We start from the raw sequence: 72,089 nt of genomic DNA on the forward strand, positions 1-72,089 counted from the left end.
GGTACCTTGTGGAATATCACCTGTCATTTTAACATCCACAACAGCTGTTTCATCTTTACCTGTTAAACCTTTTGAGATACAGGGATACGTCTCATGTTAAAGACGAATAGCGGATTATGGATGCATACATTATCTCATATATAGTAAAAATATATATTTTTATTTTTAGCATACAGTACTATATTCTGAAAGGGAGGAACCACAATGTTACTGTGGTGTTTCATGGGCCATGCAACCTTATTTCACCAGACTACACCGATGAGTGTGAATATAGTTTACGATACAATGCAGATGTTTTTTGTCAGTTTTAAAACTGTGCAGTAAAAATATATATAACTTTCAATACAAATTGTGTTTGTTTAAAAAAATAATGGTAATTTATGAATTGTTGAGTATGAAATGGTAAGTTGGAAAGGCTGGGAACGCATCCTCATAGTACAGTACTGTTATCTTTATACTGGTAGGAACCCACTGGTTCCACCAGCCCACAGGGGATTATTGTGTCCGTCCGTCCGTCGTGCAGGGAGGGGCTGGGTGGGGGGTGGGGCTGGGTGGGTAGGGTGGGAGGGGTGGGGCTGGGTGGGGAGGGGCTGGTCACCCCGTGGTGCCCTTATAAAACTCAACGTTTAACCTACTCACGCCGGCTTGTGCCCGCCCTCACAGTCGGGCATATTTGCGGAATACACCACGCCGCCGTTGACCCTGGCCGTTGACCCTGGCCATTGACCGAGCAATCCAACGTTCCTACCAGCTCCCTCCGCAGGAATGTGTTTCAACATACTAAGTTTAGATATACGTTCCAGGAACGCAACTACTACGTAAATCGCGGAGCTACTGTACAACTTTGGGGTTGCTGCACCAGCCCTCTGTTGTCCATTAGCCAAGCATGTTCTTGCTGTGCACAGCGGTGGCTCAGCTTACATGTGCCGGTTGCACTCTGGGATAGTTATCATTGAAGTGCCCATCGTGTCAATGTGTAGTTACGCCTCCGGCACGCTCACCACAATGTATGTAATTGTATACGGCTGGCGGGAAGCCCCTTATACCCCTTCTACGTGTACGATGCGTCGTGCAACTCTGACGACAGGGGCATCGGGACATCACACCCACCAAACCACCCCTTAAATAGCAAACCGTGTCCCTTTCACATCGCCTAATGTACATATATGGGGCTACTGCATCGACATACGTGTACACACACTGCTACTACTAACAGCACACCCCCTGACCGCGTGATGTTCGGACAGCTGTGTGTGAGAGTGAGAGGTTGGTGAAGAGTTCGCGGCGCCCCAGTGACGGCCTCCATGCCTCGCCGCATGGAACCCCACAGCCCTCGTGGTCGCCGCTTCCGCCTTCACTTGGCCGGCGCGTCATTCGATGACGATAGGGGAGGGGGGGTTTGGGGGCACTCCGAGGGGCCACTCGACTGCGAACTGCCATTGCCTGGAAGATGTTTTTAATACAAATTCAAACAATTTTGATTTAAAGCTTTCGTGACTGCAGGGATTCATATTCTTGGTTCTTTCGGTAAAGTCACGTAGAAGGGAAATAAAAAAAAATGCATATTATTTTATTATATAAATTCAAATATAATTCAAACAAGTGAACAATCCCGTTTGGAATTTTTTTTAATTGCATTACTGTGCATAAAGGAATTTTCTGATACTGCGTTGGCAGTGGTGCATAAGCACAAATGACAAAAACAACACATTCGGAATATTGGCCTAAAATAAAAAAATGTTCATAATTGGCACCGTTTCAGCCAATTATCCTTTGTTTTCAGCAGACCGTTTGCTCGTAGAGCAGTGTTATTGACGAATAGGTTGTATTTGTGCTGGTTTTATGATTGTAATAACATGTGAAACGTTTACAACGCATTTCCTGCCTCCTAAACATGGGTTTCTTTTTTAAATTAAATGATCGACAAGGATTAAATGGGTGCCGTGTTTTTCGTCCCTGTTTTAACAAATGTTTGCGATTGTCGTCTATTTTTGCGTCCCTGAGCTCGTAGTGGAAATTCCACATTCCTACGACAGAGACCAGCTTATCCACTAATCGACCAGTCGTCTTCCCACAGAGTGATTCTATAAACCCTGGAGGGCTGATGATGGTGTAAATCAATAGCATAATGGTATTTTATCTCAATTTTCTGGACGTTAGCTGAGCCCTCTTAACCACATCAGCAATTGACCAAGGACAACGTAAATAAAAGATTACAAACTTGAATATATATATGTAATACCATGGTCTTTAGAATTTAAAAAGGCGTATAAACCGTGCATGTATCCCAGCGCTTCGGAGGCAGGTTCGTGAATTACAGAAGCCATCATGTCGTGTGAAACTTAGTGGGTTGTGACCCAGTTGTGCACATGTTTTAGTGGTATTCCCTTATATAAGCAAATTGGCTCCAGACACATCAGTTATCTCTCAGGTGAAAGAATAAGAATTGACCAGAAATTCAAATTCTGTCGAGAATCACGTTGTGTCCAATGTAGTTTTTTTTCTGTTACATGAATCTGTGGTTACTATTAAATTTGAATTTTCTCAGTGAATTCCATGAGTTAACCACACGTCACTTCAATAATCGTCAGTCAGCCACGATCGATCCACGACTGGATGAAAGCCACCCCGAGTCGTTTGCCATTTCTCACGCTGCTGCAATGTAAATCTATCCAGCACTGGGCTCACACAAGCTCATCTCATGGCTCCATCTCAGCGGTTGGAGATCTCTCACGGACGTGTTTCCTCCATCGGTAAAAATAAAAAATAAAAAAATAATAATATAAATATTTTTTTTTTATTTCTAGAAATAAAAATTATTTAAAAAAAATGCCGAAAAAACCTAAGAGTATGAATCCTTGCAGTCACGAAAGCTTCAAATCTCGAATTTCCTCCATCGGCTGTCAATACGTCCTTCCACTAGCACGAGCCATCAATCATCCCTCCTTGGGCTGTCGTGCCTTCCAATCAGACTTGGGGGAGGAGGGGGAAACCTATGTTTATCCACATTATGTTTATAAATACCTTAAATCAATTATGATTGGGAACATTCAAGATATATTGTTGGTTGTTTTTAAATTAAGTTTCTTTTATTTCTTAGATGATACCGATTAGCCATTTTTTTCGGCTATTTAACAAGGCAGATCCGTGGTGAGCACAGAAACGTAACCAAACCATCAGTATCGCAGAGAATGAGTTCAGGGTAGTAAAGGAATCTTGCACACATTACCACGAGTTATTTAATGGTCGAAATACACGCGAATAAAAAAACAACTGAGCGAATATCACGAGCAATAGGCGCAAGAAAAAAAGTTAGGTGCAAGTAATGTGTGTATTTTGGTTTACGGAAGATGGGGTGTGAAGGGAGTACACAAAAAATGTAAATGAGCGCCAATGGTTTTCCAGAAACGTGGAGCAGCAACGCTAAAATATGTTTTACCAAAGATTTACGACACGATCTTGATTTGAAGCTTTCGTGACTGCAGGAATCCATACTCTTTGCTTCTTTCGGTAAAGTCACTTAAAGCAAGCGACCGTCTTCAGGTGGGACACACGGCCTGTAGTTTGGATTACATGACCACAATGGACCTGTGGCTCGGCTGACATTGTCCACTTATATGCGGGAGACGGTAACCTTCCACGCGGCCCACTTGTTAGGCATTTATTACATTACATTACCTTCAACACACAACAACCACCGTCGTCTGGGCGAAACGCAAGCAAATTCATTTATTACACTGGTCAACAACATTTTTTTTTTCTGGCCTGGACTTTTGCAGCTCTTTTAGACTAATTTCAGGGTGCTGATTCCAAATCTGATCTCAGATTTGCTCTATCACATCTCATTTAATGCTATCGGCATACCCCATTTTCATTGATTTTACCCGAAATTAACTGTGTCACTTATGATTGCAAGTTGTTGCGAGTCAGTGACTGCTTTAGTGTTCAAATATGGTGCTGTATTTTTAGGATAGTGTGTTTATAATATCATTTTATGTAGATATCCACATTTATTTAATATTTTTCTTCTGCAGTTTTTATTGAAAATGCAATATTTGATATCTCAAAAACCTGATGTGATAGACAAAAACTGATGCCAGATTTGGAATCAGTACCCCAAAATTACCTTAAAACCGTTGGAATACCTTATGCCAGAAAAGGTGTGTTGACCAGTGTTATTTGAACCCGGGCCATACAGTTTGCTGCGTCCGTCACGCGTGACCCTGACGTGGGGGACCCGGTGTGCTGGGCAAGGGCGGGTTCGGCCTCTCGAGAGAGGAGGCAGAGACGGGCGGAGAAGAAGAAGACGACTACGAACAAGGCGACGGTGGCGGCGGCGTTCACACTCACATACAGAGCTACAGCAACAGCAGGGAAGAAGAACCACAGCGCAACTACGGCAGCAGCGGAACCACGGCAACTCTACCGGGCAGCTCAGGGCCCCGCACGCGAGAAAAAACAGAGAGACGGCACCAGCAGTGAGAGGAGAGAGGGGTGGGGAGAGACGCAGTTTTGGCTCAGGGCGCGGCGGCATCGGTGGTGGTGGTGGTTGTTGGTGTCACGGGCCCCTTGGGGTGGCAGCGCGAAGAGTTTTGAGAGGGGGCGGAGGAGGACAACAGTCTTGTGCGAGGCGAAACGCGAGCAGCTCCCAACTTCACTCGCCACCGCTGCTGCTGCTGGTAGTAAAGAGTCGTAGGTGATAGTCATCGCCAGAGTTGGTGTTGGTGGGTGACTTTAGTCGTAGTAGCAGCAGCAGTGGGAGCAGCATGGGGACGCCGGGCAGGAAGCGGAACCCGGTGCGGGAGACGTTCGCGGCCGAAGACGACGCGCTCAGCCACATCGCCAAGGAGGTGAGAGAGCCCACTTGGCCTACCGTGGACTTACCATGGGTTTACTGTGAACTTACCATGGGTTTACTGTGGACTTACCATGGGTTTACTGTGGACTTTCCATGGGTTTACTGTGGACTTACCATGGGTTTACTGTGGACTTACCAACTGTGGACTTGCCATGGGTTTACTGTGAACTTGCCATGGGTTTACTGTGGACTTGCCATGGGTTTACTGTGGGCTTACCATGGGTTTACTGTGGGCTTGCCGATACATCTGGCAGATGATAGTGTTAGTACCATGGACTTACCGTACATCTACCGTGGACTTACCATGGGTTTACTGTGTACTTGCCTATACATCTGGCAGATGGTTGTGTTAGTACCATGGACTTACCGTACATAACCCATATACTTACCATGGGTTTACTGTGGACTTGCCTGTACATCTGGCAGGTGATTGTGTTAGTACCATGGACTTACCGTGCGTCTACCGTGCATCTACCGTGGACTTACCATGGGTTTACTGTGGACTTGCCTATACATCTGGCAGATGGTTGTGTTTGTACCATGGACTTACCGTGCATCTACTGTGGAGTTACCATGGGTTTACTGTGGACTTGCCTGTACATCTGGCAGATGGTTGTGTTAGTACCATGGACTTCCCATACATTTACTGTGAACTAACCACACATTTACTTCGGAAATACCATGCATTGGCAACGTATTTGCACGACAACGACACTACCAGATTCATAGAGGATGTGTTCAGCTGGATTGCTGTCGAATTACCATACATTTACCATGGCCTTAACACCACTTCACGCTCATATTCATAGACGACCCATTTAGCCGGATGGTCAAGGAGGTGAGCTTACCATGAGAATACCATACATTTACTATGGGTCTTGTACGATATGTACAACGAAACTTAACAATTAAAATAGAGAAGTCCGGCAAGATGTACTCTCGTCAAGGCTTTTGACAGATACACTACCACGTCAAATGTTCTTTATAACAACACAAAGTGAACGTCAGGATATGATCACAGAACTTGGAGACGGATGCCAAGAGTGGTTAAGGTAAATGAGCAAAGCAAAAGTCATGCACTTGTTAATTAATAATACAACTTTAAAAAATATATAAATGTTGGATTGTTTTCTGGACAAAGTTGTCAAACAGTAAATGGAGAGCAACTGTTGGAGGTGTACTGAGATAAAAGTTACGAAATAAAATGTATTTTCTCAAATGAAAATAGCATTATGCCGAAGGTAAGACAGTTTTCAATCAAAGCATATTTCCTGCTATTGCATACTTACCAGAACCATGGGCACTGGCAAAGAAAAGGGAACACAAACTAAAAGTAAGCAAATAAACATGGAGAAGTGCGTGCTGAAATTACACTGTCAGACAAAAAATGGAAGACAATCTATCAAAGAACAAGGGCAGGCTAGAGACCTATTGACTGTTTAAGAAAGTTAAAGTGTGCTTGGGCAGGATACGTTCCTAGACGGGATGAAAACGGATGGACAAGACGACATAACATAGATGGCAGCCAAATGAGGGCGTGGACAACCACCAGGAGACGAGACGATAAGGTCAGCTCATCCCTAGGAGCGAGATGGATTTTGACATCAGAGGGTCATAAAGGATGTCAACGACGTGGGCGGACCTGTTTTCAGCACTGGATAAAACACAGCTGATGATTTACACTGCATATAATGTACACTCGTTGATTCAAAGAGTATGTGTTTTGCCAGGTTAATAAAGAGGTGAAAATGTCATGGGAATTCACCATCAAACTAACATACACTTTATACCTATACACTGCCACAGTGTATACGTCTTTCATACACGTTATACATTTACTAGTGTTTACTTACATATGCACTCATTAATCGAACACCGTGAGTCATAGTGGGTGCACCACACTTTTACAGGATGCCATTGAGTTCATGATGTCGAAGATTTACCATCGTATTGCAGTATACACATTTTTATTTAATATATTCCGAGGTGATTCCCTCAGCCACAAATAAAAGTAGGCCACTATACAATATAAACACTGACATAAAGCTTTCGTGACTGCAGGAATTCATATTCTTTGGGTCTTTCGGTAAAGTCACGTAGAACACATTTTTTTTAACGTGACTTTACTGAAAGACCCAAAGACTATAATATACACACTATTCAGTACATACGCAGTATTCACACCTGCTTATTATAGGCCTTGAACTACCATATGACATGTGGCAACAAAAATGCTTGCAGCAATTTCTGCACAACAACAACAATGCGTTGTTGTTGTGGTCATATGACCGGCCTGTCCCGTCTGGTGGGAAGGCTTACGACAATGATGACGGTCACTTACATTTTTCTGCAGATCGGGGTCACCTATAAGTGGCAGATAAGAATAACTCACAAGTTTCGCAGCAAATGTATCCCATTATCTGCATTTATCCGTGGATTTTGTCCCGGACCACAATTGGCACTGAAATAGCCTTCCGAAAATATGCATTTCATCCAATTATCTGCACAAAAGTGTGGATAAGATGAATGACCAAGAAGCGGCATCAAATTCATCCTGGTCATGCTTCTTCACATAAGAACTGCCAAAAGCACCCCCACCCCCACGTGCCCCCTTACCGAAGCGGAAATGAGGAGTTCTGATATACTTTGTAAGTATTTTGTCTATTCGAAATAATCAGAAGTTTATTTCCCAAATAAAGCCCATTAAGCTAAGACGCTATTTTTCAAGCACGCCTCAGACAAAATCAAAGCATTTTACAATTACAAAACAAATATTTTACAATACATTAGTGTAACATGCACTGATTAAAGAAAAACATAATCGGTATATATTAACCAGCGAAAACACATGTTTAATAAACATGGTAATTGACGAAACAATTTAATAAGAGCTGATAAATGCGTATAGAAGCAACGGGAAAGGTGCAAGCTTCGAATTACATTTAAGAAACAGGAAGAGGAACACATGCATTGCAGAACATATTCAAGTTAAAGACAACATGGTGACTGTTAAGAAAAGTAAGTGGGCTTTGTCAGCATATGTCTCGAGACGGGATGTTGTTAACCAATGATCGAGACTAATGATTGAGTGATAGCCAAAGGAATCGTGCCGAAAAAGCCCGTCTTCTGGGGAGTTGGAAGTGATGGGATCACCTCCTATGCGGGTGCCAAATGGATCGTTGCATTTCAGGATTGAGGGATGGCAACGGTTTAGGGGGGTGGGTGCCTTCATCCAGCAGTGGCTTGATCAAGCCTGATAAAGATAACGAGTTCTGTAAATTAGCATATGTAAGTTTAACTTGTTTTGCACCCTGCATAGCCAATCATGCCAATCCGAGATATATAGAAAATGTGCGTAACATTTTACTCTGTTCCCATCCTGCAAGCTGATCTCACATGTCAGCACTGCTTACATTTGTGCCAGTGGTGCATCACATAAGTAAATGTATATCTGTCATGTTGACATTTTCTAGCGTAATGGTATTGAGTCTACTCTCAGATACCACATAACCTTTTGGTGGGCAATGCCTTACTTGCCAGTGATGGATAGGTAAACTTTAGAATAATGGCAAGAGTAAAAAGTCAACATTGTTTACGCTCTTTGCTTGAAGCACAATACATGCCAAAGAACATTTTGTTATTCCAAATGTTGGGAGCATAATCACTGCTTTAGTAAAGATTATATCCACAATATACAGGATGCCTCCAGATTAATTGCTTTGGTAGAGCTCATTTGAATTTACCAATTTTTTTAACCATATCTGCATTAGGCAAACTGTATAGCAGCTGTGAGGAAAAGTATCATTTTTCAGCTATGGTTCATTACCTTTTGTTTTGTGTGCACTTCTTCCAGAGTAGGGGTATCAAACACAAACCATGGGCTATGAAGCCCCAGGGTATGTATTCGCTGGCACGTTACATCCTTATGATGCCACCAACCAACTTATCGAGTTGGCGAGCATTTTTTGTTGTTGTACTAGATCATTATTTTTTTGCGCATCCGTTGTTGTTTTTTACGGGCCAAGTACAATTGAATAACCCTCAATTTCAACCATGTCATGATTAAGGCTCTAAGTGCAGATTTGTAAAATTGTGAAATCCACTCCCATTTTGTCAATATTGTCAAACCTGTCGCACTTGTTCCAAACATTGTCAAATCCGGACTGCTATTCCAAGGTCTGGTATTCCAAACGTCATACATGACACTTTTCACTTTCAACATTAATACGTTCTTCACCCTCTTTTCAAACATTTTGTCAGATACAATGACACGCTTTGCTTTTCAGTTTAAAATTACTAAACTATGTTTTAATGAAATAATACACGTTGCTGTGTTATGTCTGGTTCATGTAGAGTGCTGCTGCTGTTTAATCGTACACGTACATTTGTTATATCGTACATGGGCAATGCAAAATATGTATTATGCTGTTGGCACGGCTGTGGGATGAGCCTCTGATGCGGTCACCAAAATAACCAACGCGAGCAAGAAGATCATCCTGGGGGAGACCGAGGCCCGCATGTGGGTGGAACATTCCAGAGGGGTTCGTGCAGGCAAAGTAATGATATGCTAACAAAGGTGTGTGCTGATATTTCTTTTACAAATCATTATCTTTTTTTTAAGACCTAATATAAATAAAGAAGATAAGACGACCTTATCTTTTGGCTGCAGGGAAGCAGCAAGATGGGAGGGTAGTCTGGGTGTTGAGGAGACTCGTTAGGAATGGGAGCTATATTTAGTGCATGTTTATCCTCTGCAAGCTTGGTTCTTTTTTTGCTGTAGTACTGAACCCTTGCAGCTGTGCACTGCCTTTTGACCAGCCAGTAAGCATGACCTGAGGGAGAGCACATGGTCTGTTGTTAAGTAAATCGCTTCAGCTGCCACACTATTAATTTCAAATGAATACAGTGCATTGACTGGATGTGGAGGTGTAGCTTTGATAGCTCTTTGTAGGTGATGACCTTGCCCAGACAATAGCTCATATTTGGCTTCACTAAACACAATTTGGCTCTTTCTGTCCAAAATAAAGCACGTGACAAAAACATACAGGATGCCTGTGGTATTTGACATGTGAACGTCATAACAAGTAACATTTTTCATTAATTTATCATTTACTATTTAAAAAAACAAATGTCATTTTAGTTACATTTGACTTAATACTTTTACAGTGGTTTATTTTTTATCTTAAAACGTAAATGTGTTTGATTTGAAGCTTTCGTGACTGCAGGAATCCATACTCTTTGGTATAAATCACGACGTTTCGGGAGCAACACAAGCGTCCGTCATCAGGTGGGAAAGCCCACGTGACTTTACCAAAAGAACCAAAGACTATGTAAATGTGCTTGTCTGACAAAAGGAGATTTTCTACCGGTGCTTATTACCTGTCATGAAATTCGAGACGTAAACTTCGACAACAAACGTGGAACAAAAGCTTAAGAATGCGCAAAGGAGCATGGAGAGACAGAGAGAGGAACATATCGATCAGAGAGCAAATGAGAGACATCACGTTGGCCGTGAAGAAAATTAAGTGGGCTTGGGCAGGACACGTCGCGAGAAGGGATATCAGCAGATGGACGAGACTTGTAACAAAATGCCAGCGAAAGGAGTAAATATGCCCAAGAGAGAGAGACAACTGCCACAGACATTAAGCAACGATATTGGATCAAGCACACGAGTAAGACAATGTTTTGTGGCATCGCAGGATAGTGATGACATGGAGAGAGTTCTTCCAGTCGTGACCAGAACATGGCTAGCGATGAGACAGCACTGTTCATACTGTGAGAGGTTAACCCTTCCTTGGTAATGTGGCATTTATATCACGAGCCCAGAGCTGTCAGTGAGCATGAGTGTTGTTCCATTGATCCTTTGAATGGGAAAACAATGACTTGAGACATAATTTACATTCTGTACTTAATTAACATCACTGCGCCCGCATTCTTTTACATTGCTTTTGTTTATATTGCTATTGCAAGGCCCCGTCTAGAGTGACACATCGATATGTCTGGTATTAGCAGAGCTTAAGCGTTGTAGGAATGATTAAACGTCCTCATTCGTTGTAACATGGAGTTAATTCTAGGTGGCCGTACAACAGCGTAAGGATTTTAGTGTGCTTCGAAAATCCTGAGATTAGCAAGATGTCTCGTGTAAGGGATTGCAAGCTGCTAAGCTGCATTTATTCAGTGTTGGTGCTGCACATACTTGCAAAGACGTTACTACTCGTGTCCTGTTTGCATGGTCGATTGTGAGTACATACAGAATATATCACTGAAAACCTGTCGGCTTTGTACGATCATATTCTTCACTAGATATTTGTGTAACTTTTGAATCTTAATAGTTAAGCTCAAACATTTTACATTCCGGATACTCATTTATGGAGGTAAGGATTCATACTCTTATGGAGGTAAGGATATTTAGTCTGTGGATAATGTAAGTCATGATTTAAAATGTATTTTAACAATTAAAATAGTGAAATTATCAAAAAGTTGAACGTATTGCATGTTATAAAGTATGTAGCGATCAAATTGTTTACATGCTTAACTGAAAAATATATATGCTATTCAAGAAATTGTCTAATATGAAGACGTCAAGTAAATTGGCGTATGCACCATAGGGCATGCTGTTATTCACAGTGAGTTGCTTCCAAGCCTCTGACTCAGTTGCTGACATAATGGGGCCAAACCCTTCTGGTCTTACAAACAAGCCAAGTACAGTGTGCAGTGGCAGTGTTTTGTGCAACTATATAGAACCCCACAGCGTGTCCGTCCGGCACCTTATAGCTCCATCTGTACGCCTTAGGTATTGCGTGTGTAGCTCTTTAAAGTGAATTTGGTTTACACAATTGAAAAAAAACTCGGCACTTTTGTCAAGTCAACACGTTCGTCACATCAAGAAAGTGTCATTGTTCGAAATGTAATCGATATTTTTTTCCGTTTATGGCCACATTGTTATTGACAAATATGTCGGGTTATTAATTGTCCTTGTTCATTGACTGCCAAGGCGTTATCACCATATTATTTGCTGTAAATTACTTCATTAAACAATGTAATGATGTATAGTATAAGAGGAGCAAACTAAGCAATGTGGCTTTGTACTTACACTGGCTATATGTTTATGTAGGTCAACACCATCTATATCCCAGTGTATGTTCCCCTAAACGGCATTCATTTAAAAGCTCAAATGGTACTTCCCTAAGCACTTTTCAAAAGTGTCCAGAGAACCGAGAAGTCTACACCTACTCTCAACCTCACTCTGTCTCACTCTAAGTTGACGGTGCAGAGTGTTGGTAGTGTTTCTGGCATAGGCGGGAACTCGCCCAATCATTTGAAATGAACATTGCCTCCAGTGGCGAGAGATTTGTGGACTCTTAACTCATGCATTGCAAGCCTGTTTTTGTTTTCGTGAATTTTCACAAAACATATCTTCGTGTAACTATTTCTTGTAGCTCATCAATAGCCCATTTTATGAATGTAAGATAGATGTATAAATAATAAGTATCATGTAAACACACTTCTTTAGTCATATAATATTGTTTAACAGTATTTGAGACTTTTAGCCACGTACATTTGACTATAAAAGCGTTGTGTTAGATAACCATATTAAACTATAGGCCAAATGTTTTATCATACGTAAGTGTTCTGTATATTTTGACTTTGCATATCCTTGAAAATTATGGTACTTTCTATCCATCCTCTGGCATAATCAGGTTGTGGGGAGTGCCAAGGGCAGACACGATCCATTATAATTAATATCAGTAGGTTTGTTTGAAATGGACTTTGAATATGCGCTCGTATATCGAACCAGGGCACAATACAAGATTTGGCAAGGCCAGGGGATGGGTGGAGGCTCTTTGTCCTATTATTTTTTTACAAAGTGCCTTTATATTCTGTTCTTCATGGTCATTTGTGCGTGTATGTTTTAGTGAAGGCAAATCATTTCAAATACATGACTGGAAATTAGTGAAATGTTTAACTTCACATGTCTTATTTTCATCTCAGCAATACATTTCATTTTTTAAAGAGCATAAAATGTAACAGGATTTTCAAAGCATGACCAATGAATGGCTTCGAAGTTGTCTTCCTGTGTTTTGAACGAGAACATATTCTGCAGGGATTAAATAATTGCAGGTTAAGTCAGGATGGTGAAAAGAATATCACAACCACACCCAGTTTTTGTTCATTAGGCTCCTGCTGAATGCATGGAAATAGTGCCAAACATAACATCCTTTGTGTGTGTGTGGAATATACGTTCAGCTGAATATAGTGTCCTAATATCTTGAAGTCCTGCTGATAAACTTTACTCTAAGGATGTTTAAACATATGTTTTTCATTGGAAGAGGTATTTAAATACATGATTTGCCAATACAGTCGTTAATTTAAAATAAACCCAATGCATTTTGAAAAGCTGACTTATTGCCAGATATTTGTCTCTACTTCCTGTCTTCGTGTTTGTTTGGCTAATTGAAATTACATTGAGCTGTTATAATTTTATTATTGTTAATGTAATTTTCCATCACAAAGTTAAAATGTCCACGTGCTCACTGATCAATTACCCTTTAATGATTGAAGCAGATGATATAAAATACTACGTGCAAAGTCCTCACAAATGTTTCAAATATTACAATTACTAGTCTGCCTTCAACTCAGTGCACTTTTATTAACATTAATCATTACTTTGTTCTGTAATATAATAAGCTTAACATGCAAAGGCCCACTATGTATAAGTGGGAAAATTCCTATGTCATCTGATTGGAGCTATTTAGGATTTTGTTGAAAACAAAATGAAAAAGTGGCTGCCATAGATTTGTTGTCTTCTGTAGTCATATCCTCGCATATATCTGGCGATTGTCAGGCTCTTATTGGATACTTTATATAATACACGTACAAAGTAATAAAAACCAAATATTGGAAAACAGCTCGTCGAATATGAAACTTTGTAGCTTGGAACAAGAGCTTACATTTACAAATGATGTTGTGCTTGAAGTTGATATGAGTAATCCACGTGACATGCATATAAATATAAAATGTGCAAAATTTATTTCATATTGGCCTATTGTCTGGTCTGCATACATTTTAGCCGAGCATGCAAAATCAAGTTGAGCAGCAGAGTAGGCAGAATATAAAAAAGCTACTTAATAGACGTTACAAATCTTTGCTGCTATAAACTGCAATATAAGTTTGTTTTATAGGATGGCCTTGAGAAGGTAATTGCATTCGGGACAGCATGGGTATATAACTCACCTGCGATGGTTTCAATTTAAATTTGACATTGTGAACAAAAGCAAGTCAATCCAAGTATTCCAAAGGTCTAACCTACAGCTAAATGTAGCGTTGATAGTTTTCAATGAAACAATCCACACTAAATCTCTGGGTCACACCCGAGTAGGTCACCGTCACAAAAACTGCACAAATTCATTTTGTGTTAAAATGTGTCGGTGCAGCAGCATCTTCAACTCATTACGTGGCTTTGGGAAAGCAGTCGACGTTGCAACATTTGTGCTTACAGACGTGTATGTCATGTGATTTTCACTTGTCAGGCGGAGGCCAAGCTCGCGTCGAAGAGGGCTGCACGAGCAGAGGCAAGAGAGATTCGCCTGCGAGAATTGGAGAGGCAGCAGAAGGATGTAAGTGGGTGCACAAAAGTGTTGAATTTTTGTTATTTTTTTGTTCAAAGAATTTTGATTGAATATGAATCGAAGCAATGCTTTTTCTGAAAACAATAATGTCCATGCCAGTTGAAAAACTATTTAATGGCTACACTTCATGTGTGCACATTCACTCAGACAATGTCAAAGTTACATAGTGAAGGCATTACAGAAAGTGTCACGCTCTTAATGTATGATATCTTTTAAAAATATGTAGCTGTTGGCGTAGCTGTTGAGTGTGAAATCAGTGTAACTGCATGGCGGGGGAGGGGGGGAGTCAAGTTCACAGGGCTACGAATTTTGACAATTTGTCAAAATATTAATTTGGCAAAATTCAAGCGCTGATTATTACATTTTGGTTTCATACTCGTGCAATGTACACAAACTCACATTTAATGGGATCGTTTTTGGTGTAACCATTGCGGACCAAACTGGCCATTGACACTATTTGAGAATTTGTTTTAAGAATGGGTGGCTAATCAGATTCACCTGGCCACCTTTTATGCATATATTTATATATATAATGTATTAGTTTTCGATTTCTTTATGTTTTTAAAATGCAGGCAAGACATTCATGTGCTTCAAACTTCAAGGATTCACATTCTGTCTTATTTGCTTATGTTATTATTTTTATTTTAAGTAATTTTTTTTATCGATTTCCATTATTCGGCGTTGCGATTTGATTTAAGAATCAATTTGTTTTTTGTTTTGTATCTGGTTTGTGTTTGGCTTGTGGGCTCCACTGCTTTACATATATTATTTGCGTCCACTGTAATTTTTGATACGTGATAAATAATGATGTCATACATGAATAAATCTATGCATGTATTCAGAGTGTAAAGATCACGGATTGAATTGATGAACTGAAGAACTGTTACATGACTATTACTTTTTTCAGATATTGTTTGTCAATATCCTGTGGTGAGCAGACTCGCGGAAATTTTTCGGTCAAAATGCAGAAGCTGTGTTTGGTTGTGCAACGGCGTTGGTTAAATTTCCACTGCAATTTTTTTTCAGAATTCCAAAATGTATCATTACTTTCAAGAAGGGGATGAGGCCTTCGTTTATTTTTTTATGGGATGTGTTAACCTGATTTTAACCTCTTTATTGCTGCAAGTTGTCACTGCTCTCATTGGTTCTTTCGGTAAAGTCACATATGTAGAAATAAATAAACTTTTAATAAATCACAAATTAAATTAAAATAAATCACGACGTTTCCAACGCAACACAAGCGCTTATCATCAGGTGGAAATGGGGCAAAACACATAGCGAGGGAACACACAGAGGGACATCACTCACAGAGCACACAGAGAACGGCAAACTGCACGGAGGCAAATACAGCAAGAAGATGAGAGACGCAAACTCAACAAACCTTAGAAACATAATGCGATGCAAACCAGTCGGCCAACAACACAGTTAGACATTAACCTGGTTGACCACATATTTCAAAAGACTGCTAAATTTTGTGTTCACGAACACAAACTTTGTTAATGAACACATGAACACAAAATTGCGTGTTCATGAACACAAAATTTAGCAGTCTTTTGAAATACGTGGTCAACCAGGTTAGTGTCTAACCATGTTATTAGCCGACTGGTTTGCATCGCATTATGTTTATAAGGTTTGTTGAGTTCACGTCTTCCATCTTCTTCCTGTATTTTCCTCCGTGCAGTTTACCGTTCTCTGTGTGCTCTGTGTGTGATGTCCCTCTGTGTGTTCCCTCGCGATGTGTTTTGCCCCATTTTCACCTGACAATGAGCGCTTGTGTTGCGGTCGAAACGTCATGATTTATTTTATTTCATGATTTATTTATTATATTTTATTTCTACATACGTGACTTTACCGAAAGAACCAATGAGTATAGTAATTCCTGCAGTCACGAAAGCTTCAATTCTAGAGTGTAATCCTGCTCATTTGTCCAGTACATTTCTATACTGTACTTTTATTTAGGCCATATTTTAAACTAGGTCAGTCTTTATGCTCATTCTTTTTTTAGGTGAGCTAAAATTCATAGGCGGTCAAACGAAATGGTGAACCTGCCAGACATGATTGCCTTCATTGAGTTCTTAAAAAGTGAGTGGACCAACCCTACCTGGCACATAGTAAACAAGGAACGTGGGTTTTTCATTCGCTTTTATGTGACGACGAGGTGTGGTTTGTTAAGCCCTCAGCCCTTGGGGATGCTGTCAATGTAGGATCCAGGCCCATGGCCTTTTAGGTGGATGCTGCCAGTTGGAAAATCAGCTGGCACATTTAGAGCTGCAGTCTGCTTCATAAGTCTCGTTCACTTTTATCACCAATTACAACCACACGTGCAGATGGTAGGAGGGAACACGCCTGCGAGTATGACAAACTGCGGAGATGGAGCGATGTAATAAGCTGATTGCAGGTGGTGTGGACCAATCAGTTTCAAGGACAATGCATATATTATCATAGTGTGTTTTTGTTTGCATTTTGACTGCAAGTATTGTGGTTAATGCTGACATGAATCCTCGTAAAAAGGTTTCAGTTTTGTTGCCAGAAAAAAGGAGGAAAAACCCTATTATTAATATGATTGCAGGTGGTATATGAATTGTTGCATCCTAAGACCGTAAGAGCTGGCAATAGCTTGGGAAGGCCCTTATCTTGCAATTTATTAGGTCATGACTTATAATGATGACATTGTTTAAATGCAAATCTGAATGCCTTCATTGGTGGTATATTTGCATGCTAATACTCTAATCTTAGATAACTTGCATACATTGTAAATACAGTATAATAAATTCGTATTATATCGTCATACTGTAGTGTTTTCCCCACCCCTATAATAATATGATAAACTATTTGTCAAGCTGTCATTGTATTAAAACTTCTCCCGTACAAACTGACATTTTTGTTGCTTTCGATATCCGTTTTAGATGCAACAAAAAAACGAATTGTAAAAATCCACATTGGTCAAGAGTTATGAAAAAGCTCGACATTAATATTGTCGGGATGGCAAGTGTGCCAAGCTATATACTGCCACACTGTTCCCCAGTTGGATGGAGTGGCTTGCTATTGGAGTGATGGCAGCAGCCCTGTTAGGTCTTCTAGCAACACCTAGGGTGCTATCTGGTTACATGAAGGCATAGTGAGTCGGGCCAAACTTTGCCGCATGGATACTTTGACCAGGGCAACTGTAATTGCCTAGAAGCATGCACCCATCCTCTTTTTTTAAACCAGTAGATCTAGCATTCGGTCTGCGATGTGCGATATAAAAATAGTAAATCCCCTGTAAGCTCTACTACTGTGTATCTAGAAAGTTTGCATTGCTGTCATAAGGTGCGTCTTTATGTGTACTGTAAAGTGCGTGTGTGAGTGCTTGTCCACACGGTAGTATAGCAGTTAGCGCGCCGTGCTACAAACCCAGCGACCCAAGTTCGATTCCCGCTCACGGCCAACACTGGTGACAATTATCTGAACCGTTCCTGTGCCTTCCATAGGTCGACTCAGCCTTGAATGAGTACTTGGTGTGGTGTGTAAAATCATTGCTACTAGGGAGACAAAAGCGGTCGGGTGTGGTGCTGGCCACCCACCCCCTCGTGTACCGTGCCGGCTTTCATAGGTGCTCGCTAACAGCACTTGCCCCAAAAGTCTTGTTTTTGGATATTTATGCAAAGGTCTGAAAACACTTATTCAATGTCAAATATGTAGTGATTTGATGGAAATATCCTTTTTTTTACTTTAGCAAATGGGACTTGCACTGTGTCCAATACAATTGTTGCATGGATCGTAATCTCGTGTTGCATACTGTTTTATTTTAACAACATCGTTATTAAACGATAACGTTATCTCCATATTCCATTCAGAAATACAGTATGAATAGAACACCGTAAACAAGCCTTGTCAATGTTTTCCATTACTGTGGTGTCCAGGTAAAATCATTGCTTTGTTAAGTCATGCTCAAGGTCCTCACTTCTCTCTTTGTCTTTTAGCAAGGGGAGTGATTTTCACAATCAAGGTTTATGGAGACAAGAAACCACTCAAGGGCTGCAGACATACATTTTCTATGTTTCATTACATCAGTACTTTGGGCTCAGGCTGTGTGTTGAACACTGGATAAAGTCTTAATTTAGGAGCTTTCGTGACTGCAGGAATTATTCTTTGGTTCTTTTCGGTTAAGTCACGTCTAAAAATAAAATAATAAATTAAAATAACATATTACGACGTTTCGATTGCAACACAAGCAATCATCATCAGGTATAAAAGAAATAGCAACAAAAATCTAACTAGAAAACTATAGACAGACATATAAGCAGACAGACATCACAACGGCACACAGAGAGAGGACACAAATCGGCACAAAGAGAGGGGTCGTTTCTGTGACGGTCCCTTAAATATAGAGAGGGGGGGGGCGGGGACGGAGAGAGGGAGGGGGCAGAGAGAATTAGCATATCAATGAGTGTACGGCAACGTACTGCTGTTGCAAGTAAGATGACAATGTGGAACGGGCACGCAAAATTGAAAACGGGCACGCAAAATTGAAAATTAGGAGACAGGCACACGAAAATTAAATAACCTAGCAAAATATCTGGAATTTTCACACTTAAAATTCTAACTTAGCAAATTTTGAAACACGTAATCAACCAGGCTATGCGTTAATTGTGTGTTAACCAACTCTCTGTGTTGTATTACATCACATTTCGATATTTTGCTAGGTTATTTAATTTTCGTGTGCCTGTCTCCTAATTTTCAATTTTGCGTGCCCGTTTTCAATTTTGCGTGCCCGTTCCACATTGTCATCTTACTTGCAACAGCAGTACGTTGCCGTACACTCATTGATATGCTAATTCTCTCTGCCCCCTCCCTCTCTCCGTCCCCGCCCCCCCTCTCTATATTTAAGGGACCGTCACAGAAACGACCCCTCTCTTTGTGCCGATTTGTGTCCTCTCTCTGTGTGCCGTTGTGATGTCTGTCTGCTTATATGTCTGTCTATAGTTTTCTAGTTAGATTTTTGTTGCTATTTCTTTTATACCTGATGATGATTGCTTGTGTTGCAATCGAAACGTCGTAATATGTTATTTTAATTTATTATTTTATTTTTAGACGTGACTTAACCGAAAAGAACCAAAGAAGAACTGGATAAAGTGTTGCTCATGTGGAACGGATTTGATGGTGTCAGCGAAGCCGCAAATGTTACATTCATCCTGACCATGTTGAACTCGAAAGCGCATTGTTATTGGTGGCATGTGTTGAGCAAACCATGCATTTATCTAAGTGGCATCTAGTGAAGAGAAGAAATGAGCAAATTGGCAAAAGCACTTCAAGGAGACATTAAATTGTTCCCCATCATGATAAAGTACAGGGGGGAGTACCGTCATTGGATAGAAGCACATATACTGTATACAGTACAATGTATTGATGGCTGTGTTTACCATGGTGAATTCTGATTGAGCGAGAGTTGTGGCTATCTTTTATCTGCTGTCACCCCTACCAGCATGGTACTGAGAATGTGCAGCTTTTCTTCGTCATGTTAAATAAATCTAGTAGCCACACCTTAACCTGCTCGGCAGAGAGATAATTCCACAGTGCACTTCGTCTAATGTAAGAACTCGTTGTTAAGAGTGGGAATATGCTGGCGTTGTCACTTTGGTAAGTGTAAAAAGCACAAACAAGTGAAACGATTTTCTCACCAAAACTGCACAGCGTTTGGCGAACTGTTGATTTTTGTCACAGTATGTCAAACTGCTGGTGAGGTATAAGCAAAGTGTGAAACTTCGAGTGTCTGAACAGAAATTAGAATCTAAATGTAATATTGTACCCCCCCATCCCCCTCCTGTCCCATTTATAGCACTTTATTATGATTAGTCCAGTTGGGTTATTGTTATCTACAGTTACAGCAGCAGCAAGCCGTTTGCGGTGTTTGGTGAAGTAATGTAAAAAATATACCATGTTAAATGTTCATTTGATTGACTTCGTATTACGTTAGTTATTATAGTGAAGTACTTTACTCATTTTTTGATTGGGCTAAGGTAATTACTACTGGAACATCACACCAATTTAATACAGAATTTTTAAACACCCCAAACAAAGTCCAAACTTTAGAGATGTGGAAAACATTCACCATGTATATATTTTTAATGACATGGAAATTTTGAGAGCCTTTACCATTTGAAATACGTGGAAAGGACATCCTGAACTAGTGTAGTCAGCCGGATATGGCTTGAGCCTACAACCATACACTTTACTTCCTTGTCTTGGTCGACTTGGACAAAGAAAATCAACAGATTGCCCTGAACGTAAAATAATTCTGTTCAGTTTAAATGCCAACACTTTTTTATTTATAACAGCATTGAAAATAATATTACAGAAATTGTTTCGGCCAGACGAGACAGTCCAGTCTTGCTTATTGCGGCCTTCATTAAGGTCAACCTCTGCCCTGAGCCAAAGTAAAGTGCTGTACAGTTGTAGGCCCCTTCTCATGCAATTTCCCCCTTGCCTTTATTGTTAACAGCCTCGCCTTAAACTGGTGAGTCAATGTTCAATGACGGTTTGTTGTGGGGGCTGCTTAATCAGGTCTTGACAGCCACCCTGGCTCCCTGGGTTGTGTGGGGTCCAGCCCAGGCTTATCAGCATGACAAGCCTTGAGAAGCTATACAGTACTGCCTGGGCCACCCTCAAGTATTGGACACTTACCATATCATTCCTGGCACTGTGGATTCATTTAGGAATGCACGTTTGTTGTACGGTGTGAAAGAAGTTCAACATGCGTACATACATTTGTGGATGTATTGCAGCTGTTAATGTGTTTAACAGGAACACAGTGACACACAAAGCATACCTGCAAAATTGTTGTGACACTTTGGGGAGTGCCCGTGGCTTATGATGGGTAGTTGACAGTGTATTAGCGTGTGTGTGTGCGCGCACGTGTAATACTGGCCAGTGTCCGTCCATACCTGTGAGTCTTGTCTCTGCAAAGTCTCTGTCACAGTTATAGACCAGAAGTGTGATAGAGGAAATGAAGCTGTTGGCACCTTGTCTTGTTTCAAAGTTATTGTGGCACTGGCATACCGGTTATGTTATACATTTTATTTGCATCGTATGTCATTATCACGTGCACTCACTTTGGTGACTTTTCTTTTCATTCCGAATTTTTTTCATACTTTTAACTGTCTTGTAAAATAATTACAAGTTGATTTCTGCGATGTTTTCACAAGACTGTCTCCTCTGTATATGCCATAGCTCTCATTCTTTGACCTTATATTTTCTCTTTCTAAGATCTACAATATTCAGAAGGTAAGGAAAAAGGCATGTTTTTGGAATTCGTGCTTGAAATTCTACTAACAACTGTGCACTTGAAATCCCAACACTCATTTTGATTTGCTGTGTCTTAACATAACCAGTCCGAGTTTAGTTTGTTACACAAATTATTATAATAAGTTGAGTAGTCCTTTAAAATAGATTTCTATGTAGCAAGCATTAGCCTTTTAAATCGGTCGTATATGTCAGTGAATGACCTATATACCATTAGAAACGTACATCCATAAATCCTAAAGTGGTATTTCAATACATGTTGTTTCGTTACTTTAAGACTCCATTTGGGTGGCTCAGTGTTGGTGAATACAATACAACCGATACATTAGTTGAATGTTTCTCCCAGCCTATACCCAGCGCAAGACCACACGAGTCAGGAGGTGAACCTGCACTATGCTGCACCACCACTGGCCTCTTGCCCATTTGTGAAGAGTATTTGGGTAGAAAGTGAACTAGATGTTGAGTATTTTGTACTAGACGTCAAAATAATGTTAAAGCAAATGTTGTGAATGTTCTGGAGCTGCTTGCTGGGTGGGACCTAATGAATATTTCAACGCACTAATAGCCTGGTTTAACTTCAATTCTTTGGGTCTTTTGCAGTCAAGTATATTTACCCAGTGAGCCACTCGTGCACCCAGCCGAAAGAGGCGGGCGATCTGGCTCTTGTGGTAAGATAACTTCATGAGGACATAAAAAGTACTTGTATAGCGTCCCTTCCGGAGTTCCTTCTTGTGACACAGTGTGCGTCACTGTATGCACTCAATGCACTGGGTAGTGGGATGAGAACATACTATTACAATTTTCCGTTACTTGACGCCAAATGCAGTTTATTGTGAAAAGTTGTCGATTAGATCCCGCACACACACAAAAAAAAATCACCATTGGTAGCATTAAGCAAGCGGAATAAATGTTTATCCGTCTGGAAGTCAGGGTTACGAAGGGGGGGCGTGTCCACCGACACAATAGGTAAGTTATTGGCAGTAAAACATTCAAGTTTGTTAAAATCACCATATCGTTGTTTCCCTTGGGTATATTGTACTGTCGTTATGGGCCACATACTTTACTTGTTCATGCTGTGTAAGGGCATATGATTTTTTTCAAGACTCGATTGTAGTTCTTGTTTTATAATATTTGGTGACAAACATTGCTAAATGAAAACTGCAAGTACTTTACCAAGTATACTTTGAACAATCTGGTGTGTTTATCGATTTAAAGCTTTCGTGACTGCAGGGATTCATATTCTTGGTTCTTTCGGTAAAGTAAGAGCGTCTTAAAGGCGCTGTCTTTCCAACAGCTCTGTTTCTTCACCTGAGGACGGCTGCTTGCGTTGTGGCTGAAACGTCGTGAGAATTTCATTTTATTATGTTTAATTTTTATTATTATATTATTTCCCTTCTACGTTACTTTACCGAAAGAACCAAGACTATGAATCTGATGTGTCTTTGCAGTATTTGTAGGACTGACACTCAGCAAGGATATGGATACAGTGTTTTGCATTGCTGTGTTGATGTAAGAACATCAGCATTATCAGAATGAAGATTTCATTACAAAAACGATTATACCAGTGCATGGTGTTTTATTTTTACTAACATACTGTGCATTAATTTAAGCCTTCAAAGGCTGTGCCTTAGAAGGACAGTTGTATTTATTCTACATAAAAGGTTGCGTGACTTTCATCGTGATTATAATAAGCTCACCCCTGGGGATTGTAAATTATGTATTAAAGTTTGCCGTGATTCACTGTCGTACGGTAGTTAGAACCTTACCAAAAATGGGGGTAATGTTGTCAAGTTTTGTGGGCCTCGTGAGTTTCGGCCTGATTGCAGATGCAGTGCTGACTCTCACGTGATGACTCAAGCCATCTTTTAGACGAAATTGTTTCACGGGAACTAATTTTGCACATGGCTTGACTTAAACAGTCGCCAAGAGGGCCCTTGATTTTCTTGTGCCTGTTGACTCTGGTAGGGATAGTTATTGTGCAATTTAATTGCAGACAGATGGTTTTAAAATACCAATTTGGTCTCTCGACAAATGCAAACACCCCTCGTATGATGTCGAGTGGTCTTTAACGTACACTTTTCAACAAAGCATACATTGGTAATTTTCTGAATAAGCTGCCTGTGGTAATTTAGATGTTGACTCCAGTGCATGCTGGTTCACTGGCAAATTCTTTGTTATAATCAGGACCTCATCTTAATTTCCACAGCTCTTTGGGTTATTGCATCATTGCTAAGATTGAAAGAACTAAATAGTAGACTTTATTTTTTTATTCAAGATTGTTATTCATTGTGTTACAAACAACTACGTGTGCATATTACAGTTTAGGAAATCAAGAAATACATTTTTAAAATTAATGTTTACTGTATGGAATAAGTGTGCCACCCAAATTGGTGATTTATCGTTATGCATAGGGGGCACAAAGGGGATTTGTTTTCTGTATCATTCGCCATGCACCAAGTCAATCTAACTGCAGAACTTTACCTGCCCCTGCTGGACATCTGTGAAAAAGAGTTTTACAGCTCATCGGATTCCTCCAATATAAAGACATTCTGATTCTGTTACGACACTTTAACATGAAGGCTAACGGTTCCCATTGCCTGCTATAGAAATTATTATGCATTTACAATAATTTATTAAATATCCCTGAAAATTCTGAATCGGATTATTGTCTCTTTCAAGTACATTTATTAAACATGCATAGCTGTTGACATGTAAAACGTCTCTCACCTTTTACATTTCTGTTGTAGAATATCTAAGAGCTGTGTTTGTGATTGAATCTTTCTTTTAAGAAAAACATTTGTAAAAAAATCATGAATACAGTGATACCTCGGTTCACGAACTTAATTCGTGAACTGACTCTGGTCGTGAACCGAATTGGTCGTGAACCGAGGCACATTTTCCCATAGGGTTCAATGTAAATCCGGTTAATCCGTTCCGACCTTTTTTTTTGGTTTTTGAAGCACAAAAATATGAAACAAATGACAATACACATTACTGTAGTACTGTACAGTATAGTAATGTATAAAGAGAGAACACTAACCTTGCTTGAGATGACTTCTGGCATGGAGGAAGGCAGGTGGGAGGCGGGTGGGAGACAGTAAGCACTCAAAACGGGTGAACTGTACAATACAGTAAGTACAGTATTGTACAGTACAGTAGTACAGTACTGTATGTGCTAAAAAGCACACCAAAAATCAAAAAGTCACTGAAAGTGTCTTCACAGTACTCACAGTACTTCTTTCTGTGTCTGCTTCTCTCCACGATCTTCCTACAGGAAGTCACGACCATGTGACAGCCTGGAATTAGCATAAAAATGGCCGCGGCTCCTGTTCGTGAACCGAAGCGGAGTTCGTGAACCGGAGCATATTTTTATGAAATTTTCTGTTCGTGAACCGAGTTGTTCGTGAACCGAAGCGTTCGTGAACCGAGGTATCACTGTATTCATATGACATATGTAATAAAGTTTATAACAATTGTGAACACATGTTTGCAATGATCAATTCCTATGAAATTATGAATTATAATGTGCAAACATCACCTGCATGATAGTATAATATATTAACCTATCATTGCATTGTTTTATTGTAATTTTTTTTATGATATGTCTTGCTATGTGTAGAAGTATCAGTTGCCGCGGCATAATGAGGAATACGACAATATACACCAGTGGATGGTAGGACATGTTGCGTGTTTGCATGCGTCTTCTGTTAAAGGAGAATGAAGCACATCCATGTACACTTTGAATATTGGGGCACTGTTAATTCTGCGTGTACAGTTGGTTCAAGCATAACCTCAGCTTTCCGGGTTAATGTACATGGCTTTCTTTACGTGTGTTTTATCACGTGATAATTATACATTGCTGATATGCAGATCATTTTCAGATTAAGACAACTCATAATCATGGCATGTGTGATGGGTCACAGCAATACATTGCAATAAATCAGCTTTAGAATATCAACTCTCACGACAGCGGCAGTATTATTTGAAGCCGTCATTTCACCTCTGTTGTTTTTCCATCACCTGGCGATCACTGCCTATGCACCGGTGATCCTACATTCAAAGCTGATGTCATGGGTTCACAGGATGGCGTGGAGGTTCCATCAACAAGGCTCTCCAGACCACAGTCGGTCTGTACTGCTTCCTTCTTCCATCCTTTCTCGTTCTGCGCACTGCTGTCACCTGCGCCCGTTCGCACGACGGCTTCCTTGCCGTGTTTGTTTTACCTCCCTTTCCTTACTTTGCATTTCCCTTTTCAGCGGCAGCGGGCGTCTCCTTTCTCTGACGCCGATGGGCTCTCAGAGAGAAGCGGCCGTTCTGGCAGCAGGGTCAGTAGCTTGCAGCTGCGTGTGGTGTGGGAGTCACTGAGCCCGAGCTGACTGATGAGCCTTGCTGGTGCTGGAGTTGAGTTTCATTGTGCTGGCACATGCACAGGAAGCATTTGGTTACAGTGAAATATATAAATAAAGTGCTCACCTAATTAGTGCATCATTATCCTTTATATGTTCACATTAGAGCAAGTCGAGATTTTTGCAGCACTCTTGGTACTCACTATTCTTTGTAATAATATATTTTGGTTTGTCGCTAGAGTCACTACAGTCGCATGAACAACTATGAGTTTTCCTGCTCAAGTGTGCTTCTTGACTAAACTTTGTTTTGTTATAGCGTGAGGACTATGAATGCGAACGAGATGGTTCCAGTGGAAGGAGTAGGGTGAAGAATGGTGCTACAAAGAAATATCCATTGGTCTGTATTATTTTGAATGCAATTTAACCAGTACGGTACTTTATGAAAATTACATTTAGGTTTTGTACTTTTTTTCAAGAGAAACTCTGTTTATATTTCATCATGCACGCATTTGTATTTATTAATTTAAATGCTACATGCCACACTTTATGTAGAAAATACAGCATCAGTAAACGAGTGTGGTTGGATTACAGGATCATGAAGAGAGATACTCCAGCCGATATCACAGAGTTAAGCCGGTACCTACCTCCATTCATCTCCTTAACATTTACATTTTGCCTTGAGCTATTGAACATAGGCCTCAATATATGTTCATGGGCTTTAATGCTTATGCGAAGAAAATGTCACTTTTTTCATTTATGGCTGACGGCATTCGTGTAAATATGTCTCCACACATTATTGTTGGGAGAATTGTAAAAAAACGTAGAATGCATGCTTAAATGACCTAAGGCCAATTCTGATTTGTGTGTTGACGGCACCTGATGACATTTCACGCGGAAATGTTATTTTAAAATATCATGGTTGAATTCCAGGATGATGAAGAGTTGTACTCCAGCCAGCTGGGAAAATATAAACCGGTATATGCAATCTTTCGTCTCCTTATCTGCACTCTTGTGTGATTTTGTTTCCTTTTTCATTGCTACATTTTCGCTACATTTTCACGTATCTTTTTTTTAAGCTGTCATTAACACTACTGTATTCTTTATTCTTCTCTTCCTGTTGTTTTAGCGGTTGTCCAGTGCCGAAAGAGAATCGGAGAGTAGTGACCATAGAAGGGTTTGTATTTTTTGTGTTGAAACCAGTGAACTTTAACAATTACTGACCGTTGTGGCAGCACGACTTTATTTTAGAAATCTCTGCACTGCTGCCTGAGTGCCGACTGGAAGCGCCATTGTCAATGTGCATGTAATATTCAAACAAAAGGAAAAATATAAAATAACATTTCTATTTAACTGCAAATAATCAACTTTCAACTGTTCTATTCATAGACTGCAAGGTGCATATACATTTTTAATTCATATATGACTTCATTCTGAGCAATCTTTATTTAAACTGCCAAGGGTATTAGTATCTTCTAACCTTAAATATTAAATGTTCACCTTTTTCAGCGTGCGCCGCCTGCCGACGATGAGACTGACGAGGTGATAAGTACACAGCTAACTAGATAATGACCCTCAAACGTCAGTGCGTGACAATGCAGTGTTGCATGTGGAACGATTAGTGCACAGAACTGTTCGCTAACACATTCCTGCGGAGGGAGCTGGTAGTAACGTTGGGTTGCTCGTTCAATGGCCAGGGTCAACGGCGGCGTGGTGTATTCCGCAAATATGCCCGACCGTGAGGGTGGGCACAAGCCGGCGTGAGTAGGTTAAACGTTGAGTTTTATAAGGGCACCACGGGGTGACCAGCCCATCCCCACCCAGCCCCACCTCCCCCACCCCCCACCCAGCCCCTCCACACCCAGCCCCTCCCCACCCTCCCCTCCCCACCCAGCCCCTCCCCACCCTCCCCTCCCCACCCAGCCCCTCCCTCCCCACCCAGCCCCTCCCTGCACGACGGACGGACACAATAATCCCCTGTGGGCTGGTGGAACCAGTGGGTTCCTATCAGTAAAAATGGAAAGTCCTGCACGTTGCAGCTGTGGTCTCTGATCAAAAACGAAAGCAGGAACCGGGCATTATAAAGCCATCAACTTTTGAGTGCACTTGCTTGCGTTTTAATAATTAAAATGGCCGTCAATTTGCAGACTGTTTTACCACATTGCTGTTTTAAATTAAAATATAACCTCAAACTATTGCATGCACACTTTAGCGGCCCCTTGTTTTGTCAGGTAAACTAGCCTTGTGGTTTTACATATTTTGCGCTGTGATTAACAAAAATGTTGTTGTGTACTTGAAGTATTTACAAATGGCATTCTGCTTTGGTGTGTGATTTGGATTTGGATTTACTTTCATTGGATTTCTTCGTTGAAGAGTGATTCAGCATGCACATGTTGTATCTAAGCAATGTTCACATTATTTATTCATCTAATCTCAATGTTCCATTGTAGATTTGGCAAAGCGACAAATACAGACGGAAGCTCGGTTCTAGAGTAGGTATTATTCACTGCATGGCTGTGAGTTTTGTCTTTCATTAATGTCTGTCGGTATCTTTAACACATTTATTGTTTGATTTTTTTCAGAGTATTATGTGCTATTTATTTTCAAGAGTAATTTTTTTCATATTCGAAATCATAGATTTCCTATTGCTAGCCCAGTATTCCAGCATAGGTTTCCAAGAATGAGCTCCGGGCAGTAACAAGCAGATGTGTGATATTTAAGGGAACTGGATGACGTGACATATCCATTCATTGGAAAGTAATCGCTTTATTTATTCTGGTTTCTTATATCTTTCAGGCTAATCCCATGCAATCAAGCGCATGCATGATGAATGCCTCCTTCCTAACATAACAGTAATTGTTTATGAAATATCCTTTACAGGGCTAGACAATAAATTTGTAAAATACATTTTGGTGTGTCATTGACCCGTACAGATATGGTTTATAACGGCAATTGCAAATCTAGATTATTAGCCTTGTTTTTCTCTTGAGAAGAATGTGTACTGTATATTGAAACCAGCAAGCATCTCATGGTGTCAGCATCATATCTTAAGACGTATGCATCAATGCAATAGAGAGTTCCACTTATTGCATCTTACAATAGATGTATGTATGCATGTATGTTGAACTTCTTTCGCACTCTACGTATATAGCCAACCATTCTAATCGGAGGTTCGGGGGTATTTGCTGTACATTTTTTAAGGTTGTGGCCATACAATATACAATTATATTAAGCATTTAAATATTATTTGCATGCAACTGCATGTGAAGATGCTGAACATAAATAGTGGCCATGTTTATTAGGCAGAGGAAAAAGGTCTAGACTTGAAAAAAGGTAGCGACAGGGAGTTGACAGCACGGATTGCTGAGCTAAATGTGTTGGTGTTCTCTTGCTTGTTGGTCATAATTGCAAAGCAGGCGGTATATTAATAGTTTATGTTGAATCAGTTTTTGGTTTCTATTTTGCATGTGAAAACTTTAAAGGCACATCGGAAATTGCCAAAATATTGGCTTTGCCTCTGACATTCATGTTTATTTTTTACATTAAGCCTGGTTTATGAATAATTATGAGCTAATGCTGAATGTGTGATACTTGAGATCTGTGCTCTTTTTTCTTTATCAGAAAAATAGTTATGACAACTGGGATGCTGGCTCCAGCAGAGCCAAGGCCCCTGCTGTGGTGTGTACTTTGCTATTTTTATGCTCTCGGAATGAACGAGGCTATATAGATGCAAATACAAGTAGATCGATGCCCATGTATTGCACAATAAAATGTATGAGACCAATTACACAAACGTCCTTTCCACTAAGACCGAGATAGTTTGGCAAGATGTGTTTAATTTGTTTTGCCTTGTTTGGATAAACACATGTTATTACCTGTGAATGAGGCTGTAAAGCCTGACATTGGTAGTGACATCAGATGGCTCGAACTATCTGTAAAACAAAGTTCACACGTACAATCGTGGTTGATTTTAAACTTGTTACGTTTGTAGTAATTGACAATCATAATCACTTCACTTTAGTTTGTAATTTTTACTCTACTTTTTTCTTGTGCACTGCTTTTCTAGTGCAGTGGTCTCTGCCATTTTTCTACCTGTCAAACAACATAATCGTTTGGTTATAAACTGGAATAACGTAATCTGCAGACACTTGAATAAAGTGATCTGCATTATTAGTAGAATTTGAAATCAGGGGCATGGGTTGGGTGCAAGGACTCAAACTCATGAGACTGTTGATTGTTTCCACGACCACTGAGAACTATTGGCAGCACTGGCCAGACTGGAGAACCCCTGTCCCCACAGAAGCCCAAATAGGAACCAAGTAGCATGGTTTCTATTTGATCCCATAACAAGGCTACAGAGTCCCCTTTTCAAATTGTGAGCCATTATCGTTTTCTGGGCTGACACTGGAATCAGTCGTGATGTCATGGGGACAATAGGGCGCCGTGGTGGCAAGATGTTAACTACCTCCCCTGGTTTACAGGAGGTTGTGGGTTCGATCCCGACCCTGACGCCTGTATATTTTGAGTTTGTATGGTCTCCACGTGGTCTCATGGATTTTTCTCCGGATCCTCCAGTTGTTCCCTCCACATTCAGAAACATGCGTTCAAAGTATTTGGCTGCGATACTTTCCACATGATAAGTAACTTCGTTAAGCTATCATTTGTGGCCAGGTCGCTTCTGCAAAAGAGCTATATAGCTCAGTGGGTCTTACCTGATAAAATAAAAATAAATACTTCCAATACAGTAAAATATTGAGTGTCTAGTGATGCTGGTTACTTTATCGCACTTCACGGTCAAATTACATGGCCATAAAATTACTTATCTATTCATTTATTTGCTTTAAAACCCTTGCCTTTGTTAAATTACGTAAAATAAATGTCACTTCCCAAACACCACTCTCCAGCCACGGAGGGTTAGGTGACAAAGGGGGGAGGGGACAGAGTGGGAGCCCAGCTCACAGATCCTGGTGGCGCATGGGGTAATGGGCCATGGTGCTGGTCCTGGGCCATTGCTGGACCAGCAGAGCCCAGTTAGCAGTGGTCATGGAAACGAGGCTTGAATGAATGTTAGAAGTGGCCTTTCCTTATTGGGGGATTAAGCGATATAAGTCTCACCACGAATGTTCCTCTTGCCTTATTCTGCTTTAAGATCGTTTTTGGGCCTGCGACTCAGGTGCCTTATATTAAATAGATTTCTCCTCGATTTAATATAAGAAAACAGTTAACCTCATATTTTTGTCATGAGTGAGTCGAAATTTTATAACACTTTGTCTTTACATGTTAAAAAGCTACTATTTACGTGATATTATTAGCTGATGACAGTTTGACTTAATAATTCGACATTTAGCAAAGTGGCATGGGTAAAGCTTACGCACAACGGAATGTCCTTTGGATGCTGAGTTTATTTTTTTCACATGTTAATCATTGGCAGCAGGATGACGGTGTCCGGGGCGGCTATGATGACATGCCCTTTTCAAGGCGCACTGGCAAAAGGGTCTGTTTTCTTTCCTCTGCTGAAACATGCTGCTTGCAGCTTTCTTTCACTTACCTCTCTCTACCCCCTAACATTTTCACATCTCCCATTCTACAATCGCTTTTTCAGTTACACGGACCAGCAGTTTATCAGTTTTATAGACTGAACTGTGCTTCATCAAAGACAATGATCCCCCCCCCCCGTTATAGCCTTAACAGACTATTGGGGAAAGTTCCGTTCTCGAGCATCTATGAAGGGCGACACGGTACACGAGGGGGTGGGTGGCCAGCACCACGCCCTACCGACTTTATCTCCCAATGTAGCAATGTTTACACATCACACCAGGTACTCATTTGACGCCGAGTCCACCTAGGGGAGGCGCAAGACTGGTTCAGATAATTATCACCGATGATGTTGTCCGGGCATCGAACTCGTGTAGACGGGTTCATAGCGCAGCGCTAAACGCTACACGACCGCCCTGCAGCTTTCATGCCCCATAATATGTTCATGCATCCCAGTCGAGTCATTTTTTTTGTCTGTTGTTGTTGTTGTCGTATGCTCAAATCTTGTAACTAAATTTTAACCCACTTCCCAATTTAGTATCGACTGCAAACTTGGTATACTTATGTCATACTGATGACAATACTATATTCTATCATAAATAATGAAAAGTATATATTTTTAAACTATCTTTTTTTTACATGCCTTTTATTAACTCACTCTGTTGTTGTTGTCGTATCCTCAAATCTTGTAACTCAATTTTAACCCACTTCCCAATGTAGTATCGACTGCAAACTTGGTATACTTATGTCATACTGATGACAATACTATATTCTATAAAAAAAAAAATTAAACAATCTTTTTTATGTTATGTTTCACCTTGGGTCTAATTGTCCACGCTAAACTCACGTTGGATATAAATCACCACGGCCCCCTTACGTTATGGCAAGCCTCGGGGCCACTTCCTCGAGTCGTGGAGTTCTGCCATTACTCGTACGGTACATTTCATTAAAGCGTGTTTAAAAAAGTATTTTTAAATACTACTTATTCAGTTACACTGAGCATCAGCTTATCAGTTTTACAGAATCAACTGTGCTTTGTCGCACACTTCTACCGCATCCATCTCGGGCACATTGAATAGACTGTATATACCATTACACTTTTAGATGTGGTGTGCTCATTTTTGAGTGAATGCTGAATACATTTTACTGGTGTCTCACGCATATGAATTGTGATCGTTATGCGGACATGTAACTGTTTTAATTATTTTCAACAGACTTCCTCTCTTTACAGTGAGCCTTTGGCCCCTGCTCGAAGCTGCAGGGTCAGTGTCCAATCTTTGTTGATAATCTTTAACCCATGCAGTGAAAAGTGTCTTTGTTTTGTTTTATGGTGGTGACAAAGTAATTTATTTATCCTTAAATGAGGGTAGAGTTACTGTCCAAGCGAGCCTTTATCATATTCTTGGGTCTTTCGGTAAAGTCACGTGGATAGGTTCAAAGAAAATAATCAAAAACGTCCCTTTTCCTGAAGACGATCGCGTGCGTTGCGATCGAAACGTCGTAGTTTTCTGTTATTTTTGATTATTTTCTTTGAACCTATCTACGTGACTTTACCGAAAGACCAAATAAGATGAATTCCTGCAGTCACGAAAGCTTTAAGTCAAGATTTGAGCCTTTATCAGTTCCTAAATCACAACGTGTTAGTTTTTAATGATAATGTATCTTCCTTGTGATACGTATACTCATTCAAAGTCCTGGTGAGTTTAAAATATACGGTACTTTCTTTTATTTTGGTGGCACAGTTTGACCATGAAACTATTGCATTAAACGTTTTGGCTTGTTTGTATACGTAAATGGAAACTTATCTATTATCTTTGAAATTAGATTTTTTATGTTGATGAGTGTAATGTTTTGTCTTGTCCTGGTCAGAATCGGAACTATAAACAGGGCACAGTATAGATGCAATCATATATGTTGCCAGACTTCCTGCAGTGGTCCCATATGCAGCTACACTCAGAATTAAATATCTTGACTGGAGTACTGTATATATTTCCAAAGTAGGGGCAAGATTGCAGTACTGCAGAACATAATTTTCCTTTGCCACTATCTAGAAAATGCAGTAAGAATGCATTTCAAATGTTAAACTACAATACCGAATAGGTATTAAGGGGCCGTCCATAAATGACGTCACGCACCTAAGGGGGGGGGGGGTCAGACATTTGTGACGATGTGTGACGAGGGGGGGGGGGGGTGAGAAATGTGACGTCACATCAAAATGCGCAACTTTAAATAAATATATACAACACGTTCTACTTAATTAAATAGACTTTTTGATAAATGTTTTCTCCTACAACATCAGAGTGCAGCCGCACATTGAATACGCACCACAATGACACTAGTTTAAAGCGATTTGCAGCATGTTTTATTTTGGGGGGGGGGGGGCAGAGCTTTGTGACGTCACATTTGAGGGGGGGGTCTGGCTTTTTGTGACGCCGTGTGACGAAGGGGGGGGGGGTCCAAAATCGTCCAAAATCGCGTGACGTTATTTATGGACGGCCCCTAATGTGGCTCCATTTAAATTAGGGCCTCAGGACTGGATCAAAGATCACTGAGCATATGACCTCAGTGACATAGAAGTTACATGGACTGGTGATAATAGTTGGGAAACTGGTGGAGTGCCATAATGTCATGAGAACAGGACATTCAGGGGCTCATGGAATGAGCACAACTGTGTGTGTGTGTATATTGGCACCGGTGACCACTCTGTGTTGGACACATCTTCCCTGTAGACTTTGGGCTCAGAAGATATTCTGGGCAGTGCCCGTGGGTGGCGGGGCTCTTCCTCACGGGTCGTAAGTGCAGGCTGTTTGCTGTTTGTATTGCTTTAACAGTGTTTGCAGTGACTTTGACTAACCATGGCCACGTCTGAATCGACTAGCACTTCGCCAAGTCAGTGAAAATGCAACGACAAGTGAATCGCAATGCTTGAATATACTTTTCAGTCTTTGTTATTGTATCGGACCTTCATTCTTTTAATATGTTTTGCGTTGGTTATAAAGCGTGACTATGCATTTGCATCTTCTTGGTTCTTTCGGTAAAGTCACGTAGAAGGGAAATAATAAAATAATAAAAATAAAACACGATAAAATAATTTTAGTATGTTTTATTTTTATTATTTTAATAAAATAATTGTATTATGTTTTATTTGTATTATTTTATTATTTCCCTTCTACGTGACTTTACCGAAAGAACCAAGAAGATGAATCCCTGCAGTCACGAAAGCTTTAAATCGAAATTTATGCATTTGCAGTTTACATTTAGGATAATTCACTGTTAACGTTTCTACCACATTGATTCTGCCACATACTATTGTCTCTGAACAACGCACAGCATGGTCTACGATTGAGACCCTGCTTGGCAGTCGAATCATCGCATCATGCCTCTGGAATGTATTAAACGTGCATTGCTTCATGAGAAGTCAACAGTGTTATCCCGTGGAGAGAGCCATCCCCAACCATGGTCATGTCGAGTTTTCTTCACTGGTTCACGGCAACCAAAAGCATCGAAAGAGTTACCTCCCCATGTCCTGCTCGAGCGGCAGTAAGACAATGTGAATTGAACAGAATCAAGCAATGGCACTGTATGCGAGTGTAAAAAGGCCACACATATAAGCTTACATGTCGGTTCATTCAAAGACTATTTGTTTGGCATTTCAAGGATGTCCATGTGTTTGGTTTAGACAGCTGCCTAAGCTCCACTTGGCCAGCTATGTTCATTGGCCTTGAACTCGCTGAACCTGGCCTATGCTCCCCTCATGTATTGGGAATGGGTTCCATTGTTGCTGCTGTCGGAATGGTTAAGGGAAATGTGTCAATGCTCGTGAAAATTACAAGAGTTGCATTGGCAGCACAGGCCACAAAACGTCACAAGTTTTGTCTTGCGGATGACCTAATGAGAGAAAAAATTCAAAGCAGACGGGATAACTTTTTGGGCAGTACCCCTTTCATTAAAGAAGGGCCATTGTCGGAAATACTCTTTGGTTCTTTCGGTAAAGTCACGTAGATAGAAAATGAATAGATCACGACGTTAATAGATCACGATGTTTTGATCAAAACGTCGTAATCTATTAATTTTCTATCTACGATCGAAACGTCGTGATCTATTAATTTTCTACCTACGTGACTTTACCGAAAGAACCAAAGAGTATGGATTCCTGAAGTCACGAAAGCTTCAAATCAAGATTGTCTGAAATGTTAGCCTACCATTGTATTCAGTATATTTTTCAGTTAACAGGATATTAAAATGCCATTTTTTATTAAAATAGCTTAATGTTATTGGAAGATAAATAGGGTAAGTGCTATTTGAGCATTTAGCCACTTTTAAATACTATTTTAATTGATTGAAAGGCTGCAACAGTTACACTTTTTTTTATTCGTTTACCTCCTTCATGTGATATTAAGAGCTGTTAATTGTAATTTGGGCATGGCAAAGGGGTTATGTTCTATGTATCTTGGGTTGATGTTGTCTTAGGTGATTGGTGTTCTAAAATCTAAGTACTTCGTGGAGGTTGCTGTGTTTGTGAGTAAATGTGGACAAGCAGAGCAAGCCTTATACATAGCATACAGTGTGTGAATTCAAGGTATGCTTTATGCTCACCACGTACTATGAAAGTGAGCTATTGTTAATTTTTGTATTCGTTTTCACAGTGCTACAATTAATATCAGTTCACAGGCATTGAACACAGCTCTCGACAGCTTGCTTCAATTTCCCCTGTATAAATATCTTCTTCCACTAGCCTCATTAGTGTTGGACTGAACAAACTCTACCCCTATCCACTACTTAGCATATGTCAGGCTCACTTCTACTTAACACTATCTTACGCCTGACAGAGACTTATTTATCCAAAGTACGTGAATTTGTAATATTTACATTTTCAGATAACTATGCTGTTCATGATTACGGAAGCATCAACAATTCAACTTGCGATAATAAAGTACTTTGGCCTATCTGTGCCAAATAATATATGGCAACCCTGCACAGTGCATGTACATTGTTGAAGTGACTATTGGCTTAAAAGAATGGAATCCCCTGCATCGTTTACCTCCTTCACGTGCCCTTTAGGAGTGTCTTGTAAGTCGTTGCTTTGTTTGTAAAACTTCAGGCAGCAGAGGGTGTGTCCGGCTCTCGGCTCAGCTCTTTGGTCAATTCTCGTAGGGCCAGCCCAGCGGTGAGATGCCAACGTGTTCTCACAATCATACAGCAGCCAACGCTCCATTGTCCGTGGTCATGGGAGGAGTAGCTCGGATAAAATAAAATCATGGAAATAAGGCCAAACTTCATGGTGGCCAAGAAAACGTGTGTTGCTTACATGTCTTGTTTAGCGGGTGAAACAAAGAATGTTTCTTCCACCGACTAGTTTTGGCTGTAATTGCAAGAGTGAGTCACATCGGTTGAGTCACACGTTCGGAGGCAGATCATTAAACCAATGCAAGCAAAAACAACATTTTTTACAAGAACTGGCAATCTGCAAGGCGAATAATCCGCCCACGGATAATGGAGAGGAAGCTACCTGTAACGTGTTTTGTCTCGGTGTGTGGCGTAAATTTGGAGAGCATGCATGTGGAACCACTGATGGGGATATCAAAACAGTAGAGCTAACGGGACATTTATAAGCAGACCTTCACATTAATCGTACCACTCCTGCCGTAGCGAGATTGTTTACATGAGTGTAATGTGTGTTTAAAACATAATTGTGATTAATTGTTTTTGCTTTCTGGCTTGTAAGTATCAAACTATAACAATATGCTGCTGTTTACTGAAAAGAAAAAAAAACACCTTCATGTATCATACACGGTACTGTAGTCTAGGGTTATATATAGGACAATGTTTGGCATATGGTATTAATTTACAAGCTCATGTCCAAACACGATTATACTTGCGATATAGAATTTAGCCAAATGCAAGAAAATGATATGTGAGTTATGCTAAACAAGCTTCATTGTGTGAAATGTAATTAATGCATCGTTAAGATTCTTGGTTTAATAGGAAACAATTACATTGAATTGTTAATTTATTTTACTGCACTTGTTCCTTGTTAACATCATCTTGTAAATTACAATATTATAAATTATTTTTTGTAATCGCTTGAATGGCTGCTAGAACTGCCAATGGGCTTACATCGGGTCTAATTCCATGCAAACATTTGCGTGCTTATCTATAACCTAACTCAAATGTGTGTGAACGTATTCATTTCTGAGTGGGGATTTTTTTTCCGAGCCACTGCATCGTTCATGTGGGGATTCTGCTTACTCCACCGCTGCTGCAGTCTGCTGCTTTACACTCTCCTCCTGTGTTGCCCCTTTGCCGTATCCTCCTCCTCCGTCTCTTCCGCCTGCCGTGGTGGTTATCAGTCCTCTGATGATGAGGTGACGAGTGTACACTCACGGAAATCCACTCGCTCAGCCCGGGGCGTCACGGTGAGAGCCGGCCACCAATGCCACCTTTGACAATCCGACGAACACCGGGCAAACCGCGTTCATCAGCAGCTCTTTCATAAAGTCCCCGCAGCGTGTTGACACTTTATTAAACAAAGCACAGTAGCAGCACAAGCTAGTATCAGATAATCATTCTATTTTACAAGAGCTACTGTTTGTACATTATACTCATGATACATGCACTCGAAGAGTGTTGCGTGTAGGAATGCGTTATTTATTATTTATGAAAATTAATGTAACATCGTGTCACATTAGGACACCACTTTCCAACAATGGAGCAAACAAAACTGTACACATTACTGCGAAAAATGTGGAGAGACTTTCATCCAAACTGGATGCTTTAACATTTCCTTGTGGGAATGGTTGGTGTGATTCATTTGCTGTAACTCAGCTGCACATCGAATGTGTTAATGTCTGACTAAAATGAGAAAAATGATAAAAGTAAAAAAAAATACACGACACACAATCCACACAGCTATGAAATAATAGGATCTTGTGTTTAAAATAATACACACTAATATTTCCTAATTAACATGTGCAAACATTTGAATTATATAGGTGATATTTCAGACATCTGTGCATTGGTCAGTACAGTTTAAAACATGCTTTAATTGTGCAAACCTATGTCAATCCACCGCTATATGAGGGCTTTCCCATCCCATGCTATTTGTGGGGGTTGTTTGACCATACTGCACCACGCTGGTCAGTACGGGTTGGTTAATGCAGCGAGAGGGCAGGGGCCAGGATCAGTTTAGATATTGTCCCTGATGTTAGCCGTAGCCGGGAGTGGAATGCAAGCCACCAAGTTCAATGTTAGCTACATTTAATTTAGCATTAACCGAAAGATGTGCCGTTAGTAGGGTTAGGACATACGTATGCACATTTATCTCAGTGGTATTTTCATTCAGTTAAATATGCACATGTGCCCTTCTACACATATGCTAAACACGTGCACAAATGGCATGCCACCATGGAGTTTGTATATTAAGAACATATATTCCTGCAACATCTTTTGGTTTTCCTTTCATTTACATATTTAATGTCTCATTATTTTGGTGATAATAGATCTTTTAAAGAGTATTCTACTGTGTAAATGTTTATTTTTTTAATTCTACTGACACGGCTACCTTGTTCTTGTACCTGTAACTGCTTCTTTTCTTTTCTGTTTCCCTTTCCATCTTTCTTCATAAGTCGTCAAACCCACCATCACGGAAAGGCTCAATAGTGGACATCTACGGTTGCTCTTCTCGCAGAGGAAGTGCACTCTCTGATTTTGATGATGTTTCAATCCCTGAGCTGGCTAAAGTGAGTTTACTTGCACAGTTGGGAGTGTGAATTAAAATAGACGGACAGCTGGGATGCAAAGCTTTGGTTTTCTAACGCTAAAAACAGACTTGAATGTTGCCGTGGCTTTGCAGAAGCGTTTGCCAGAGATTGACCAACTGTTTTGAGTCACATCGTCTTGCTAACTTTGCTGGGGGAAAAAAAAACTGAAGGCATCGATATTGATATCATATGGCTCCTTGTTTGCCTCTGTTTTCAATTTAGTCGTAGTGCTGAAGTTGTGCACTGAAGATAAAGCTGCAGCTTCAGCATTTTATTCATTGCGCTGACCTCGATGACATAAACAAGCTGCCTAAATGCATTCCACAGGCAAGCTGGATCCCCAGTACACGGATCCCCTAAGGTTCTGCAACCACACGCATGTTGACTGACAACTTTTTTTTTTCCCCTTTTTTTTCCCCAGTACACTGATGATCACAGTGACAATGACCTCGCAGAAAACACAGGACGCGTAAGTATATTGACTTTGTTTATGGGAGCGCAACAAGTCATTAACTCATGTTTGACGTCCATATTTCAGCAAAACCCTGTTCATGGCTGTGATTCTACAGTGTAAGGAATATAATTTCACATAGCATCAAGTATACTGTCATGTCTCCATGGGCCTTACCTGGTAGAATAAAACTAGTTCATAGTTTTAGGTCATAGTTTAGGTGTGTGTTCCCTTGCAGTTTTTGCTTGCACCGGAGGCAAGTCAAGACTTGTTTCCACACTGCTGCCACCCTCAAAGGGTGTTAATTTATAACTCACTATTCAAGTTCACACACATCAATCAAATCGGCCACTTTGTGGTGCTATATTTACGGCAAAAGAGTGCATTTTAATTAAATATTGTGTAATGTAACCACAGCTGTAGCACAGCAGTCGGCTAGGGTGGCTGACACCTATAATATAGCAGTGGAGATAAAGGTTGGGCATTGAGGTGTCGTACCCTGGCTTGCCTTGTGATGCTGCCATGTAACCTGTGTGTTGTCTGTATGCTGCTTGCAGCCCTTGGCATCCCGGAGTGCTGTATCAGCCTTGTCCTCATCCAACTTGTCCTCCAAGCAGGGCAATGGAGACATTGGCTCTCTTGGAGATGTGGATGTCTCGACCAAGGTGAGGCGTCTCTTGCCCTTTGTCGCAGATATATCCAGCAGTCGCTGATAAAATACACTTGATATTAAGATGAATATCACTTGGGTTATCTTGTTCGACACTACTCTTTATAAATAAAATGTTCCAATTAATGCTCCTCAGTAATTATTCAACCTCTCACCTATTTGGAAAATAATATTTGTGTGTAGTGGCAGAGCCAAATTACCCATAACTCTAATAATTGCCAAAATTCTAGAATTGTCTCTATATTACTTTGGTGGGCCATATATCCTGTGTGTCCTTAAAAAAAAGCGATCACGAGTTTCAGTGGGATATCACCTGATAAAAAAAATGGCAATAGTTGATCATTTTAATGCAAGTAAAGCCTCTGCATGAGATTTTGGGTTATGCCGTGCGTTCGGCACAACGTCCAACATTCCGCACCGTGTCCTGGGAATGAAATGTACAACACGTCAAACATCGTGCTTAGCAACACGCAGTACAACCCGAAAACGCAACGGAGAGCCACACAGCGGATTTATAAAAAACCTTCTCAAGAGTATATTAATAAAATATGTAAAAATATCATAAACAGTGTGTACATATCTTCAGTGAAATACATCAAGTCTAGTCTTATGGTAGATTAATCAAACATTACAGAAAAGGCCAATGTCCCTAGTCATGTTTCTATATACATCTCTCTTGTGTCTTCGAGACCATCAGCACAAAGTCCCTTCATACCATTGTCGAGGTATTCATTGTGCGTAGACACCTTTTTACATCTGTATAATATTCCCCCGTCAGCGTTGTATTTTCTTCTCTTCCTTGTGTGGATGAACATTTGCTATACTGCAGTTGGTGTCACCGCTGTAGATACTTTGCTCTTCTGACAGGTGGCAGATTCTACGAACCCCCCCACCCCCACCTTCCCTACCCCTTGAGTGCTTCCCACACACGTGAATTCAACTAGTATACCGCAGAGACGATGTGTTGAAGCAGCGATGGGTTTCTTGTGCATTGGAAAGCCCGTCCCTAGGTCTGTCACTTCTTTCACGATTCATGTTTTCTTGAGACCTGGCTTCCATTTCTGCTCACTAGGATATCTATGAGCTAAAGGATCAATTACGCGATGTAGATTCCAGATACACGAAGGGCCTAAAAGAAATAAAGGTACTGGAAGCATGACGTGGAGATATACAATAAACTGAGGGTTTCCATGTGTTGTTTGATGCACTCACACAAGCGTCTGCCTTTTGAAAGCAACAAGACTTTAACTTAACTCGTAATCGCTGCATGTTGTGAAATAGTGTGTGGCTGTAAATGATTAATAAAACTAAAAGTTTGCATGTTATTTTTTAAAATAAATGTACTTTTGGTTTAAAAATGAGTAAGATTTTCACTCAACGTGTTTCAAGCTTGCATCCCTAATGATGTTGATTAACTTTCATTGTTCACATTCAATTGACTTAATTAAAAGCACCAGTCTGTTGTAAACACAGTGGACTGTATTATATTTCCCTCTGTGGGAACACGGTGAATGTTAAATTATTTGACAAGTGTAGCACCGAGAGAGCATGCTCAGAAAGTTGAACGTGATATTTCCATTCGTGTGAAAATGAGGCTCAAGAAAAATAACTTGCTGCATTTTGTCTTATTTTACTCATGTTATTGCGTGCATTCTCTTTGGCAGGAATCACTGTCAGAGGTCCAGGAAAAATTTAAAAAGGCTATGGTGACGAATGCACAGCTTGACAACGAGAAGTTTAATTTGATCTATCAGGTAAGAAAATACATTCTGTAGAATATGGGAACAAAGTAACATTCCTGCAAAAGAAACAGTTTGTACACAAATGTAAACCCTGAAGCAAGTTTTATGACATGTGCAAAATACAGTGCATATTCGTGAAGACTGGTCATACTTATAGATGCTGTTGTTAAAATTGAAAAAATGTTTCACTGTTTATAGTTATTTTACAGAGATGCAGTAATTAATGAAACTCATAATTGGCATACCTTTGTTAATCCACTGCTGGATGACGGCTTCCCCGCATCTGTTAATATTGTAGGTTGTTTAACTATACCTCACCATGCTGGACAATGCAACTTGGTGAATCGGGGGAGGGGCAGGTCTGATTCAGATAGATATCACTCGCTGTTGGTGTTATCCATGGCTGGGAATCAAACTCACCGCACTAAGTTGAAAGTGCAGTGTGTTAACCTCTGTGCTACCACTCCACCTGTTGTTCAGTAATACCAGTGAAATTGTCTCCAAGTTTTGGGTGCTGCCCATCATCTTTTGAGGGTCTTGAACCTCTGGTATAAATTCCCCACTCCTATCGTGGTGACCAGACCAGTCACCGTGGACGATACTTATTTGTATATATGTGCATTGAACTTCTTTAGCACTCTACGTAGCCAACCGTGATATCGGAGGTGCACATCATCCCGGCCATTTGATCAATGCCGGGATGATGTGCTGTGTAATATCACAATACAGTGAATACATGTGAGATACAATTCCATTCTACAGGTTCTCATAATTCGTAATCAAAATGTTGTTTTATTTGTCGATGAGAGGCACGACTGAGTGGGATGCATCAATCACCGTGTTACAGGTGGACACCCTGCGCGACAGCATGGAGGAGATGGAGGAGCAGATGGCGGAGCTCAGGCGCCAACACGAGGACAAATGCAAGGTACTTAGCGTTGCACTGTTGCGCAAATGTGTCCTCTCGGCTGTCAACCGAGCCAGCTCATCAGCAACCCTCAAACTGGTTCAAGCAGTGTGCATTTTGCTCTGGTGGTTGTAACATCATTGATTCACATGCATGTGTCTCTGTGTCATATGTGTACGCTTTTACTGCTACAGAAATGACCAGGTATTGAAAAATGTGGGATACAAATGTTTTGTTTCATAATTGATTACCAGATTCAGAGAGCATTGTTTGACCCCAAGATTCATACTTGTAAATAAATCACCAATGTAACATTTCTCATTCTGTAATTACTTGGTTTCCCATAGACTGTGCCGATGTGAATGACTTGTAGGTTTAACATTCTTGACTCGGTCTTATGTGCGTATTTGTATTGCAGCAGTTGTTAAACTAGACTGCACGGCAGATGCTTTGCACCCATGAAGTTAAACCCAAACCATCTATACAGCTTCTAGTATCATCACCCGCAGTTATGTTGAAGCAATGAGCTTTTAAGTGACAACCTACTGAATATATCACACAGCTTGCAAGTTACATTGACAGCACACCATATTCAGCTATGAATATATGTGTGGGGATTTTTGAGCCACAGTAATTTTGTGCACTCCCCAAAGGTTCAGCCGAGTACTTTTAAAATGATGTTTATTATTCAACTTATTGATTTAAGCCCTCCTGTAAACAGTCACATAGCAAGACATGCTAATTGAATGTTTATGGGGAGCTTATATCGGTATCGAACCCCACGGTCAATTACATATTCAGGCATAAATAAACCATGAAGAGCTTTGGGTTGTGTATTTTGGTAATCGCCAATTTTCAAATGTGTGTTGCATTGCCAAGTAAAATATTGCTAGATTTGTTTGTATATTTCTAGGTAGCAAAATAACGAGGATAATGTAATGTGAAACAGATTTTCCTCGTAACTATCATCTGAAACGCACGTCACAGCTGAGTTGATGTTAGACAGATGTTTTTAAAGAGCACGCTTTGCTATTGACTCTGAGCAGTTCTCTTTGTTGGACCATGTGTAATGGCAAAGGCAAACACATGTGCGCACTTCAGATGGTCATTGCAACTTATTTCAAATAAGAATAAAACACAAGTGCACTTCGCCACTAGGACTGTTGGCATCAAGTGGTCTGATTGATACGGCTCATATTACAACTTTGATATTTCCTGCAAAGTGCTGCATCTGCTGTCATGCAAACTTTAAAAAACACCCTTTGACCCCATTGGCAGTGGCAAGCCATGGTGTTCTGTTGTTGTGTTGCCCAAGAATATTGCCAAAAATATAATTACAAAAACGTTGCCCAAGAATATTTTCAAAATTGTAATTACAAAAATATTTATTTTTTGTAATTAATATTTTGTAATTAAGGTTCCATATGTCTATTTTGCAAAGGTTAGGGATATTTTTTGATTTTTCTCATTAAATATTTGGATTACAATAACACGAATATGAAAACCCAGACTTGTGGAGTTTGTGATTTCAGAGCAGAAGACAAATATCACCCATGTTTAGTTTGGTATATGATGTATTTAACAATACACATTGGTTTTATATAGGTGCTTGAATATATCTGAAGTGAGATGTTTTCAACTGTTGTTTATTTTTGATATTCCCAGGACCTGGAGAGACAAAAGCATGCGCAAAGTGTGCTGCAGTACAAATATGACGAACTGCAAGAGGGCCTCAAGCAGAGGGATGCACTCATAGAGGTGAGCAGTTGGTAGCAGCAATTTTCAGCACTCCCCTGGGCCCAAATTAGTGTCAAACTGCCACTTAGGAGTTTGTGCACAAACTCCACCGGGTAGTTATGGCAACTGTCAGAAAATCAAAAGCTTTTCGTTTTTTGCGAGTCATGCCATTATGCTCGTGTTCACAATTACTGGAAGCAGGCTTTACCGCAGTAATTGTATTTTTAAGTATCATTGCAATTGTTTTGTTATATGGGAATATAGTTACGTAAATAGTAACATAAACAAATTATAACTGACATTTTCAATACACGAGATACTAATTTCTGAAAATTCCAAAGCATATAACTGGGCTAACCTGCCGAAAAGCAGAATGGGTAGAGATGTTTTATTGCATTATCCTGTGCGACCTTGATATGTCCTCTACAGTCATTAGTAAACCTCACAATAGGTAACATTTAATTATTCTATCTCGATGGCATGCCTGAAAATCATCAAGGAATTAAGTCAATTAAAATGTGCAAATAATCACCTCATATGTGATTGATTTGTAAAGCGTTTGTAATTACTGTAGTCTGCCAGGTTACCCTAGTGAATGCCAAGCATAGCATCAATCCATGTGCTATTGGCGACCCAGCGCTAGTGAGCATGGAAATATCATGTTTGTATTGTGTGGCATGCATGTATTTGCACTGCATTTGGTGTACAAAACGTGTGGAAGTACATGAATGAGTGCATTGATTACCTAATTATGTCAACGTCTGTTTACGTTGAACATTCTGATACTTGTAAATATAGCTTGTGGTGATAATCGATACATTCATTTGTTGACACCATCTAATATCTGTAGACTATGACTCCACTCCATTTGAATGAGTGCGATACACAATGGCAATATGGGTTATGTGCCTTGCGGGTGCATGGACTTGTTCTCAATTAAAGTACATGTATGGAATAGAGGTCAGAGTGCTGGGCTGACAACTATGAGGACCTCCGTTTCAATCCACAAAGCCATCTGTGATTAAACTCTCGCTCGGTCCTCAAGTGTAGTTGAGTTGACAGTCGCAAAAAAAATAAAAATAAATCTGTTTGTGGTCATTCAACAATCTCATGACAGGGTACATGGGAAATTATTACCTCTACTGTGTAAAGGGTAAAAAAACGTGAAGGATTTTTTCAGAAATTCTGTGAAAGATATCTTGCGCAGCAATTTTCTGACACACTGCAAGATATCTGAATGGATTCATCAAAGGCGAATTTGTACTGTTACTAATTGCTATGGCCTCCCAGGTTGATATCGCCATTAAGTAAAACAGCTGCTGTTTGGGATTACCAGCAGTAGGAAGACAAATGATCAGTAATAGCCAAGCCACTGCTATATATGCCGGGTGCCAAGCAATAATATATTTTTTTTAGAGAAAGAGCACATCCTCCCAAGGTCTAACCAAGTTTAAAAAAGTAAAATCATTGTTTATTTGTTTTGCAATTGGATAAGTTGCATTATTTGTTGGTATCACATTCACCGCGGTCAGCACCCTCAATTGCAAACTTGGATGCCTCCATGCTGGTAAGTTTACAATATATTGAGCCTTTTAACGAATACACAGGACATACCTGTTAGAATTAGCGTATGATATTCTTTTTCATCCGGCCTCTGCCATTTCTACTTTCGTTTCTACCAAATGCTTTTTCTCCTTTGCCTTCTCCTCACGCTTTCAGGAAATTAAAACACTGCAGCGTAAAGAAGAATCATATGTGCGGGAGGTAAATGATCTCCAGGAAGCAATTGGGTGGAAAGAAAAGAAGATAGGGGTATGTGAACATGTCGGTGTGTGTACAGCACATACCTTTAAATTAAGTAGGAAGGACATACACCAGTATTGTTTGTAGGGATACCATTACATTTTAAGAAATATTTAAGCAACTACGAAAGTAAAACTGGACAAGAATGTAATGCATATTCAAATTGTGCATGCATAGTTATTACTGGACTCTTGAAAAGATAGCAGCTGCGCCATACTTTACCCCCTTTTGCCTGCTGTCCTTTGCACTGTGTTTAAACTGTACGCTCCTTTGAACTGGATTGCTCTCGTCTGTTTTTCTCACTGCTGCCTTTCTTCTATTCTTGTAACTCCTGTTCCCCGTAATGGGGGCCAGGCTCTTGAAAGGCAAAAGGTACACTTTGAGTGTATCATGAATGAAAGAGATGAACTCAGGCAACAAGTCACTCAACTTAAAGAAGAGTTGAAAAAGGTATGAGAGCACTCAACTTGCTTTGAGACTGCACTGTTAGTGGAATATAGTATATACATGAAACAAGTCAACTGCAAAGATTCCGTCAACCAGCAGAGGAAGTGATTAGACTTTCCATTCTACCAGAGCAGCGGTGCATATTATAACATACAACTCAGCTTGTGTTAATCTGCATTCAAACAGGATGCTTGCCTCAAGACTCTTTTGCCACTGTACAGTTCAAATGTTTTAAGTAAAATGTGTGACTATTCTACTCATTATTATGACCAATATACCTAAATGGCTACCATCTGTAGATGAAACGGCACAACCCAGGTGTATCTCTGTACGAGTGCCACATGTAGAAAGTGGTCACGTGGCTTATCGTGGTCAGAGCCAGACCAGCTGGGATCCTACACTCAAAATGTTGGCTCCGACCCAAGACTGTGTCTCACTCTGTCGCAAGTCACCAATGGCTGTTCAATATAGGTTGTGTATATTTGCTTTGTATTAGCGTACCGCAGTTGAGGGCTAAGTTTGTACGTGCATCTCATCATGGGACCTCCTTTGCCAGTACCAAATGAAGTATGTGTAGCAGCATATCGATATGGTATGATAGTAATGTGGCAAAATATTCCCCACACAGCTTGAAGGTGATTATAGATAATATTATTAAAGTGGCACCAGGAGAAGTTATGTATTGTCTTCTGGGATTCCCAATATGGTTTAATTCGAATGACTGCAGGAAATTACTAGACTGGAAACTTCATAAGTTAGCACCTGTACCAAGATAATACGAAAAAAGGGAAATTTAATGGATTAATATATATGAAAGACATGTCACCCTTAGAATTGCATGGATGTAAATAGATACTAGTGTGACTTACCTTCTTCTGCATTACATTTGGAAGATGCTAATGTTGTGACATTGTCTAGTAACAGGAATCATTCAAATGCGTTAAATCAATGCAGCATTATAGTTTTTCCATTGCAACCACATTGTCTTCATGATCTTGTTAAGAAAAGAAAGTCCACTTTTCATATTTGTGGCATAAGTCATTCAAAGTTTGAACATGAGTTTAAACTCAAAGGCATACTGGGTCCGCCCACAGGTTTGGCAGCATGTAAAAGTATTAAAACTGTTTTTATTTTACCAGTTAAGGCCCACTGAGCTATATTAATCTTTTTCAGAAGCGAACTGGCCACAATTAATAGCTCAACGAAGTAGCCTATCATGTGGAAATGTATAACAGCAAGATACTCGAAACGCATGTTTCTAAATGTGGTGGGAAAAACTGGAGGAGCTGAAGAAAAATCCACACGACCACGCGGAGAGAAGCACCGCAAACCCCAAATATCATACAGATACAGGGCATCAGGGTCGGGATCGAACCCACGACCTGTGTATAGCAGACGTGGTAGTTAGCATCTTGCCACCGTGGTGCGTGTGCGTACGTGGTGTGCTGGCAATGCGGGCACGGTTGCGTGACTTTGCACGCGGCGTTTCCTGTGCCATGCAGAAGCACGGGCTGGTGATGGTTCCGGAGGGGGAGGTGAACGGGGAGGTGGGGCCGGACGGGGAGCCGCTTGCCGGCGGCGGGGCGGTGACCCTGGTGTCGCGGCAGGCTGCACAGCTGCTCGAGGGTGCGGGGGATGGGCCGCTTGGTGAGACGTCATCTTGATCCACTCGCTGCCTGGTGACATTGCCTCGTCATCATTGTCACCCAGTCGTGTTCTACCCACTGCTGGATTAAGGCCTCCCTACCACGACATTGTGATCCTCATTATCACTCGTCGTGGTCTCGCGATGCCACAATCCAACGCTTCCTCCCGCACCACGCTACCGCACACGGGCACAATGCATCGCCCTCGGCTCTTCTCCACTATTACTCAGAATCAGAATCTTTATTGAGACTAGAGGAATCCGATGAGCTATGAAGCCCTTTTCACAGATGTCCACTAGACTCACATCTCCTCACATGCACATTTGAATTGTTAAATTTTTTTTCAAGATATGCTCAATTAAAAAGGATTAGGGCCACTCACTTTACAGTACTGTTGGATTAAATGCACCATATTTCTCTTCATTTAGTGCATGCTATTTACAAATGTTTATATTTCATGCTAAAAGATGATACAATTTTACAGTTTTTAATAAGATGATGTTGCCACGTATTTTAGGTTGCGTGTAACAGCAAGAGTGGTCATCCCTTGGATAGGTTGTCTTTTTAACTTCAGTAATGTGGATTTTTCACAATTGGCTCACAACTCCCCACATGCACATTTGATTTGTTTTCAGTTTTTCAAGACATTCATAATATTGTTTTTGGTGATTTTTAGTACTTGCAGTTGTGATTACTGTTGCTGTGCTGTAATTTTAAGAAATTACTTTAAACTTCGATGTAAAAAACATTCTCGACGAACAGGTAAAGGTGGTCTGGTTGCGGTGATGGGTGTGTTAGTAAGCACATCTCCACAACTCGTTTACGTCATTGTAAAGGTTATTGTGAACTTGAAGGCATACTCTCAAGTAATATTTTTTTCTTTTAAGTAAATACTGACGTTGGCAAAATGAAGTGCTTTACGTCCCATATATAACTTTAAACTTGACGAAAGGCAAGCCATGTTTATCAAATTGTCGCGTTGACAAACTCAACATTTTATATTGTGCATATAGCGTATAATGTAACATCAGAGTAGCTTGTGAGACGACAAATAATATTGCAAGATCATAGGAAATGCAAATATTCACAAGCCATAGTATATTTCTATTTGGTTGATAACAAGTTGAAGGAAGTCTATTTTTTTTACTTCTGTCAAGGACTGTACGTGGTTGACCATACCCCTCAGTTGCCAAGAAGCCCTCACCAATTGGACACACCCAATTTTAAAGTTTAATGTATACTTTACATCATTGCCTGGTTTGTTCTACACTGATGCCATCTAGTGGCCAAGTAATACAGGCTGGGTCTATCCTGAATTTTAGTGATAACTTTGTTGAACTATAGATTATATTTGCAATAGTTAAGCAGATGACAAAATATAGGGTGATCTGAGTCTTTGGAAAAATAGTACGTATTCACCAGCTTTCATCCGTTTAGTATATTTATGCTTTATATGGTTCACATTTATTCGTGTGTGTGTGTGTGTGCGTGCAATTATAGCTGTGTTAACATACGCTATTCAAAATCGTACATTCAAGTATTGTTGTGGATTTGATTTCTCCTATTCAGACATAAGGTTGAAGAGGCTGGTTGAAGACAAGGAATCACTTGTAGAGCAGGTGATTGCTATTCCCAGGCTACACACACTGAAGATGTGAAGTAACACATTCCTGCGGAGGGAGCTGGTAGGAACGTTGGGTTGCTCGGTCAATGTCCAGGGTCAACGGCGGCGTGGTGTATTCCGCAAATATGGCCGACTGTGAGGGCGGGCACAAGCCGGCGTGAGTAGGTTAAACGTTGAGTTTTATAAGGGCACCACGGGGTGACCAGCCCCTCCCCACCCAGCCCCACCCCTCCCACCCCCCCACACAGCCCCACCCTCCCCACCCAGCCCCTCCCCACCCAGCCCCTCCCCACCCTCCCCACCCAGCCCCACCCTCCCCACCCAGCCCCTCCCCACCTTCCCCACCCCACCCAGCCCCTCCCTGCACGACGGACGGATGGACACAATAATCCCCTGTGGGCTGGTGTAACCAGGAGGTTCCTACCAGTATTAATAACTTGCATCCCCTATCCATCCACTGCTGCACGACGACCTTCCCACGAGGTGTCAGTAGTGGATGTCATTTGACCATACTCACCACACTGGTCGGTACGCGTTGATGAAGTGGAGACCCAGAACAAATCTAAATACTATACACCATTGATGTTAGCTGTGATCGGGAATTTAAGTCCAATTTCCGAGTCTGAAGATGTTGCTCTACTTAATATCGCATTGCTTCAGATGTCATTTCATTTGTTTTTTTAGTGTACTTTTTGGGTAAATGTAGTGATTGTTTCAATTTTGGTTCTATGTGAATATTTCCTGTGGCACAGGTGAAGAGCCTGAAGATTCAGCTAGAAGAAACCAAACAGAAATCGGGAAAATCGGATAGCGACCCCACAGAAAACGGCATGGATGGTATCGAGACACAAAGTAAGCACACAACTCCTTCATGGCTTCACGGCCAAAAGTATGGTATTACTTAATAAACACATTTCTTGTTTAACATATTTGTATTTAATACAGCTCACTTTTTACCAAGCATATACAGCCATCTGGTAATGAGAACGTTACCACTGCATGCTGTTTACATAAGCCTTTACCATTCCGATGACGTACGTATACAGAAGAAAAAACTAAAATAACTTTATCGGTACCGAGGCTCCCACAAGGCCATGTGGGAAGGCATGTAACACAGTTTGGTGCCAGCTATCATGGGGTGTGGTTGTGTCCCTACAGTTATCTGCGGTGAGTACAATGTCTTTAAAAACAACGGCGCTATGTTTCTCCAAATAAAATTAATCCTAACCGCTTGCACATTCCAAGATTCATTGGTGAACAGGACCCACCCTATAGCTTGCAGACATCTCAACGGGAAAGGATTAATAGTAAATGTTAATGCTCCAGACATCATTTGCAAGATAAAAAAGCGTTGTGCCTATGGAATGAACCAAATGTTCACATCAATACAAAAACATTTTAAAATGAACCATGCTGATCTTGGCATTTGTTAAAACGAGCTACAATTCTTCTGACATCCAGAATTTATAAAGCATTTAATATGTAACTACATTTTATACTGCCAGTATGTTATCTATGATCAAGTCACCCTGAATGCACTTGTTCTCATCATATCCCAGAAGTTCAGTGCGATTAAGCCTGGATAGTGCTTGGATGGGTAATGGACCATGCACGAACAGGTTGTCATTGGGCTTGTGGGGTGTAGTGGGCAGTAGATGGCAGTGCAGCAGCATCGATTGTTGTGCTATAGTTCTATTGTTCCCTATCTGTGCTGACTTCACCATCCCACAATATTCAGCACGTGAGGAGGCACTCATCCAGCTCTGGATATTTTATCTACATATGTAATGGCAATCTAATCAACTTGGGCCTTTTTGGTGGCATTATAGAGGAGTGTGTATTGCATTAGGTTTCATTATGTGACTGCATAGTGCGTGTTGTCTTTGTTTTCCCTCAGGAGATGTAACCAGACAACTCAGTGAGCACAAGTTTAAGCTTTCAAAAGCGGAACAGGACATCACAGCATTGGAACAAAGTGTAAGCTTTCGCATTATTTTGGCCCATCTTTTCAAGTTGAAGTGTTTTTTCGTTTTGCTTTTTGTGTGAACTCAAGTGCCAAACACCAGATTTTAAACAGAGACGTGCACACATGCGCATGCATCTGTGTTTGCAGATAGCTCGCCTGGAAGGTCAAGTTGCACGTTACAAAACTGCTTCGGAGAATGCAGAGAAAGTTGAAGATGAGCTTAAAGCAGAAAAGCGTAAACTGCAAAGAGAGGTAAGGGAAATGTACAGATAAGACATTGCTGTTGGAGGAGGATGGCTGTGGTGGTGTTAATGGTGTTCATAGCATTTGCACATTATTGTGTGTTATCGGCACACCATTTCTGCTTATACTTGCCACTGTTTTCTTTGCAGCTGAGGTCAGCACAGGACCGTGTGGAAGAGCTGGAGATCACCAATAGTCAGCTTACAAAGCGGCTGGAGAAGATAAAGTCCACCAGAAATGTGGTCCTTCCTCAGGAATAATGATGCACGCTATCCTCTTCCAAGCAAAGCAACGTTGCATCGATTGGATTTACTATTGTTCTGACTGCCTTTTTTGCTACTGCTTTAGTTCACTTCCGCAATGCCTCATTAATTTGTTAAAGCCTCCCCGTGTCTTTTCAGGGGTCACTGTTCCCCGTTGAACACAGATTGTGGATTATCATGTTCACGCTTTCATTTATTTGTTGTTGTTTTGGATGATGTGTGGCAATCAGATTGAAACCGAATGGCTTATAGTTTGCCCAACATTACAGTTGTTGGTGACATGAAGCCAATAACGATACGTTCAAACGTATAACATCCTTTTTGCGTTCACGAAGTGTACAACTGTTCTTTAAGCTTATCAAAACTGGTGTGTTGAAACACTTATATACCATTCATTCGCAGGATTTGGTAGGCATACATTTTTCAGGGCATGTGTCAATTAACTTTGCAAGGAAATATATTACGAACGATACAGTGAAATGTTGCACAGGTCCTTTTCAGTCTTAACTTTTGCTCATTTTTTTTTTTATATGCTGTGGCCTCGCAAGCTGAATTTGTTTCGTCTTGCGCTCCGGGTCTCCCAAATGGAGGGGGGAAGACCATGCATTTTTTTCTGAAATGTCCATGCTAAAACATGTGCAGGTGTTTCAAAAACTAAATGTCCCTGACAGTAACATCTTTAATATGCATATGCACTGATCAAAGTTACTTTACTGTTGCAGGTCTATAAAGCTAAAGTTAATTGTGCCTTTTTTTAACGAGTAAAGACATTTTAATTTAATATGCATAGTATCATGCACAGTGATAGGTTCACGTGTTTTCTTTATGAACGCTGCAAAAAGTCCGCAGTACAAATTATTTGTAGCACGACTATCAACAGAAAGCATATCCTTTTGCGCTGACACGAGTAGCATATTCTCTCTTTCTCTTCACTCGTAGGAATGGTACAGCAACAGTTCAGTGCTCAAGCATCCACCGTGTATATAGTAAAAACTAAAATCCAAGAACGAGTTGTTGCATCTGTGAGGCATCTCAACATTTATCTCATGGTTTATGCCTAAAGCCAAATAAGCATTTATTGTCAATCATAATGGGCGTTCATGTTTAATGAACGCTCATTTATGATTATTGTCCTAAAATGTTAATTCTTTTGTTGGGGTTTGGTTTTAAGGGTGATATGCAAAATGTGTGGAATGATGTGCTTCATGCGATGTTAAGAACTGCTTTCAGTGTATTTTTATTTCTGGAAAGAAAATGCAATCCAATCAATTCTCTTGTCTCCTTATTTTTCACGTCTCATTTTGATGTGAAAGAGTGGTGTTTAAAGTGCTCTTAATCTGGGCGATGTAGTTTTTTTTTATAAGCTCACGATGAAATGTGTTCAGTTGCGTTTAATTCCGCATTTGGAAGTTTAAAGTGCTTTTGATTTGGATGATGTAGTTTTTTTTTTATAAGCTCACGATGAAATGTGTTCATTTGCGTTTAATTCCGCATCTGGAAGTTTTGTGAAAGAGTTTCCGGAGCAGACCGGAAGCGCAGTGACTGACACGGAGTCGATCTCACGAATTTCTCAGCTAGATTGCAGGTCGGGATGGCAAAATCTTTCACAGCGACCGCTGTGAGTTTATGGTTTTCCTAAAATAATTTTCAGCGAAACTTTCATAACAAGACATGCAAGTCACATTATTTAATATTGATTCGTATTTTTGCACCGTTTTCAATTTCTTTTCCAACGTATTTGCCTTTGCTCCAATTTATGTATTTTCTCTATTTGTAGTTTCCATTGTACTTGGGTTTTTTAGTGATTGCTTTTGTCTTTGGTGGTCATCTGGGCCAAACTTGCTAATGAGACTTCTCTGGTCTATTGAGTTCTCACCTGGTTATCCAAAATAAACTTGAAACTTAGGGAGGTTTTGTATCCACTAGTGGATTGAACAAGGATGATGATACAACTTTAGTGTAATAATGATGAAGCATGGAGGTAAAGATGCATTCATTCAGACGGCTCATTAGTTGATATAGAAACTGGATTATGCTCGGACTGAATGGATTCTCATAACTAATTGGGAGACAACAGGTGACCGAGTGCACTACAATTAGAAACACAAGTTGCCAGGTTCGATTGTATGCCCCTTTTAGTACCTAATTAGTGTCAAAGATTTTCAGTGCAGGATTCTTCTTGTTTGCATGATGACTCAAAGCAGTAGGGCTCATGGCTGGATGCTGGATACAGCACGAGAGCCATATGATTCCCACCCCTGATATGGGGTGTAGCATGAAGGGGCGTGTGGAAGTACTAGTTCACACACATACCACAATGGCAAGAGAAACAATTAGTGAATTAACCTCCACCCCCGAATTTTAACGAATATATCAAGCTGCCAAGGAAGGAAGATATCGGCATGTGTATAAACTACAAGATGTTCACAAATGTGGACAATGACCTTGGCTGCTTTGCTGGGCTGTGTGATAGTTGTATGGATTAAGCTAAAAAAAGTGTACTCGCTAAAAAAATTGACTCCTCATGGCACCTAAGTATTTGCTTCGGCATTACTCCTACGCATTGGGAATTATTGCGATTCTCACAAACATTAATTTACGTGGATTAACACAGGGCTGTGAAACGAACATTTATTGCTCGTATTACAGCTGTGGAAAGCTGACAATCTATTGGCAGTCGATCATCGCGTACGCACACACCCATCAGCAAAGTCGGGGACGCACCTTGCGGAAACCGTCGGTGCGATTCATTCCGGAGCCATGGATAAGCAAAGGGTGAAAGAACACGGTGTCGCCCTTTTCCATCGTCAGGTGAAAGCGTGGGGTCGCTGGATCAAAGTCAAGCACCGCATGATACAGCTTGTTCACACCTCCCTGCACACGCACGCACGGACATTGCCGGGTTTGTGTAACTCGGATTTATCCCTCACCTTGGAGAGATCGTCTATTTGTGACCTCTTTCACCGCAGAGATAGAGCAATGGAAGTCAAGCTCGTGTAAGGCAGCCGATGACCGTGAAAGACGGCAACGGGTCGGGGATGCCTTCATACAGCAGCTGACATCGTGGCTGATGACATTGAATTGTTATCAATGGATAATAAAATAGTGTCAACTGTTTGCTTTCTGCGGAAATAAAATTGCTCCCAACAGCGGACGGACGCGGCAACCTCTCCCACCTCCCACTGGGTACGCGTGAGGCTTGAGGTCTCCCTTGTGCGTGCCGGGGAGGACCACCAGGGTGCCGTTCTCTAGGTCGATGGGCTGCATGGCGGTCCAGGCGCACTCGATGCGGTCCGCAGGCTCGAACGGGAAGAAGTGCAGATCCTGGTGCAGCGGATGGCGCGAGGTCTTCAGGCCTGCAGAGACACGGAGAGACCGACCTCATGGTGGAGGACACGAGGCGGCGTGTATCTGGTGTAAGCTGTAAACTTGTTTAAGCACGGTTCCGATACAATACCAGATTTAACACGTAGTAGGCTTTCGCGACCGGTATTAATAATAAAGGTTTTTGGGTTAGATCGCGTTATTTATAAGTGTCGCAACCCTCCACCACCCGACACGGCCAATCAGTAAAAAAATGTGTCACGTTGACAAAATAAACATTTCACTACTTTAGCGCACCGGCGTGTTGAAGAGTGGATCCGAAACATTTACAATTTGAGTACTCAATTGTTTCAAAAGGGATCTGGTCACAAATGATAGCTCAAAGAAGTGGCTTATGTCGAAATGTATAGCAGGCAAAAACTCTTAAACGCATGTTTCTAAATGTGGAGGAAAAAACCGGAGGACCTGCAGAAAAATCCATGCGACAACGGTGAACAGTCAAACTCCAAATATACAAGCGTCAGGGTCGGGATCGAATCCACGACCTGCATACCAGGCGAGGTAGTTAACGTCTCGCCGCCGTGGCGCTGATATCGGATGCCACGGATATCTCGCCAGCACTTGCTTACAAGGGGTGTGCTTATACTCGGCTTCTGCTGCACCACATTTGTGCTCGGTTTTCTAAAGGTTCTCTGATTGTCCCACATTAAGCCAAATACTAATGAGTGCAATTGGCCAAACAACCCAATTTAGCGTCTGAAACCTACATTCATTATTAGGTGTGTAATTATTATCTGGCAATCACCCATTAATCAAATCGCCCAAACATTTCTACAACGCCAATTTACCAATAATTTATCCCGTTATTGTCATATTTCGGAAGCCAAGCAGTTATCGATCCTGGATAGTTGCTTGGATGGTTGGCCACCATGCAGTAAACATGCTGAATTGGTGCTACCTTGTCAGCAGAGAACAGGGAAACAGAATCCATTGGTGTATATCAATGCAAACATGACTCCTTGTAAAAAAAGGTGTCGGTTTCGTTGCCAGATAAAAGGGTAAAAAAAACAATTATCAAATTGTAACTTCATTTAGTGGATGTAGGCGAGCACCAACAAAACATTATTTTTTAATGTTTAGAGAGGGAATTAAAGACGAGGGGTCAAGCTACCCAGTGTCGGGCGACTTGTTGATGAGCATGCTGTGAATAGCCGTGATGTCCGGGCCCGCGAAGCACTCCACGTACTGCAGGATCTGCAGAGGCAACATGGGAAGGAGTGGGGCAATGGCACCACAGGGATTTTGTGTGCCAGGGGTTGGCAGAATGAAACCACAACGAGCTGTTCTCTCTCTCGAGTTACAATGCAATATTTTGCCTCGCATGAGGAGCATCTGCTTTTCATTAATTTAAATGTTTAACGTGCGATTAAAATGTACTACTTGGACATGATGAATGCAAATGCAATCAACGGGCAAATTGCCCTCAGCTTCAAATCTAGACATAATCAAGGCAACGTTTTTCGTCTTAAAATGTTTTAGTGTTTTCTCCGCATTTCATTTTAATTGCGCGATTGGTGTTACGTCGCCGCAGCAAATGATGCATTCATAACTCTTGCATGGCAGTGTAACCAACCAGTGTTAGATAACAGAAGCAAGACATTCACATAACGACTTCTGAGATCCCTTCAAGTTATCCTCTGATCCACACTAGGGGGCAGCACATTCCCACCAACCCCACTGCAGGGGAACACTCATCACGTGACCGAAACTCACGCAATTTTGTCAAACTGAAGTGAAGTACGAAGTTCAATGGGTTTTGTTTAGACCATCGCTACACGTGCCGACTCGTCTACATCACAGGCAGCTGCCTGAATTTTAGTGACGGCGGCTAAGTGGCTCTGACCTCAGAGCCACTTTGGCCACCCCCCAAATAAGGGACACACGATGTTTTTTACTGGTAGGAACCACCTGGTTCCACCAGCCCACAGGGGATTATTGTGTCCGTCCGTCCGTCGTGCATCCAACAATGGGAGGGGTGGGGCTGAGTGGAGAGGGGAGGGTGGGGAGGGGCTGGGTGGAGGGGCTGGGTGGGGAGGCGAGGGTGGGGAGGGGCTGGGTGGGGAGGGGCTGGGTGGGGAGGGTGGGGGGTGGGAGGGGTGGGGCTGGGTGGGGAGGGGCTGGTCACCCCGTGGTGCCCTTATAAAACTCAACGTTTAACCTACTCACGCCGGCTTGTGCCCACCCTCACGGTCGGGCATATTTGCGGAATACACCACGCCGCCGTTGACCCTGGCCATTGACCGAGCAACCCAACGTTCCTACAGGAATGTGTTGAGCGTATGAATCGATTTTAATTGATGCCTTCTATTTCGTGTTTATTTTATACAATAGAATACATTTGTGGCATTATACATGTCCAGTTAGTGGTATGTTTTAGAAGTATTATTGTACTCAATTGTAACAACCTGTATCGCTCCAGATCTTCATCTGCCACCAGACCCTTGATGACAATAAAACCATTGTCTTCATAGAAGGCTCTCTGCTCTGGTGTCAGAATCCCATTGTCCAGCGTGTACCTAGAAATAAGAATCACCTCTTTAAAATCAAGAATGAAATTAATGGTGGTGGCCCCCATTTTAGCCAGGTGGATCATTCATCCATGTGTTTTTCCATTAGTCCTTCCAAGATGGGAAGCCCATCCAACCTCAAATGGCCCAGCACAAACCCCGCGAATCGCACCCCACGTTTCACTTACGACAGGGAGGTTTTTCACGTATCTTAAGTGTTTGATCACACAAGTCAATCCAAATATATACAGCAACAGATTTGGATGAACACCAATATCCCAAACAAGCGCCCGATTGCGGATTTTGTAATGTACCTCTGGGATTTAATATACTGTACCTCTAAAACAATGGTTCACGTTAAATCAAATCTGCACATCTCACGACAGATCCGCTCGCGACTTTTACAAACGGAAATACAAAGACAGCTCAGTGTGCAGTTGTGGAAAGAATATCCCCAGAGCACCGACCACATAGTCGTAAGCTGTTTTGAACTCTAAAGCATTGAGGAAAACTGCCCATTAACCGATGCTATTACCTGGATAACTAATGCAGACATATACATTGATATTCATCCATCCATGTATGTGTGAGATAATAACCTGCACTTAGATGAGAGGCTATGCTGGGATGTGCCTTAAGCAACATGATTTCGGCTCTGATGCCGACGTTAAGTGAAACGAATGCAATGAATGTTAAACATAAACAATTGTGAACAATACATGGGCACGAATGTTTGTCCAACAACAAATTACATTTTGGGGAATTTGTGTTTTGTAATTACTGCATTAAAACCTTAACTGAGAGATGGTATAAAGGGTGGTATGAGGGTCTTAACGAGCCCAAATTCATGGTATGGTTTACCAAGGGCTGGGAATTGGGGTTTAGGTTTTGGGAGCAGTAGTTCCCAAGACACCTTTTTTTCCACAGTATAGATAACATCAACTGTTTGCACACAATACCAGCATACGGAGCAATTTCCAGTTCTCTTGTCAATTCACTGATGAACGTCTTCCTATCCTGCATCGGCCATGGGAGTTGTTTGACCATACTTCATAATGCTGGTCAGGGCAGCTCAGTGAAGGGGACATGTCCAGGATGGGTTCATATAGCACACGCCACTGATGTAACGGCTGCCAATAATTGAATTGAGGTAGCTGGGCATACAATACAGTGCCTCAACCACTTCATTGCTCCCAGCCTCATTACCGTTGTACGATTTTCTTTTAACCGCTCACTTGTGCGAGAGTGCAATAGAGATACGTTTCGAATGCACAAAAAGTGCACGAGAAAACCACTTATCATTTGTGCATTACGTAAAAACCATCAGCATTTTCTGTAGAAATGCATCGTGGTCATCCTATTCTTAGGTCACCATCAAAATGAATTTGCGCAAATGTGACTGACTGACAGGCAACACAACTAGCCAACTCAAGTTTTAAATCGAGTAATGTACTCCGAATAATAGATGCTGGCATGTTAATATAATGCTTCATACACTGGGCATGAAACCTACGCGTAGCCGGTTTTATTCGCTATCCCTTATCACAATGGACACGTTTTTCAAAATCCACTCCACCTCCGTCTATCCAAACAGAAGTCAACCAGCAGGTCGCATGTGGTGGCATAAAGTGTGGGTACTCCACACTCAGTGCCGGATTAAGGTAGTGCGGGGCCTGTAGCATATGTTATAAAGCGGCCCTAAATTTCAAAAATAATATTAAAACACACATTTGAACTTGCATATTAAATTGTATTTTTTCATTTGCTATACAACCAGATAATACGACAAATCGCTAACCTTAAACACCCAGTCGTTCATAAAAGTTGAAGACAGTATAGTATACTAATAGGGTTTTTCCCCTTTTTTCTGGTGTTCGACCAGATGACGCCAAAACGCCTTACGGCGTCATCTGGTCGAACACCATATGAGACGAGGCTCCAAAGAAAGCTGTCTCTGGTGTGGGCCAATCAATTTCAAAGACAATGCATAAATTACCAGAGTATTGTTTTTTCTTTGCATTTGACTGCAAGTATTGCGGTTAATGTAGACATGATTCCTTGCAAAAGGTGTCAGTTTTGTTGCCAGAAAAAAGGGGAAACCCCCTATTAGTATATTTTGGTACTGGCAAAAGAGGTCCCATGATGATGAGACAGTATAGTACTACAGTAATAGACTAAGTGCAGAATCACTGAAACCGGAATTGATAGTTTGAAAGCATTTAGCGCGGGGCCCTTGAAAGTGCGGGGTCCATAGCATACGTAGCTACTTTTGCTGCGAGGATAATCCTGCACTGTCCACACCTCTTCCAAGACCTCTGGCCATCATGGAAGCGTAGGCCAAATACGCTCTCGGGGACGTCTCTAGAACTTCCTCTGGCGGGAGGCCTTTCGTTGGCAGTGGCACGAATAAGCAATTGCAAGGGTGCGCCTTTACCCGGCCAATCCACTGCTCAAGGTGTGAGAGCGCGAAGTAACAATCCACCAGAGCTCCTGCACACTATCATCTCATGCCACCATCGCTCCATCTTCCCGCTCGCTGTCCTTCCAGGACGCACCCCCATTGCCTTCTTGGCTGTAGTCGTTGTCGCTCGCGGGGTTAACCTGTGGAACGAGTTTTGGGCGACAGCCAGGAGGGAAAAACCACACACGACTGGTCGGCATGTTGTCCCTGTGCCTTTACACGAGGAACCGAGAGATGCGTGCTTGCCTGCTGCTGTCGCGAATGACTCCACGAACGCTGCCAAATGTGTCGGATCAGCAAACTAACGAGAGTAACACGAGCGCGACAGCGGTCGGTGTGGGCTGGGTGGGTTGGCACTGGAGCTGTCGGACAACGGGCTTCCCTCCCAAAGTGAAAGAGGCGCCGCAATTGTAGACACCACACACCGACGCGCAAGACGGCGGCGTGGAATACCGAGTGTGCAGGCGGTGCAACTACACTGAGATAGGGGGCCCAGGCGCCGTGGGGACCAGAATATGAAAGAATGGAGAGCGGTCGATGGGGCAGTCAGAACCAACGTTGACCGCGCCGGCGACTGGTTCCCGTTTCTCACGCACAACGCCGGTCGAGAAAGGGGCCGTCCATAAATGACGTCACGCGATTTTGGACGATTTTTGACACCCCCTCCCCCCCATCGTCACACGGCGTCACAAAAAGTCAGACCTCCCCTCAAATATGACGTCACAAAGCTCTGCCCTCCCCCCCAAAAAAGCATGCTTCAAATCGCTTTAAACTATTGTCATTGTAGTGCGTATTTAATGTGCCGCTGCATTCTGATGTTGTAGGAGAAAACATTTATTAAAAAGTCGATTTAATTAAGTAGAACGTGTGGTCTATATTTATTTAAAGTTGCGCATTTTGATGTGACGTCACATTTCTCAAACCCCCGCCCCCCTCGTCACACATCGTCACAAATGTCTGACCCCCCCCCCCCCCAGGTGCGTGACGTCATTTATGTACGGCCCCAAAACCAACGGAGCGAGCACTCTCGTTGTCGACGTTAAAAGAGTCGACGAGCACGTGTCTGTGTCGATACGGCTCGGAGATGACCCAGGAACAGTCGAAGTCGCAGTTGCGCCATCGTCCCCAGGTGGCTCGTCTCAAGCTCGGTTCGTAACAAAGAGGAGTCAAAAGCGACCCCCCCCCCGCTCCTCTATTTTAAAAATGCAAGGGTTGGGTCTTCCATCGCCGGCCGGAGTAGGGCGCGGCCACCCAAGGCAACGGTTTGACTTCACAAACAATGATTGGAATTTGCACGGGTTGATGTGCAACAGGTCATCATCCATCATGTCACAGGTTGAGCCGGGCAATTGCGTTCAGAAGTAGCGCGAGTGCATCGTTGAGATGATGGCCTCCTCTCCACAGTCGTGATTCCGGGCATTGAAGCGGCCCAGTTTTGGGTGACCACGGTCGGACGCTACCGGAGAGTTTTTTTTTAATGTTATATTTGTGCATCGAGTAACCACGTCTGCCTGCCTGCCACGGTTTGTGCGGATGTGGTCTAAGGCGCTGTGGCTCAGGGATTTTCGCGGAAAATCGAAGCCAGTGATCATTTTTTTTGTCGGACATTAAATGCTAAACTCCTGCAGTGTGGTGGGGGGGGGCGAGCAGGAATTTGTACCACCCCAAGGGAGCAAGACTTTAGCCGTATCCGAGAGCGTAGACTTGGGAGCATAGAGACACAGTACAGCGCTAAATGGATGCTGCTACACTGCTTTCTGTTGCCCATAACGCAGGCCCGTGGGTAATCTACTGTCCTGTATAATGTATAATAGGCGACGTTTTGGGGCATGGCCCTTCTTGGTAGCACGTAAAAAAATATTTTTGGCGGTGGGGTAAAGTGTGGGTAACTCCCACCTCTTTCAACACGTTTGGCCAACGTGGAAGAGTTGAACAAAAATACACCCAAGGGGGATTCGCTTGAGCACCCTCTGTGGAGGTCCTGCCGAAACCTGCTATTTTTTTAATTTTCTTTGAAGGCAGTGTTATTATTGACGGTTGTGTCGAGGTGTTTTTTTTCATGGATCATGTGTCCTTGTGCACCACTGCCAACGCAACATCACCAAATAATTATACACTTCTACGAACTTTAAATTATGGATGCGTATTTGCTAATATTGGTCATCAAACAAAACGTGACCCCCCGCCCTAACCATCGTAGAACACTGGTAGACCAACGAGAAGAACAGCATCCAAACTGCATGTACAATACAGTACCACTATTATTATCATTGTGTATAAACGCCACCACTTATCCGAACCCTGTTCAGAAGCAGTGGGCATGTTTATTACATCGACAATAATGGACATAGACCGTGGTAAAAAAAAATGCGAACAGCATGGATGGGTGGTGAGGAAGGGATTTCCAGACCAAGATAGCAGCAGAGGAGAATGAGCGACCTCTCACTCAGGGAAGATTGACAGGGACCATCTACTCAAAGTTTACTTTCTGGTGTGTGGGGTGCATGGAGGGGAGTTCGAGTGACATGAGAGGGGAAGAGGTAGGAGATCGCGTGTAGAGTTTTCACTGTGTTTGTTTGTGGTGTCTTTGTGGGTGCGCAACATTTTTTTTACAAGTTGTCACCGAGAACTGGTTAAGATGGTGCGATTTTAAATTACGGCAGCAACTGTACAGATAACACATTTCTACGACGACAATGACAGAGCTGTGTGTGATAGTGCGAACATTTGTGTCAAATTGTATGCACAATATTGTTTTATATTTAGTAACGCACGTTAGATGACACACTGTTGTAGTTCTGGCAGGTATCTGTCATTTATTTTAATATTCGATTTGTCTAGGTTGTGATTCATTCATTATACGCAATGACAGAAGCCAAACGTATTGTCCAGATTCGTGGATATCTCGCATTTAACGATGGCTTTGATACGCTGTTCAATCACACACCATAGACAGATATTTTAATGCAAACAAGTATCTTATTTATATTTTTATAATATAAACGTCACTTTTTGTCTGTCCGTCTGTCCGTCTGTCCCTCTGCGTACGCTCGCTTTGGAGGGATTTGGCGCTCGGGCCGTGGGGTTTAGGAAGAAAAAAATTTGCAGGTGGGCACGCCCCCGGCCCCGCGGTGAACGTAGGCATTTCCGATTTTTCGTCCGTCGCCTTTAAAACGGTCCGATTATCGATTTTGTGCGATTTATCTTTATTTATTTATTTACGCTTGATTTATTTACTTTTTATTTATTTATATTTATTTACTATTACTATTACCGACCGGCGCTGACCACGGCGGTTGCCCCTGGCAACGGGTTGCTACGCCTTCGCTGCGGGGTGGACGCCATTTTTAATTCCCGTTAAAAATATGCACACGCATTAACACGCGACGCTGAGGTAAATACATCAAAGTTTCACTTTCTCCCCACTCCAATGTGTGCACTTACTATTATAGGGTCGGTAGATAATAAAATTATAGCGATTATACAGTATTTTTGTAGCGCGGGGGGGGGGGGTTGGGGGTAGCGGCCCAGCCCCTAGCCTCAGCCGGGTGGGCCATCTAGGCGAGGCGGGAGGCTCTGCATGGTACTTGGCCTCGACACCCTACACGTGTCAGGAGAAGACTTTTTGTGCTATAAACTCGATATACCCAGCGTTGCCCGGGGGGGAAATACATTTAAAATCTTCTGAAAACTTTAAAACATTACATACCAATGAAAATACAACTGTGTAATTACTTTTAAACCCGACGCACCAAGAATCGATTTTCTGAATCGCGCAGAGGAATCGATGGTTGTAGATTCATTTAGAATCGCCCTGTTCCCCTTTAAAATAAGTTGATTATAGAGTCGATATAAACTGCTACAAATGAGAAATATCAGGCGTTGACTGGGGCAAAAATATTATTAAAAACTCCTGAAAACTTTCAAACATAACATACCAATGGAAATAAAACTCTGTAATTAAACATGTAGCCCAAGTGCGAAAAGAAGCGATTCTTTGCTATCGTTGCTAAGGAATCAAGGGTTGTAGATTACTTTAAAATCGCCCTATTCCCTTTTTAACAAACTGCGTGTCGCAGACACACACATTCACACATTTTGCTTTTACATTTAACATACAAAACGTCAGCATGTACTGCTGTCATCATAGACACAAATATATACACCCTCACCACTCTCCCTCACCACTCTCCCTCACTCACCCTTTGTGATGATGGTGAGTGGTGAGGGTGAGTGGTGAGAGAGTGGTGAGGGTGAGTAGTGGTGGTGAGGGTGAGTAGTGAGGGTGAGTGAGTGGTGAGGGTGAGTGGTGAGGGTGAGTGGTGAGTGGTGACGGTGAGTGGTGAGGGAGAGTGGTGAGGGAGAGTGGTGAGGGAGAAGGGTGAGGGTGAGTGTTGAGGGTGAATGGTTAGGGTGAGTGGTGAGGGTGAGTGGTGAGGTTGAGTGGTGACGTTAGGTGGTGAGGGTGAGTGGGGAGGGTGAGTGCTGAGGGTGTGGTGAGAGTGAGTGGTGAGGATGATTGGTGAGGGTGAGCGTGAGTGTTGAGGGAGAGTGGTGAGGGTGAGTGGTGAGAGAGTGGTGAGGGAGAGTGGTGAGGGTGAGTAGTGGTAGTGAGGGTGAGTGGTGAGCGGTGAGGGTGAGTGGTTGTTGTGACGGTGAGTGGCAGTTGTGAGTGGTGATGGGTGAGTGGTGAGTGGTGAGCGTGAGTGGTGAGGGTGAGTGGTGAGGGTGAGTGGTGAGGGTGAGTGGTGAGAGAGTCGTTAGTTTTGAGGGTGAGTGGTGATGTTGAGTGGTGAGGGTTAGTGGAGACTGGTGAGTCGTGATTGGTCAGTGGTGATTGGTCAGGATGAATAGTCAGTAGTGAGGGTGAGGTTGAGTGGTGAGGTTGAGTGGTGAGGTTGAGTGGAGAGGGTGAGTGGTGAGGGTCAGTGGTGAGGCTTAATGGTGAGGTTGAATGGTGAGAGTGAGTGGTGAGTGGTGAGGGAGAGTGGTGAGGGTGAGTGGTGATGGTGAGGGGTGAGTGGTGAGGGTGAGTGGTGAGGGTGAGGGGTGAGTGGTGAGGGGTGAGTGATGACGAAGAGTGGTGAGGTTGAGTGGTGAGTAGTAAGGGTGAGTGGTGATGGTGAGGGTTAGTGGTGAGGGTGAGTGGTGAGTCGTCAGTGGTGAGGGGTCAGGGTTAGTGGTGAGGGTGAGTGGTGATGGTGAGTGTTGAGTGGTGAGGGTGAGTGGTGAGTGGTGACGGTGAGTGGTGAGGGAGAGTGGTGAGGGAGAGGGGTGAGGGTGAGTGTTGAGGGTGAATGGTGAGGGTGAGTGGTGAGGGTGAGTGGTGAGGTTGAGTGGTGAGGTTAAGTGGTGAGGGTGAGTGAGGAGGGTGAGTGCTGAGGGTGTGGTGAGAGTGAGTGGTGAGGGTGAGTGGTGAGAGTGAGTGGTTAGGATTTGTGATGATGGTGAGTGGTGAGGGTGAGTGTTGATGTTGAGGGTCAGTGGTGAGGGTGTGTGGTGAATAGTAAGGGTGAGTGGTGAGAGTGAGTGGTGAGGGTAAGGGTGAGTGGTGAGTGGTCAGTGGTGAGGTTGAGTGGTGAGTAGGAAGGGTGAGTGGTGAGGGTGAGTGGTGCGTGGTGAGGGTGAGTGGTGAGTGTTAGTGGAGAGTGGTGAGTGGTGATTGGTCAGTGGTGATTGGTCAGGATGAATGGTGAGTAGTGAGGGTGAGGTTGAGTGGTGAGGGTGAGTGGTGAGGGTGAGTGCTGGTTGTGATGGTGAGTGCTGAGTGGTGAGGGTGAGTGGTGAGGGTGAGTGGTGAGGCTGAATGGTGAGGGTGAATGGTGAGAGTGAGAGTTGAGTGGTGAGGGAGAGTGGTGAGGGTGAGTGGTGATGGTGAGGGGTGAGTGGTGAGGGTGAGTGGTGAGGGTGAGTGGTGAGGGTGAGGGGTGCGTGGTGAGGGGTGAGGGTGAGTGATGACGAAGAGTGGTGACGTTGAGTGGTGAGTAGTAAGGGTGAGTGGTGATGGTGAGGGTTAGTGGTGAGGGTGAGTGGTGAGTGGTCAGTGGTGAGCGGTCAGGGTTAGTGGTGAGGGTGAGTGGTGATGGGTGAGTGGTGAGTGGTGAGTGGTGAGGGTGAGTGCTGAGTGGTGACGGTGAGTGGTGAGGGAGAGTGGTGAGGGAGAGGGTTGAGGGTGAGTGTTGAGGGTGAATGGTGAGGATGAGTGGTGAGGGTGAGTGGTGAGGTTGAGTGGTGAGGTTAAGTGGTGAGGGTGAGTGGGGAGGGTGAGTGCTGAGGGTGTGGTGAGAGTGAGTGGTGAGGGTGAGTGGTTAGGATTTGTGATAATGGTGAGTGGTGAGGGTGAGTGTTGATGTTGAGGGTGAGTGGTGAGGGTGTGTGGTCAATAGTAAGGGTGAGTGGTGAGAGTGAGTGTTGAGGGTAAGGGTGAGTGGTGAGTGGTCAGTGGTGAGGTTGAGTGGTGAGTACGAAGGGTGAGTGGTGAGGGTGAGTGGTGGGTGGTGAGGGTGAGTGGTGAGGTTGAGTGGTGAGGGTTAGTGGAGAGTGGTGAGTGGTGATTGGTCAGTGGTGATTGGTCAGGATGAATGGTGAGTAGTGAGGGTGAGGTTGAGTGGTGAGGTTGAGTGGTGAGGGTGAGTGGTGGTTGTGACGGTGAGTGGTGAGTGGTGAGGGTGAGTAGTGAGGGTGAGTGTTGAGGGTGAATGGTGAGGGTGAGTGGTGAGGGTGAGTGGTGAGGTTGAGTGATGAGGTTAAGTGGTGAGGGTGAGTGGGGAGGGTGAGTGGTCAGTGGTGAGGTTGAGTGGTGAGTAGGAAGGGTGAGTGGTGAGGGTGAGTGGTGGGTGGTGAGGGTGAGTGGTGAGGTTGAGTGGTGAGTAGGAAGGGTGAGTGGTGAGTGGGGAGGGTGAGTGGTCAGGGGTGAGGGTTAGTGGTGAGGTTGAGTGGTGAGTAGGAAGGGTGAGTGGGGAGGGTGAGTGGTCAGTGGTGAGGGGTCAGGGTTAGTGGTGAGGGTGAGTGGTGAGGGTGAGTGGTGAGGGTTAGTGGTGAGCAGTGATTGGTGGTGGTGAGGGTGAGTGGTGAGGGTGAGTGGTGATGGTGAGTAGTGAGGGTGAGTAGTGAGGGTGAGTGGTGATGGTGAGTGGTGAGGGTGAGTGGTGATGGTGAGGGGTGAGTGGTGACGAAGAGTGGTGACGTTGAGTGGTGAGTAGTAAAGGTGAGTCGTGAGGGTGAGGGTTAGTGGTGAGGGTGAGTGGTAAGGGTTAGTGGTGAGGGTGAGTGGTAAGGGTTAGTGGTGAGGGTGAGTGGTTAGGCTTTATGGTGATGGTGAGTGGTGAGGATGAGTGGTGAGGGTGAGTGGTGAGGGTGAGTGGTGAATGGTAAGTGGTGAGGGTAAGTGGTTAGGGGTGAGTGGTGGGGATGAGTGGTGAGGGTGAGTGGTGAGGGGCAGTGGTGAAGGTGAGTGGTGAAGGTGAGTAGTAAGTAGTGAGGATGAGTGGTGAGTGGTGAGGGTGATTAGTGAGGAGTGATGGTGAGGGTGATTAGTGTGTAGCGAGGGTGAGTGGAGAGGGAGAGAGTGAGTGGTGAGCGTGAGTGGTGAGGGTGAGTGGTGGTGGTGAGGGTGAGTGGTAAGCGTGAGTGGTGAGGCAGAGGGTGAGTGGTGAGGGTGAGTGGTGAGGCTGAATGGTCCGAGTGAATGGTGAGAGTGAGTGGTGAGTGGTGAGGCTGAATGGTCAGGGTGAATGGTGAGAGTGAGTGGTGAGGGTTAGTGCTGAGGGTGTTTGGTGATTGGTGAGTGGTGACGGTGAGTGGTGAGGGTGAGTGGTGAGGGAGATTGGTGAGGGAGATTGGTGAGTTGTGAGGGTGAATGGTCAGGGTGAGTAGTGAGTGGGAGTGGTGAGTGGTGAGGATGAGTGGTGAGTTGTGAAAGGTATTGTCAAAGCCCACCGGGCTTTGACAATACCTTAGTATCTATATATATAAAATCGCAAATCTGTCTGTCTGTCTGTGTTTCGCCGGACCATACGCAGTTTCATTGGACGGCGGTTGCCCCTGGCAACGGGTAGCGATGCATTCGCTGCGGGGTGGACGCCATTTTTAATTCCCGTTAAAAATATGCGCACGCAATAACACGCGACTCTGAGGTAAATTCATCAAAGTTTCACGTCCTCTTCACTCCCCCCCCACCACAATGTGTGCAATTACTATTATAGGGTCGGTAGATTATAAAATTCTAGCGATTAGACAGTATTATTGTAGCGCGGGGGGGGGGGGGGGTAACAGCCCCTGTACCCAGCCTCAGCTGAGTGGGCAATTTAGGCGAGGCCGGAGGCTCTGCACGGTACTAGGCCTCGACACCCCACCACACTATAGGCCGTACATATTACTGCACAGCGGCCCAGGAGATCGTGGCTGGGGGGGGGGGGGCAGGGGTAGCAGCCCATCTGTGTATATATGTAAGGTTATTAAGAAATATATTTTCACCCGGGCAACGCCGGGTACTTATGCTAGTCTGTGTATATATGTAAGGTTATTAAGAAATATATTTTTCACCCGGACAACGCCGGGTACTTCTGCTAGTTTATTATAAAGCAGAGCGTCAGTCATTAAATTACTCTTGACGACGTGCAGAACAATGATGTTCTTCTTTCTTCAGTGTCAGGTGTCGTCGTGTATTGACGACGTGTAGAATGATGTCCTTTCTTCAACGTCCGTCGTACGGTCGTGTCTTCACCGTGATCATTGTTCACGAGCTTGATGGTTCTACATTTACCATTTTTCTTGAGCTCGTGTGATCCACGGCACGTGACTTTCAGTTCAATGCATTTCCCCCTCCAGTAGCCACAAATGTAGCATCTTTTTCCTCCCCCCCCCCAATATTACTTCTGCAAAACTCACTTTAAGTCTCCATAAACTGACTTGCCATATGTTTCGGCTCTACCCGATTCAACAACTGCAAATCTTAAAATTACCTTTCAGCACCTCCACTGCTTCACCACGACGCCTCTGAGGACGTTTACTCTTTCCCCTTCTCCTGTACCGTAGCCCACTGATAAAACTCATTGCATGAATGGGCCAGTGTGTAAGAATTAACAATGTGTTTCTTATTAGAAGCAATGTATCTCTCTTTTGAGACAATGGAGGCCTTACACATATGACAGACCTCCACAGATTGGCCTTCACGCCATCCTCCTCTTTCGGAGGTAAATGTTTGGCCTCGAGTTCCGTGCCAGGTGTGGCCACAGCTGGTTCATCAATCTGCCATCCTTTCTCGGGCAATTCACTTCCCATCCTTTCTCCGAGGTCAGAGTAGTTTAGTGTGTATTTGGCCTCGAGTTCTGTGTCTGGTGTGGCCACAGCTTGTCAGCATAATGTAGTGTTCTGGAGTAGGGCACCCTTCGGCGCACCATGAGCCAACCTCCAAACCTTGTTGTATGTATGTTGAACTTCTTTTGCACCATACGTAGCTAACCGTACTAATTGGAGGCAATCTCAAGTCAAGTTAGACTTCTACCTGTGGCGCCAAGTTTCCTTGACAAAATAACATAGATTCGACAACCATTAACGAATAAATGATAACTTTCATAATTATTTTTGTGATTAGCTAGAATGTACATCATACGAATGAGATAATTAGTTTGTAATCCTTCGCATTTTTTAATAAGGATAATTCCATGACACTGTGTGGAATGTGCCCACTTCACTCACAGTTTGTGACTTTGCAACAGTTTTGTGATGCCCTTAATAGGAGCTCGCTATTACTACAGTCAAACAGAGTTGACCTCGTGTCTTTGAATTATTTGAAAACGTGAACAATTGAACACAGCACTGATAATACGTCTGGCAGTGTTGAATGGCTAATGACATTCATCTGGAAAGAGCCATTTAAATTAGTTGACCTACACAAACTAGTATACAGAGCACATCCCATCTGAGTCACTACTGTATCCATTAAAAATACCGTGACAAAAACTAGGTATAAAGGCTTCATACATTCGTCAATAACACTGCGTTAAAATAAATAAATAGGCCACGTTTCACCTCTTATTTTTCATAGCAAGTATGCTATGAAGAAGGGTAATTTTTTATTTGTATTGTGTTTTTTAGATTTTATTATTTATTTGTATTTATTCTTATTTTTTTATTCATTTTTCTATCTACGTGACTTTACCGAAAGAACCAAAAATATGAGGGTCATTGCCTGAATCGTTGCCTATGATAGAAACATACAGTACTCTATATGTAGTATGAAATTAACGTTTGTATGAGGAACTAAAGTCGCATTATTATTTTCTCCTAACATTTATGCGAGGTATTTTTTTAAATTTCTACTTAAAACTGACATTTTCACAACAATTAACTTCCGTGTTATTGGATCAAAATGCATATGATTAACAAAGTTAGAATTTTCTCAGAAATATAATTTGCATGCAGACGCTGTCTTCTGCATTTACGTGGTTTTTTTTAGTCTATGACGTTTAACTGCTGACAAAGGATTGCCATAGCCAGCTGACATACGGACATGCCCGTAAGTTTCAAGTTTATACTGGTAGGAACCTCCTGGTTACACCAGCCCACAAGGGATTATTGTGTCCGTCGTGCAGGGAGGGGATTAAGGTCTGGATACTGGCTAGGCCACTCCAGGACCTTAATGTGTTTCTTATTGAGCCACTCCTTTGTTGCCTTGGCCGTGTGTTCAGGGTCATTGTCATGCTGGAATATCCATCCACGACCCAATTTTAATGCCGTGGCTGAGGGAAGGAGGTTTTCACCCAAGACTTGACGGTAGATGGCCCCGTCCATCGTCCCTTTGATGCGGCGAAGTTGTTCTGTCCCCTTAG

At 42.2% G+C, this 72,089-nt stretch overlaps 2 protein-coding genes across 11 annotated transcripts; one reads left to right on the top strand and one right to left on the bottom strand.

The window, feature by feature from the left end:
* Window positions 1-4,239: 4,239 nt before the first annotated feature.
* On the top strand, window positions 4,240-54,170 carry LRRFIP2 (LRR binding FLII interacting protein 2). Of its 10 annotated transcripts, XM_078608883.1 has the most exons (29): window positions 4,240-4,850; window positions 14,389-14,475; window positions 25,388-25,441; window positions 25,851-25,895; window positions 26,025-26,093; window positions 26,431-26,511; window positions 26,706-26,750; window positions 27,045-27,089; window positions 27,241-27,288; window positions 27,621-27,653; window positions 28,562-28,603; window positions 29,733-29,789; window positions 31,543-31,605; window positions 32,861-32,908; window positions 34,376-34,438; window positions 36,748-36,813; window positions 37,997-38,062; window positions 39,272-39,385; window positions 39,828-39,875; window positions 40,415-40,522; window positions 42,192-42,281; window positions 43,117-43,197; window positions 44,842-44,934; window positions 48,666-48,810; window positions 50,379-50,428; window positions 51,186-51,285; window positions 52,331-52,410; window positions 52,547-52,651; window positions 52,792-54,170. In XM_078608883.1, the coding sequence occupies exons 1-29, from the start codon at window positions 4,767-4,769 to the stop codon at window positions 52,900-52,902; spliced, it is 2,121 nt and encodes a 706-aa protein (XP_078465009.1). In that variant the 5' UTR covers window positions 4,240-4,766; the 3' UTR covers window positions 52,903-54,170. The 10 variants fall into 10 exon arrangements, with proteins under 10 accessions (XP_078465009.1, XP_078465043.1, XP_078465019.1 ...); XM_078608917.1 differs by lacking the exon at window positions 39,272-39,385; XM_078608893.1 differs by lacking the exon at window positions 27,621-27,653.
* Window positions 54,171-55,528: 1,358 nt separating this feature from the next.
* LOC144724164 (phytanoyl-CoA dioxygenase, peroxisomal-like) lies at window positions 55,529-58,864 on the bottom strand. Its single transcript, XM_078603090.1, has 5 exons — window positions 58,695-58,864; window positions 57,963-57,966; window positions 57,404-57,483; window positions 56,089-56,287; window positions 55,529-55,779 (listed from the first exon to the last, which is right to left on the bottom strand). The coding sequence occupies exons 1-5, from the start codon at window positions 58,862-58,864 to the stop codon at window positions 55,609-55,611; spliced, it is 624 nt and encodes a 207-aa protein (XP_078459216.1). The 3' UTR covers window positions 55,529-55,608.
* Window positions 58,865-72,089: the final 13,225 nt, after the last annotated feature.

The sequence above is a fragment of the Lampetra planeri genome, chromosome 2 (genome assembly GCF_965212315.1).
Source record: "Lampetra planeri chromosome 2, kcLamPlan1.2.h2, whole genome shotgun sequence".
NCBI lineage: Eukaryota > Metazoa > Chordata > Hyperoartia > Petromyzontiformes > Petromyzontidae > Lampetra > Lampetra planeri.

Bases quoted from the DNA above. Each gene is read 5' to 3' on its own strand.
- LRRFIP2 (XM_078608883.1), top strand. From the start codon at position 4,767: ATGGGGACGCCGGGCAGGAAGCGGAACCCGGTGCGGGAGACGTTCGCG. The intron at 32,909-34,375 runs GTCAGTGTCCAA...TCTTCCCTGTAG, and splicing joins CCCCTGCTCGAAGCTGCAGG to ACTTTGGGCTCAGAAGATAT. The intron at 40,523-42,191 runs GTGAGGCGTCTC...TCTCTTTGGCAG, and splicing joins ATGTGGATGTCTCGACCAAG to GAATCACTGTCAGAGGTCCA.
- LOC144724164 (XM_078603090.1), bottom strand. From the start codon at position 58,864: ATGGGGGCCACCACCATTAATTTCATTCTTGATTTTAAAGAGGTGATT. The intron at 56,288-57,403 runs TGGGTAGCTTGA...TCCTCCACCATG, and splicing joins ATCAACAAGTCGCCCGACAC to AGGTCGGTCTCTCCGTGTCT. The intron at 55,780-56,088 runs GTGGGAGGTGGG...GTGCGTGTGCAG, and splicing joins TCAAGCCTCACGCGTACCCA to GGAGGTGTGAACAAGCTGTA.